A 71,525-nucleotide genomic window follows, 5' to 3' on the forward strand; every position below is an offset into this window, starting at 1 on the left:
GAGCTGGACAAGAGACCGAACTGCCTGGGCGAGTTCGTCTAGTAATTGAGTGCCAGTCATAGAAACCTAACTTGTCGAGAATAAAGCCTAAAGTTCCTAAGTGCAGAGAATTCTGAATCTAAAAAGCTCTCCTTCATGCTTCTCGACTAGGACTCCTTATATACTAGCTCCAAGGTTGGTTTACGCTTTTACTCTTCTGCCCTTAAGTCGTCATAGCATAAAAATGGAGATATTCCATTTTCCCGATTTTCACAATTATCTTCAAAACTTCCGTATTTATCCGTGGAAACTTGACATTTATCCTTCCTTGTGGACCAAACGTAAACCGTGCTGTGGTTTACGGGCTTTTGGTTAAGAAATCGCAGGATGGGCCTCGAGTCGTGTTTTAGGTCCCTTTGGGCCATCTTCCGACTCGAAGCGTTTACTACGATTTCTTTCGACAAAGAACGAACTTTCCGCGGTTTCTAATCCGCGAAGTTTGATTGATGATTTAGAATAGCGGAAAACATAGACTGAGCTTGCTACGGTCTTCGGGAGATAGCATTTGAAGGTTTGACGAAAATGCATGGACTGGTGTCGTACCGATGCTCGGAAGAGCTCGGTCGCTACGCAGCGACCAAACTTTGGCTCGAACCCGGTCGCTACGTAACGACCGAGCGGAACGAGCGCTCGGTCGCTACGTAGCGACCGATGGAAACGGACGCTCAGTCGCTACGTAGCGACCGAGCGCTTGTTGCGCCCTTCGATGTTCTCCCATTGCCGGCATGTCCATACCAACATCCCATAATATTGGTGGCGCATCCCCTTGACCAACAGGTCCAACGACTTCGGTACCAAGCCCGGTTACACCTTCAACCAAAAAATTATATATTGTCAATTAATTTCAGATAACCTGCTAAACATACAGACTTACATTACACTTAAAGCATTAACGGGCTAACTATGATACATAGATCCTTTTACTCACCAGGGGTCGCATTTCCTTGACCAACAGGTCCAACGCCTTCATTACCAAGCCCGGTTACACCTTCACCATCGGTGGGAGAGTTTCTCTTGCGATTGGCTCGGTCTCCATTGGATTATCCACCGCCACCGCCATTGGATTTCCTACTCCCCCCTTTTTTTACGAAAGAAAACGGTTGAACCGATACTTTGAAGGGTTGTGTACGTTTCTTCTTCTGATGTTTGGAATGATCGATAATTCGGGACGATTTATAGACGATGCTTGGACTGTGATTAGGTTGTTTCCAATTTGACGACTTGGGATATGTCGGTTCTGAGAAAATTGCCAGAAATGAATCGGTTTTAAGATGACGTTCATGTCTCTAACTTTTTCTCTCTTTAGGAAGCGAGCTTGATATGCGTGGCGATCGTTTCTCGACTTTCGGAGAGTTTAGATCGGTTTGCAAGATCTGGATGAACAATTATTAAACGATCTATCGAGACAGGAAAAATCGCTTAAAACTTAGTTCGCTAGACTATCCACCTAGGTTTTACGTTCCCTAAAGTTCTATGGCAGCCTCAAAGTAATTTCCAACGAAAATTCCAAGTCTGATTTCAAAAATTTCAAGTCGGAAATACCTTAGTTCTCTCGAAGATGCAGTTTTGTTTCTCCTCAGTTTTGCTTGCTCATTTCCCTTTCCTCTTCTCGTGTATGTTCGTCATTTCCGATATTGGTGTTTATCCTTTGAAACTTGACATTTATTTTCCGAACTTGACTGTTATCTTCTCCTTAGATACGACGTCAAAAAAGGTTCAACGTAATTGTATAGTTAAGGCGGCTAAGGTGTTAAGTTAACCGTTGCCGTTTTATACGATTAATCTGAATCCATGCGAGAAAACAGGTCTTTGCGGTCTTTTTATTTATATCATAAAGTCTCAATGGTAACTTCAATCGAGGCGAAACAAGAGACCTTTCGATCGAGATTCGAAAGTGAACGCAAAGATGGAGGTAGGGCGAGTAGGAACAAACCAAGGAGTTTAAGATGAGTTTTACTTGTTTTTGTCGTAAAATCTCAACGGAAACTCCGACTGAGACGAAACGAAAAGCGTTTCGATGAGGATTCAAAGGAGAACGCAAAGGAGGACCCCTTTGAGGCCTGACAGGTCGCTATAGCGAGTGAGGATGTCATCTCGGTCGCTATAGCGAGTGGAAGGGAGCCAAGACGAGTCCAACTTGTTTTCGTCGTAAATTCTCGACGGAAACTCCGATTGAGACAAAACGAAAAGCGTTTCGATGAGGATTCAAAGGAGAACGTAAAGGAGGACCCCTTTGAGGCCTGACGGGTCGCTATAGTGAGTGAGGATGTCATCTCGGTCGCTATAGCGAGTGAAAGAGTGCCGAGACGAGTCCAACTTGTTTTCGTCGTAAATTCTCGACGGAAACTCCGATTGAGACGAAACGAAAAGCGTTTCGATGAGGATTCAAAGGAGAACGTAAAGGAGGACCCCTTTGAGGCCTGACGGGTTGCTATAGCGAGTGAGGATGTCATCTCGGTCGCTATAGCGAGTGAAAGGGAGCCGAGATGAGTCCCACTTGTTTTCGTCGTAAAATCTCAACGGAAACTCCGATTGAGACGAAAGGAAAAGCGTTTCGATGAGGATTCAAAGGAGAACGTAAAGAAGGACCCCTTTGAGGCCTGACGGGTGGCTATAGCGTGTGAGGATGTCATCTCGGTCGCTATAGCAAGTGAAAGGGAGCCGAGATGAGTCCAACTTGTTTTCGTCGTAAATTCTCGACGGAAACTCCGATTGAGACGAAACGAAAAGCGTTTCGATGAGGATTCAAAGCAGAACGTAAAGGAGGACCCCTCTGAGGCTTTACAGGTCGCTATAGCGAGTGAGGATGTCATCTCGGTCGCTATAGCGAGTGAAAGGGAGCCGAGACGAGTCCAACTTGTTTTCGTCGTAAATTCTCGACGGAAACTCCGATTGAGACGAAACGAAAAGCGTTTCGATGAGGATTCAAAGGAGAACGCAAAGGAGGACCCCTTTGAGGCCTGACGGGTCGCTATAGCGAGTGAGGATGTCATCTCGGTCGCTATAGCGAGTAAAAGGGAGCCGAGACGAGTCCAACTTGTTTTCGTCTTAAATTTTCGGCGAAAACTTCGATTGAGACGAAACGAAAAGCGTTTCGATGAGGATTCAAGGGAGAACGTAAATGAGGACCCCTCTGAGGCTTTACAGGTCGCTACGTAGCTAGTGGAGAGTTGGCTTGAGCTCGGTCGCTACGTAGCTAGTGGAGAGTTGGCTTGAGCTCGGTCGCTACGTAGCGACCGAGCGGTGTGCGTGTTCGGTCGCTACGTAGCGACCGAGCAGTGTGTGTGCTCGGTCGCTACGTAGCGACCGAGCAGTGTGCGTGCTCGGTCGCTACGTAGCGACCGAGCAGTGTGCGTGCTCGGTCGCTACGTAGCGACCGAGCAGTATGCGTGCTCGGTCGCTACGTAACGACCGAGCCGTGTGCGTGCTCGGTCGCTACGTAGCGACCGAGCAGTGTGTGCATGCTCGGTCGCTACGTAGCGACCGAGCAGTGTGCGTGCTCGGTCGCTACGTAGCGACCGAGCAGCGTGTGCGTGCTCGGTCGCTACGTAGCGACCGAGCAGCGTGTGCGTGCTCGGTCGCTACGTAGCGACCGAGCAGTGTGTGTGCTCGGTCGCTAGCGACCGAGCCGTGTGCGTGCTCGGTCGCTACGTAGCGACCGAGTAGTGTGTATGCTCGGTCGCTACGTAGCGACCGAGTAGTGTGTATGCTCGGTCGCTACGTAGCGACTGAGCCGTGTGCGTGCTCGGTCACTACGTAGCGACCGAGCAGTGTGTGTGCTCGGTCGCTACATAGCGACTGAGCTGTGTAATCGTTTTGTTGTGTTTCCTTATTCCGCGATTAACGTAGGGGTTTTTCAGCTTTTTTTTTGGGAGAACAAGTTTTATCCTTCCGAAAGGTTTTCGGAAAACGTGTTTTGGTAAAACCCTTACGCATCGAGATTTCTTTTGTTCGGTAATGAGCCAAACTTACGGAGTTTTGATAAGATTTATCGTTTCCCTTCGTGTTTACAGGGAGAAATCGCGAGCTTGTTTTAGTGCTCTTCCTGTGGCGGAAGGTAGCGACTAAGTTTTCGATTTTGTTGAAAACTACGTCGTTTGCGTAAGCGTTGGCCATAGGAGCAGTCAGTGCTGCGAGTTTGTCTTTCATATATCCAGACATCGTTTCGATCAAGCGTTTTGTGGCCATGAGTAAGAGTAATCTGTTACCCCCCCCTCCTTCTAGCGCCAAACTGTGGGAATCGAAATTCGCACTGTCGATTTCCGTTTAAATAAGGAAACTAGGAAAACCCTAATTTCCCAGAGGTCCCGGATCTCTGCGAGAGCCAACGACAAGTGACCGAATATATGCGGAAGTCATGAAAAGTTAACAAACGAGTTTAGAGAAAACAGTAGATCTTATTTCGAGTCCGCGTAAGAGCGTTGCGATCATTACAAGAGATCATAAAAGCTTTGGCCGCAAAGGCTGTCAGCGAGTTACTTAGTTCTAGCGGCCTAAAAGCTCAAACCTAGTTGAGTCGCAGCTCGATAACAAAAGACGAAAAAGTTACATAAAAGGTTTTTGATTGATTTCGGACTGAACCTTGTTAAAGGCTGCCTACGTACCCCTTTCGAGGATCAAGCCGAACGCAGTTCAATTGATAGAGCTGGACAAGAGACCGAACTGCCTGGGCGAGTTCGTCTAGTAATTGAGTGCCAGTCATAGAAACCTAACTTGTCGAGAATAAAGCCTAAAGTTCCTAAGTGCAGAGAATTCTGAATCTAAAAAGCTCTCCTTCATGCTTCTCGACTAGGACTCCTTATATACTAGCTCCAAGGTTGGTTTACGCTTTTACTCTTCTGCCCTTAAGTCGTCATAGCATAAAAATGGAGATATTCCATTTTCCCGATTTTCACAATTATCTTCAAAACTTCCGTATTTATCCGTGGAAACTTGACATTTATCCTTCCTTGTGGACCAAACGTAAACCGTGCTGTGGTTTACGGGCTTTTGGTTAAGAAATCGCAGGATGGGCCTCGAGTCGTGTTTTAGGTCCCTTTGGGCCATCTTCCGACTCGAAGCGTTTACTACGATTTCTTTCGACAAAGAACGAACTTTCCGCGGTTTCTAATCCGCAAAGTTTGATCGATGATTTAGAATAGCGGAAAACATAGACTGAGCTTGCTACGGTCTTCGGGAGATAGCATTTGAAGGTTTGACGAGAATGCATGGACTGGTGTCGTACCGATGCTCGGAAGAGCTCGGTCGCTATGCAGCGACCAAACTTTGGCTCGAACCCGGTCGCTACATAACGACCGAGCGGAACTAGTGCTCGGTCTCTACGTAGCGACCGAGCGAAACAGACGCTCAGTCGCTACGTAGCGACCGAGCGCTCGTTGCGCCCTTCGATGTTCTCCCATTGCCGGCTTGTCCATACCAACATCCCATAATATTGGTGGCGCATCCCCTTGACCAACAGGTCCAACGACTTCGGTACCAAGCCCGGTTACACCTTCAACCAAAAAATTATATATTGTCAATTAATTTCAGATAACCTGCTAAACATACAGACTTACATTACACTTAAAGCATTAACGGGCTAACTATGATACATAGATCCTTTTACTCACCAGGGGTCGCATTTCCTTGACCAACAGGTCCAACGCCTTCATTACCAAGCCCGGTTACACCTTCAACTAAAAAATTAGAAATTGTCAATGAAGATCAGATAACCGGCTAATCTTAAAGCCTTACATTACAATAAAAATTATTAACGTGCTAACTAATATACATAGATCCACCACTCACCAGGTGTCGCATTTCCTTGAGCTCCTTCATCCATTTCAGTATCATCGTCGTCAAGTTTGATGATCTCTCTAACTGGTTGTGTGCCTCCGTGTTGGTTAGCCAGAAAATTGTCTGCGAAAGCCATCTCCAACGAAACTCGGTGGAAGAGCCGCAAGCTGTCTTGTGGAAATAAAGCATCCATGACCCGCTCGGTCTGTGCTGCACGATTTCCAAAGACTAAACCTGTTGCATTGTAAAACAAATATTATACATTCATCAAAATTTATTAGCAAGTCACTTGATATTATTCTCTCTAGGCTTTAGAAATTTACTTTCGTAAACGGCTCTCGAGTTCTCGTTTGCGGTGTGATCAAGGACATACGTTGTATTGCCTAAAAATTAGTACGGTAGTGAAACTCGTATTCAGCAATGTCTTTTGGACCCATCGTTATGAGCATAGGAAGCTCACTTATCCAGGTTCTCCCATGGAGAAGCCAAGACAACACAGCTGTGCTCGAGATCGTCATCGGCGGTGCCCGGTTACCTTGGGGGCCGAGCATCCAATTAGGAAGTCGGTGAGAAATGACAAGAGGTGTATACTGGCTGAGACCGTAGCGCTGTCTTATTATCTGGTCAATCGTATCGTAGCTCACAGTTTCGTAGACGACCACCCTATAGCCTATGTCTTCTGGATGGGTTATGAACTCCCACTCTTCTTCCATTGTCCTCGCCAAAATCGTACAGAGCGAACCATCTGAGATTGAAACACACAATCTACTTACAAACAAGAAATTGCATGCATCTATATTTTAACACAAGATATGTTATCAATCTACAAAGAATAAATTGCATGCATCGACATATCTACAAAGAATTAATTGCATGCATCGATATATCTACAAAGAATAAATGCATGCATAACTTTTTTATACAGAAGATATGTTATCAATTGCAAACAATTAGCGGGTTTTTTTTATGAATGATCAATGATGTCTGTAAAAGTTAATTTTAGCATGTACGGATGAAACTAGAGCAAGAAAAGAATGAAAACAAATTAATGCTGACAGAAGAACATGGTGATGATTAGATAGTAAATGCAGGACTAACGGCTTAAACATGAACGAAACAAAATAAATGCAGATATAATGGACTTCTTTTATATATACGATGACAACAAATTAAATACCGACATCAACGACAATCCAAAACAAAAGGAAACAAATTTATTGCAGGTGAGAAGGTGATTCTACAGTAATTGCATCACACACACCGAAGAAAACAAATTTAGTGCAGGTGAGAAGAACATTCTAACAACAGAGAGAAGAACATTTCTTTTGTGTCAGGAATAATCACCTTGATTTATTTCCTCAAGTGTGAGGAGAAGCTCATCGTTGAGCTCCCTTTTATACACAAACCTCGAGTACATGTTTTAGAAACCCTCCCCCAGAAAAACTTTTCGCATGCAACCCAATATCTTTTCTTCTGATCTTCCTGGCCATGCAGCCGCTGTGTCAGGTTTTCCTATGTTTCTACTGGTTCGTGATGCTCAAACAAACACACGTAAAAGAGGTAGGAAAAAAGGCAATCATTACTAACCCCCAATTAAAAGTTTAACCATTTTAGCTTGCTACCTAAATACAGCCTACCCTAAATCGCGAACACAAAACGTCATGAGGTTAGTTTGGTAATTGCTACATCACCCGGATTGAATCTGATCCCCACACATAATTATTTTGTGTAGTTACCTAATTATGTACTTCTTATCAGATATTGAACCATTCATGATTTAAAGCGTTCAACATACTTTCAATGTTCTGTTTTTTAATTATGTAAAAACTAGTTTATACTCATTGACAAAGAATCGGCCTGTATTTGTATATATCCTCTAATCGAAATTTAATTTAATACAATCATTTCACCAAGAAAGGATAATGTACCGAGTGATGTAGGAGCAAATCATCCCGACTGATGTAGTCTCGGTGACGAGTGATGGAGGAGCAATGTATGATTTATAAATTAATTGAGAAAACAAAAAATCTGAAAACTTTTTTAAGGATTACGAAAATTAGAAAAGAAAATGAAACAAAAAACACAAAATAGTGACCAATGGATATGAATACCTAAGTCAAGATTAGTAAATCTATACTTAACTTTCCAAGAAAATTCTATTTTAAGTCTCTAAATTTTGGGCAATCTGAAATCTAATATAAAACCTGAGGTAGAAGAAGCATAAAAATAAATAAATAAAGAAACAAAACAAGAAAAAACGGAAAGTCTGCAATTTCTTTTCGTTTTTTTGTTGTTGTTAAAAATAAATTTATAAAAAAGGGAAAATATTCTTTTTTTTTCTGTGATCACTTCTTATATAAAGAGTTTCTATTTTTATTACAAAAAGAAGCTTTTGAAAATATGGGTAGTCCTGGGGATAAAGCAAGAAGAAATGTTGTGATTAGGGCTATATTGTTGGGTCTCATAAGCATTGTATGTGTGAATGGTACTATCATTAATTACAAGGAAGCCTTAACCAAATCCCTAATCTTCTTGGAGGCTCAAAGATCAGGCAAACTTCCTCCTAACAATAGGGTTCCGTGGAGAGGTGATTCTGCTCTTGATGATGGCAAACTCGCAAATGTAAGTTTTTGTGCTATATTTATTAGATTCACTACCAACATAATCTAATAATATGAGTGTATCTGTATAGGTAGATTTGGCGGGAGGGTACTATGACGCAGGAGACAATGTGAAATATGGTCTTCCAATGGCGTTCACGATAACAACGCTGGCTTGGTCCACCATTAACTATGAAAAAGAACTCCATGCCGCTGGAGAGCTCGAAAACACTCGTGCAGCAATCCGTTGGGGAACGGATTATTTACTCAAATGTGCTTCTCGCGAGAACCGCCTCTATGTTCAGGTCCGAACCAAATATGTTTTTAAGAAACATGTAGACATTTTAAACCTATTTTTCTAAATATGATTCTAAGATATACCAAATTTTACGTCTGGAATGGAAAGACTCCATTGTTTCATCAATTTGCATCATGCAAGAAAGATGAAAGTGGAAGTTTTTCAAAAAAAAAAAACAAAGATGAAAGTGCTCATTTCCTAGTTATAATATGGCTATGCGCCTATGAATATATGATCATATAGGTTGGTGATCCAAACGCGGATCACAAGTGTTGGGCGAGGCCTGAGAACATGCAAACGCCAAGGACGGTGTTGGAGATAAGTGATAAAGATCCTGGCACAGAAATCGCGGCCGAAACTGCCGCTGCACTGGCTGCTTCCTCCATCGTTTTCCGCCACATAGACCACATGTACTCCCGCCAGCTCCTCAACAAAGCCAAATTGGTATGCTTATCAATATATACATATTTTCACACATACACATTAATAAATAAACTAAAGATAGATAAATATTTCAATATGTAGCTCTTCAAGCTAGCCAAGAGCCACAAGGGTACATACGATGGAGCATGCCCTTTCTACTGTTCTAACTCTGGTTACAACGTAAATCTCAAAACAATAACTTCCAAAGCATTTTCTCTTCCAAATATCAATTTTCTCCCTGTTTTTAATATGTTTTTGTTCACACTGTAACTGATATCAATTTTGACACAAATCTGAAGGACGAGTTACTATGGGCGGCAACATGGTTATACAAAGCAACAAGGATTGAGGTGTACCTTAGCTATCTCAAATTTGAAGCCATAAGTGCTTACGTCGCTGAGTTTAGCTGGGATCTAAAATACGCCGGTGCGCAGATCCTGATTCTTGAGGTAATACATGGCTACAATTAAAGTTTGTTTTGGTGAAACAAGTTCATGCATAAATATGGGTATTTATGTATATATATGCAGATGATATTCGAAGGCGCAAAAGGACTTGATCTATACAAACAACAAGCTGATAGTTTCATCTGCTCAAATATCCCGGAGAGTCAGTACCACCAAGTGTTCACTACCCCAGGTACTGCCTACATATATTAACATACATTATAAACATATTTATGTTTTGATTCACAGCGTGATCTTATTGATTAATAATAGGTGGTCTGATTCACTTAAGGGATGGAGCGAACACTCAATATGTCACGGCGACAGCCTTCTTGTTCTCGGCCTACGCCGATATTCTCCAGAAACACAACCAAAAGATCACTTGCGGAAGCAAACAATTTGATTCAACAAATCTCATGGCCTTCGCGAAAAAACAAGTAATATTTTTTTCTTTTAAATATGCTTTACTCTTTCGTTTGTTTTTTTATTTCCTTACAAGTAAACAATAATACTTTGTACAAAGATTTATACGTTTGACCACTATACGGGCACACCTATTTGGGAACTGGAAGTTTCAAATGTTTTTTTCACTTATGAAGTGATTCGTAATATATATATATATATATATACTACAACGTAGCTGCAAGGAAATGCTTGTAGTTCGCACGAAACAATAGAAAATGGCCTGAATTTCTTTATGCCTTTGCACGTTTCAGATTGACTACATATTAGGGCATAACCCAAAAGGAAGATCGTACATGGTTGGATTCGGACCAAACCCGCCAATGCAAGCCCACCACAGAGGAGCCTCGGTTCCAGTGGCTGAAGGCAACGAGCCATTAAGCTGCCCAATGAGCTTTGTGAAATGGTTCAACAAGAACCAGCCTAATGCTAACGAGTTGACAGGAGCCATCGTGGGAGGACCCGACCGTCAAGATAATTTCCAAGATTTCCGGTGGACCTCTGCTTACACGGAGCCTTGCACTTACATCAACTCTATCGCCGTGGGTGTTCTCGCTAAGCTTGCCGCCACGGCTTAGAATCATATATACCACATTTCATAACAAGTATTATTCTAGGGTTTCCTTTGACTAATATATTTGCATACGCGTGTGGCTATTTATTGTGAATCTATTTTCATTCTTTTTACCTTTGTAGGTAGATTTCTGGAAATATGGTTTCCCGAAAATATAAAATTGTCATGGGTATAATAATAAGCCCTAATGTTAAAACAATAATTAAGTGAAATTAATGAATAGCCGGAATGGTAAATTCCTACCATTTCATGAATATTTTTTTGAACTTTATTTTGTTTTGTATGAAACAACGTTCTACTGTTAATTTCAATGTAATTTCTATGGAAATTTCAATTTAAGTAAACAGATGATCGTTGCCAGGTGTGTGGTGGAGGTGAATCTGTCGACCAAGTATTATTTGTTGGTTATATAATTTAGTAATTTGGAAGATAAGAACTACAAATTCCATCGTCGTTGTGCTCTTGATCTACAAATTCCATCATAGGTATTGAATCTATTCATCTGTGTCTCGTGCTCTTAATCTGTCACAAGCCACCATGCAACTAGCAAGTCACGGTTCACAATTCACAATGGGAAGCGAGTATATATAGAAAAATACTTCACATGATCATTAATTTATCTTTTAACCTTATAAATATTCTATCACTCAGTGGTTGGTAATGAAGATCACCAAATTCGGCACAAACCTCAATGAATATATGTTTCATAATATTCAGTGTGTTCAAGCAAGTTAAACACATCATAATTCATTGGATACGCGTGAGTCTTTACATAAACACTCAAATGAATATTCACAACAATTTAATGATGCAATCGCAAACAACCATAAATCATCAATCTGAACACTAGACTCATCTTAGACTCTTAGGAGATTGGCTAAGGAAGACTAGACCGAGTTTAAGCTTACATAACTTGCTGGAAACTCAAGATTTAGAACGGCCACTGAACGGCCACTGAGATGGTTACAAGGCATGGAACCTATAACCAAGCTCACCAAGGAGTCTAGCGTCCAAAGAGGTCAAATAGGCTTACCCCCCTCCCCTCCCCCCCCCCCCCCCCCCCCCCCCCCCCCCCCCCCCCCCCCCCGATTTCTCTCAACCAACTGAACCAAGACAAAATAGATGGAACATAAGAGTCAATAAATCAGTTCGCCCCCACGGAAAAATAATCCATCATAACGGTATAGAGAAAAATAGAAATAACCAAATAGCATAATTTTTTTCCAGGACAACAATCAGCAAAGAGAGGGTAACCAGATTGATCCCACAATTCTCCTTGACCAACTAAACTAAGCAAACCCGATTGGAAAAATTAAATCAATCAGTCAAGAAAAATGCATATGTAAAGTAGTTTTAACAATTTAGTTCACTTAAAAAATATTAATAATTCTCTTTTTTTTTAAAGAAAATTTTAGCCACAAGAATAATACAAGTAGACATGATCATACATATGAACAAAATAATGTATTGAAAACTATATAAATTAGGGAAAATTTCCATAATAGAATGAAAAAACCATATTATTTATCCTCTTAGTATAAAACCAACATTAGTTCGTCCCTATAGTATAATAATTGTGTTAAATCAAAAACTACCCATTGATTAATCAAACAAAATTAAATTTAAACTAGTTTTATATATTAAAAACTTAATTAGAAAAAAAAGAAAAAAAAAACAAAAACCCAAATTTTGACCAAAAATAAGATTATGTTCTCTCCGCCTCTTTCTCTCTCTTTCCAAACGCGACTCCAAAGGTGATTTAGAGATTCTCGGTGAAATCAGCGGAGAGACTAGTGGCCGTGATATCAAGTCTCTCTTCAAGTGGAACACCCTTCATCTTGTTCATTCTGTTTTTTTTTTCATGTCTCTGTATTTGTGTTCTCAGTTGAGTCTGTGTTCTTCAATCGGGTTCTTCTTTACATGTTCCTCAATTGACTGATTGATTACAGTTTCTTATATGTGTTGTCGGCTTGGTTAGTTGATAGCGTGAACTACAAATGAATTAGGTTTGTGTTCTTCAATCGGGTTTCTCTTTACATGTTCCTTTTTTTGAATGAATGTTAAATTTTATTCATAAAAAAACTTTGTACAACAAGCGCAACCTTTATCTTATGAAGTACAACTTTCAAAATCAATTACTACCATAACTACGAAAGCTTTAGAAATATTCACATTCTAGTACATAACCGAAATTGCATAAGCTCATCCATTCCTTTAACTCCCTTTGCTCTCATCAGGCTAATCTTGTTTCGAATCACCTTATCAATCATTCTCTTCAGTGCTGACAACGGCAACATCTTGTCTCCATGTTTAATCTTGTTTCGTTCCATCCAAAACACATACAAAACCGCCTGAAATGCATATCTAACACAGAACATACTCTTCTTTTCCATTGTCTCATCAGTTATAAGAATCATAGTCTCAAACCAGACATTTGTATAGGAGCTTCGCAATATTCCTTTGGTAATATGCTCCCAAACCTGAGAGGAGTAGGAACACTCAAACAAAAAGTGGTCTCTCGATTCTGGAGCATTCTTGCAGAGGACACACGTTGTGTCAATACGATGGTTCCACCTAGCAACTCTATCCAAAGTGGACATTCTATCCATCGTCGACAGCCAAGCCATGAAACCAAACTTTGGCGTAGCTTGAGAGAACCAAATACCAAGAACCCAAGAACAATGCGTCTTAGTCTCCCTCAGCAACATCCAAGTCTCATGAGGCGAGAATTTCTGCTTAAATCCCGACTTACTTCTCAATAAACTGACATCATCCTTAACAGAGATTAGCTTCCTTTCAATTATGTTCAGATCTGATTCAATGTCATTAGTAACCCTGTTTGATTTCTTCTTCTTCTCCGAGTGTTTGAGACTGCTTCCTCAATCGTAGCTCCCCTTTTAACACATATATCAATAATCTCTCTCTCTCCCAACAAATCAGAGAGCACACCTTTGTCTGACCATCTATCATACCAGAAGGAGGTATGCCTACCATTTCCCAATTCTTTCCTATAAAAAGACTTATTCACATCTTTCAATTTCAACATCTTTCTCCACTTTCAAGAACCAACTTGCATTTTTGAGCTCACTTCCCAGAAACTTTTGCCCTTAAGCAGGTTGAATCTAATCCATTTACCCCACAACGACTCACCTGATAACATTCTCCAAATAAGCTTAAGCCTATACACCTTATTAACTTCTTTTGATATCTTAGCCCCAGCCCACCTTCATTTTTGATCATACATACATCTTTCCACGCTACTTTAGCACATGTGATTTTGAGCTCGGGCCCTGTCCATAGAAATGCAGAGCAAATTTGTTCCACCTCCTTTATGCATTTGCTTGGGATACGAAAAACAGCTGACCAGAAGTTGACAATTCTCATAAAAACTACTTTGATCAATTGAAGGCGTCCTGCATAGGACAAAAATCTGCACGTCCAAGAACTTATCATGTATCTGATTTTTTACAAAAGAGGAAAATAATCTTGCTTTCTCATCGCCTGAGTCATGAGAGCGAGACCCAGATAACGAAAGGTAGTTCACCCTCAGCAAACGAGAAGTTTGTCAATATACTCCTCTTCTCTGCCTCTGGAACACCAGCCATATAAATCATAGATTTCTCTAGGCTTAATTGTAGTCCCGACCACACCTCAAACTCATCAAACATAGTTAGAGCTCCTTCTATAGACTCCTTCAACCCTTCCAAAAGGACCATTAGATCATCCGCAAAAGAAAGATGCGTGAGAGAGAGTGATTGACATCTTGGGTGGAACTTGAACTTCCTCTCTTCCACAGCTCTATCAATTTTGTGGGACAGAACATTCATACACATCACGAACAAATACGAAGAAAGTGAGCACCCCTGTCAAAGACCTTCTGAGCTTTGAAAATAACCCACAAGGTCTCCATTCACTTGCACCGAGAAAGAGGGACTGGTGTTACACAATTTGATCCAGTGGATAAACTTCTCATGAATACCTAAAGCTCTCAAACTCTTCAACACAAACATCCATTGAACATAGTCAAAGGCCTTGGAGATATCAATTTTCATCACGCATCTAGGAGTAACCGAGTCTCCGTGATAGTCCTTGACTAGTTCCGAAACTAAGAGCACATTCTCCAGGAGTAACCATCCTTTCAAAAATGCAAAATGATTTTCTGAAATGATTCTTGGAAGTAACTCCTTCAACCGATTAGCATTGATTTTTGATACTACCTTGTATAGGATGTTGCAGCATACTATCAGACGATAATCTCTCATCTCTAGGGAATCCAGTTTTTTTTGGAATTAGTACTACAATTGTGGAATTGACTTCTTTAGGTAGAAACCCAAATATGAATACTGACTGAACAACAACAGTGAAATCTTGAGCAAGCACAGACCAGGTAGTTTTGAAAAACTCACAAGGGAAAACCGTTTGGTCCCATTGATTTATTATTTGGCATAGCAAAGAGCACCTTGCGTATCTCCTCATCGGTGACTTCTACTTCCAACATTCGGAAATCTTCTGAAGAGCATCTGAACTTAAGCAAATCTTGTAACTCTTCTTCTGAGGTACCCTGATAATTCTTCTGATTAAGAAATTATGAAAAGAACCTTTCTGCCTCATGTTTTATATCCGAGTGAGTAGTTACTAAGATTCCCTTCGAGCATCTGATTTCTCGAATCAGATTCTGATCTTGCCTTGTATTGATAGCTCTGTGGAACGTCTTGTTATTCTGATTACCAACATCTAACCAATGAAGTTTACCTCTCTTCTTCAAAAAATCCTCTTCAAGACTCGGAACATGCACACTTACCATAAGCTTCAGCTTCCTCTTGAATGGCAACTTCACTTGGCTGAGATAGAGTTACTTTATGCTTTTCACAGAGATAGCCAAACACCTCCTTTTCTCTTTTTGTTAAGTTACCTAACTTGTCTCTTCCCCACTCTCTTATTAACAGCTTCAAATTCTTGAGATTTTTTGAGAATCTGAACATAGCTGAGGTGGAATGAAACAGCCTTTCTGTTGACTCCCAATACTCCTTAACCATAGGTAGAAAGCTTTGTATACTTCCTATAGCATTAACGTACTTAAAAGGCTTCTTATTTTCTCACTAGGAGGAAACAGTTGAACCTTGCACCTCATGTAATCAGAGCATTCCCCTGGTTTAAATACTGAGTAAGCATTGTTGAACCGATGCAGAGTATCTTCATTCAGTAATACTCTATCTAGCTTCTTGCATATAACACCTTCTTCCTTTTTATTGCACCATGTGTACAGCAGTCCTTGATAAGCCATGTCAGTGAGATGGCAGTGAAGAACCAGTCTCTGAAAATCCCTCATTCCAATCGGAAGCCTTCCCAAATTCGCAAAAATCGAGTTCTCCTCACCCTCTAGAATCTCATTAAAGTCCCCATGATTCTCATCAGGCTAATCTTTACATGTTCCTCAGTTGACTGCTTATTTGATTATAGTTTTTTTATGACATGTCACCATCTTGTTTATTTTCTCTTCCGGCAGGTTAGAATTTGCTGTTGGAACATCTATTGTTTTTAGTAAGTACTCTCCATGAGGTACTTTTACATTGGTGAGTGTCTGGAGAAGACGAACCAAAGATTTTTTCGAAGGAGAATAACTTTTTTGAAATCTTGGAAGAAGGTCAGAAAGTCGATATAGTTAAGTACATTGATTACATGAGTGCCTTTCAAGCCGGTGGAAACTTTCTCATGCTCTACAAAAGACACGTTCGATGGCAAAACAGTCTCAGAGCTAAGGTATGAAGCATATGTGCCAATGGTCTTACGATACCTCATCTTAATTTGTACATCGGCTAGATCAAACTGGAACACCCATAAGATTTTTGTTGCGCACCATCTGTACATTTCTTCACCTTGGAGATGGTTTTGATGCTTGCAAGTTCTTGATCAACGAACTGAAGGCGTCCGTTCCAATACAAAAGAAAGAGGTGTACGCTAATGTAGAGATTTGGAAGAGAATTCTGAGGTTTTGGAAATCAGGTTTTTCTTATCTGTAGAATGTATTTTCTACATTGCGTAAAACCCATATAAGCAGATTATACCATATGTATCCTTTTGAGTAATCTCTAGATTTCATATTCTTAGAATTTTAGAATTGCTCATAAAATATAAGCTGCATTCAGAAAAAATGTAGCTATCTTTATAATGTGTAGACTTCGCATTCCTCATATTTAGATTTTTTTAAGTAGATTATTCGTTCTAGAGAAAGTAGATTAACTTCTTTAATCTGAAATTCAATTTCTACCCACCTATTTTACGTAGAAGATGAAATCTGCTTTCCATATAACATCATTTAAAATTTTAATTTAACAAGTTTTCAACCCAAAAAAAATATCAGTTTGTATATATGAGTATTTCATCAATTGTTTATATTTTTATAATTTTTGATTCATAAAACTATTTATTTCATTAAGTTTGAAAAATGGAAAGGATAATAAAGAAAAATGAACAAAAAAGTTTAATACTAAAGGGACAAAGATAGTAAATTTTCATTATATTTTGGCAAATTTCCCTATAAATTAAATTATATATATTATACAACAATATTACTGAACTAATATGTGCTATGTTTCTAACATCATAGAAAATTTTGATAACCGAAAAGTATGTTGGATCTGGAATTTGACATTAGCCGATGAAATGTACTTTGAAAACGAAACATAAAACATATTCAGATGATAAAATAAATTAACACATAGATCAAACATTCATAATGTAATGTTATATATACATAAAGAACATGTGATAATAACATGTTATAATATGTTATAATATCATTGCTGGTTACAAGTTTGATATACTTTTATAGCTATCAGAATTATGTTGATGGTGTTATCAATATAGCACATATTCATGAATATTTGTCATCTGATTCATATAATTCATGTAGTTTTTAATTTAATGTTCTGTATAAGTGTCTGGTCATATAATAGTATAAATATTTGTATGGACCGTTTCAGTTGTAAATGGAGCCCTGTGCTGAAAAAAATAGAGCTTTTTAAAGAAAAGAAATAAAATTTGGATTTAAAAAAAAAATAATAATTTTAAAACATTTCGGACCCTAATGTAGATTAAAAGTTTTATAAACGGTTATGGATCATGTGCAAATGTGCTGGGAGCACATGCACAGGACCGGGACTTACGCTTAGTTGTTGTGGCTTATCAGTTTCGTCTGTTTGGTTTATCCGAATCAGTTTTCTCTTCTTTTTAGTTAGTATCATGTTGACAGAAAAAGAAAAAAAAACATAGCCGAATTTGACCAGGACGGAAGTAAACCCTGAGTTCTTTCCCTAACCAAATTGTACGACCACCACACTCTCAGACGCGTATTCACCAAGTACGAGCCAGTCAGACTTCAAGTACGAATTGTGGCTTTTTGTGTTGACTAATATTTATTATTCCTTAATTTAGTTTGTTGACTAACTAATTAATTAATTAATTAACTAGGTTTTGACCCGTGCGCCCGCATGGGTGTATATTTTGCATAATTATATATTTTTGTTAGTTGTAGACTTGTAAGTTAATGTTTCATAGGTTATTGAGTTCTGATATATAGTGTATCTTGTTCATTTTGCTTGGTATTGAATTTTAAACTATTAGTTGTTATTTATTTTCAATCGTACTTTTTTTTATTTTTACTTGGTAAATTAAACAATTAAGTGTAAAATATTGGAGTATTTTGTTTAGATTGGGTGTGTTTTATTAAACTATACTATAAAATTTGTGTGATCTTTAGAGATAAGCATTACTTGGTTGGCAAGTTTTTTTGGAAGATAATTACGTGATTGCGTTAATTCTTTGATCCCTTTTTTAAATGCTGACTGCGTACAATTAGGAAACAATATTCTTTGTTGATTTGTTTTTTAATAATCGTAAATTTATGAGTCGTTTTTGGAATATTTTCTCATATGGAAGGAAATAAGTTTGAGGGCAATTGTCAATAATAGCACCTTTGAAGTTTATGTCTCAAAAATAGCAGTAGAAGGAGAAAGTCACAAAAATGACATTCATTAAAGGGTAAAATATCCCTAATACCCTTGGTTTAAAATTAAATAAACAAACAAAAATAAATAAAAATAAATAAAATAAAAATAAAAAAATGAAAAAACGAATTTTTTTTTTATAGTTTCAGATTATATGTTTTCAGATTCGAAATTTTTATAATTTTTTTTTTCGAATTTTTTTTTTAAAATTTTTTTTTCAAATTTTCTTTTTATAATTTAAAAATACTTTTTGAAACTGTTTTTAAAATTTTTATTTTTTATTTTAGTATTTTTTTTTATAAAATTTTAAACCCTAATTCCAAAACCCCCACCCCTTAACTCTAAACCCTAAGGTTTGGATTAATTAACCCAAGGGGTATAAGTGTATATTTACCTCTTTAATGAAACCTATTTTTGTGACTTTGAGCCTTGAGTGCTACTTTGGGAACATAAACTTGGTTTAGTGCTATTCTAGTCTTTTTCTCTAAGTTTAATTAGGTACGCTTTTATATGCAAAATCTTAACTAATATGATATTTAAGGAGCATATTATATGCATATACAAAAAATACCAAATTGATAAACAATAAAAAATATTTGACTTTGGGAACCAAAATCTAAACCATAAAACAACCAGACCGTACCTTTATTATAAAATTAATATACTAAATGTTGGTAAGCATAGTCATAAAAAATATTATTCACTGTTTATATCATGCATATGTAATAGAAAACGTGAATATAATGGTGTAGATACGTTTTGATATGAAAGATATTTTGTAAATATATGTTCAATCGATTGGTTTGCAACGGGTTAACAGATTTTAAAACATTTGGTTATTGATTTTTTGTGTTCGGCTGATAAAATTCTAAATTTAGCATTGATTTGGGTAATTAACAATTTGTAAGCCCAAAACAATATTGTGGGTGAGTAAGAAAGATGAAAAGGCAAAAATGTTTCAGAAAAAAAGAAGTAAAATGACAGAATTTGATGGCAGTGGCATAAAGATGTAATTTTTGTGCAACTCTAAGGAGTAATTACTGTTTGTACTTCTGCCTTAATAGTTTAGATAATCAAAACCATCATGTAAAAAGGAAGAAGAGAGAGAGAAATAAAACCCTCATTCACAACTCTAACCCCCCTTGGATCAAACATAGTACACTTGCTAGTGGCAGGACGAAAGAAAGAGAATCGCCTTTTTATTGGTCTCTTCGAAGAAGAATCTCTCTACCCTTCTCTTTCTCCGTTTTCCATGGAAGGAGACGAACCTCGTGGAGGAGGAAGCGATTCTCTTTCTGTCAAGAGGAAATTCTATGAAATCGATGAAGATTCTTCTCCTATGAACGGGTATCTTCTCTCTTCCTAGTTGCTTTTGGGTCTTGTTCACTAAAGCCTTTTCCTTTGCAGCAGTTCCGAGTTGTACGAGGTTGCACAGACCAGGAACACTATTGCTCTTCTGGAAACAGGAGTTGATAAGTTTGGGGTAATCAACTTGCTTATAAAACCCATTCCTTCTTCTGATTCCCCCAAAAGATTCATCATTTGCTTGGCCCCTACTGTCAATCTCGTCAAACAGGCAACTCCCTTTCTCTACTCTTTATTTGATTGATTTCTTCTCTGTAACAAGATTGTTTGTTTTCTTTTTTCCCTATGGATTTAGCATTGCTGTGAGATTAGAGCACATTTAAATCTGAAGGTTGAAGACTACTATGGAGCTAAAGGAGTTGATAAGTGGACATCACACCGCTGGGAAGAGGAACTTTTTAAGAACGAGGCAAGTTATATGCTAACAACTGATCTCACTAACAGCTATCACATACACTTTGTCTGTTGCCTAACCCAGTTGATCTGTCTATTACCTTTTTTGTCTGGTTCAGGTTCTAGTTATGACTCCTCAAATATTTCTAGATGCCCTTAGAGGTGGATTCCTGAAAGTAGAGATGGTACGCCTTCTTGTAATAGATGAATGCCACCGCACCACTGGCAATCATCCTTATGCAATGATTATGAAGGTAGTGCTTTCTCATTTGTATTTTCGGTAACCAGAGTCAGTCAATAAACTATTATCTTCCTGCTTTGCGTGAAGGAGTTCTATCACAAAGCTACAGACAAACCGAGGATGTTTGGATTGACTACGACAGCCGCCATTAGAAAAGGCATGCTATTTCGAGTTTCCTCTTTACGTAACTGTTTTGTTAATGTTCCTCATTGAACTGTGCAGATCAAGTATCAGAACTGGAGAACCTCATGGACTCGCAGGTACTTTGTTTATTGTGTAAAAAAAGAAAAGAAATGTGTACTCGTTCACAAAATGCAAGATTTACTTTGGAAATTTCAGATTTTTAATCCTCAAGGGCAGAAAGGGGTGGACAAGTTTGTTACAAAAGTGAAAGAAGGTCCAGTATTTTATGACCCAGCACCTTTATGCCGTCTGGAACTGAAAGATAAGTTGCGAACTTCACACCTCAAGGTAATATTATATGCTCACTGATTATGAGCCAGAGCTTTGCTCTTTCCTATTATCTTTCACAAGGTTTGAAAAGGTTGTATCTTGTTCCACAGTTTGATGCTTCTCTGTTAAGTCTTCTTCAAGAACTGGAAAAAGGCAATTGTCAGGACGTGGAGGAGAATAAGTTTAAGGCATATCAAAAGCGACTGTCCGCTGACTACCACGATATTTTGCATTGCCTTGATAGTCTTGGCCTCATTTGCGCACATTTGGTATTCTTTCTGTCACATACGACCACGCCACATATAATATTCTGTGATGAATTAACATATATATTTTAAAAATCTTGCCTTCATTTAAAGGCGGCTGAAATCTGCTTGGAGAAAATCTCGGAAACCGAAACTTATAACGAATGCTCAATGGTGTGCAAGGAGTTTCTTAGTGATGTTTTATCCACACTTGGGCTGTTTTTGCAGAAAGGTACGGTATTAGAAGCTCTTTTTGCATTGAGGCTTCGAAATCACTAATTTAATCTTTTGTGTGATTTAAAAGAAGAAAAGAATTCGGTAGATTTGCCGCAAGACAATCCGTCAGCAGTGATTTCGGGACTTGTATCTCCCAAGTTACAAGAACTTTTCCATCTATTGGATTCATTGAGGTAACTTATATATTGTATTTTTTTTTCAATTCCCAAAATTGCAACAAAGGCTCATTCTGTTCTGACGATTTTAATTCGCTTACAGAGGTGAAATGCAAAAGCCATGCCTTATTATAGTTGAGAGAATCATAACTGCAGAAGTGATCGAAAGATACGTGAAGAAACAAGCCTCTTTAGGTTACCTTTACGTCTTATCTTTAATCGGAAACAACGCCTCTACCCAAGCATTGGCACAGAAAATGCAAGATTCATTTCATGTTGGCAAGGTTACATGTTCTTTATCACCGTAGACGGTTAACAGATTGAAGTTATATTATGTTTTCTCTGAAAGCTTTTTGTTTTTTTTAAATGGATGCAGGTAAATCTTGTATTTATCACTGACGTGGTCGAAGAAGGGTTTCACATGCCAGATTGCTCATGCATGGTATGTTTTGACCTGCCCAAAACAGTGTGTAGTTACTCGCAGTCTCAAGAACTGGCCAAACAGAGTAACTCTAAGTCTATCATGTTTCTTGAAAGGTAGGAGAGAGTCTTGGTTAACAGAACGTGTTTGCTGAAACCCAATGCCCTCTTTTGCATCTCAGTTTTTCCATACAAAAATTTTGTAGGGGGAACCCCAGCCAAAGAGATCATCTGTATGACCTTATGCGAAGACAAGTACCAAAAGAAACTCCAAACCAAGCGAATTGTCAGGACTTGAAAGAGAACGGAGCCACGGTTCATGATGAACCAGCGCCAAAAGAGCAGTCGGCTAATAAAAGGTTACGTCAACTGCAAGTGTTGGATAAGAATCTGCTACAATGCAGCGCCAAAGAGAAGGCCCCCTCTTCTAAAAGTAAATCATCTGCGTCGGCTGCAGGTATGTGTCACACATCAGCAGATGCACATCATACGAGGTCATGGCGTTTCTCTTGATGTTCTTATATAATTCTATTCTTTGGACAGGTTCCAAAAAGCGGAAGGAGTTGCACGGGACAACCCGTGCAAACGCATTGTCAGGAATCTGGGGAGAAAATCTTGATGGTGCCATCTTTCAGGCTTATAAGTTGGACTTCTGGAGTAATATCTCTGGGGACGCGTACTCTAGTTTCTCTCTTCTGATTGAGTCAACCCTTGCCGATGATGTTGGAAATGTCGAGATGAGCCTTTACTTGGTCAGGAAGTATATAAAGGCTTCTGTTTCACATTGTGGCCAGATACGTTTGAGTCACGAAGAGGTACCTCCCACACTCTGGTCTATGGGATATTTATACAGTTTCTTGTTTATATTCTTCAAATTTTATGTCTTGCGAAAACATGCAGATAGTCAAAGCAAAGTGTTTTCAGCAATTTTTCTTCAATGGCATGTTTGGAAAGTTGTTTGTTGGATCCAAGTCACTGGGAACAAAGAGAGAATTTTTGCTTCAAACTGACACAAGTTCTCTTTGGCATCCTTCCTTCATGTTTTTAATGCTACCGGTTGAGACCGGTGATCTAGTTTCGAGTGCGACGGTTGATTGGTCAGCGATCAACTCCTGTGCCTGTGTAGTTGATTTCTTGAAGAAAAATCCCCTTCTAGAACTTCAGGTTGGTGAAGAAAATCATTGCAACACCTCATCCGGTCAGGAAGGGACACAAAAGAAAGAAACGGAAACGAATCTGATTCATTTTGCCAACGCTTTGTCTGATAAAAATAGCATCGAAGAAATTGTGGTCATTGCGATTCACACCGGAAGGATATACTCTATAGTTGAAGCCGTCAAAGATTCTTCTGCTATGAGCCCGTTTGAGGACGAGGCCTCATTAGAATATGCTACTTATGCAGAATATTTTAATAAAAAGTAAGTCATATTCTTATCTATGGATCTTCTCTCAGTAAATCTTCCGTAACTTATAGCGTCATTTCTCTTCAATCAGGTATGGGATTGTATTGGCGCACCCGAACCAGCCATTGTTGAAGTTGAAGCAGAGTCACCATGCGCACAACCTCTTAGTCAACTTCAGTGACGAAGGTAAGTTGAGTCTTCCTCTAGATATTGTAATGTACAAGCTCTTAAAGATGTTGTTTCCTAAATGTAAATGGACAGTGATTGAGAAGAAAGAACCAAACGTTAGTAATGTTAGAAAAACAAAACCCAACATCCACGCTCATTTGCCTCCGGAGCTTTTGGTTAGAATTGACGTGCCACGTTCTGTGACAAAATCAATCTACTTACTACCATCAGTGATGCACCGCCTAGAGTCTCTAATGTTGGCCAGCCAACTTAGAGAAGAGATTGATTGTAGCATCGATAACTTCAGTATATCTAGTACATCGGTATGGTTTTCCACACTATTTATAATTTAGAGTGGAAACTAACTGTCAAACGAAATATTGTATTTGATTCAATGAATCAGGTTCTTGAAGCACTTACAACACTTACATCCGCTGAAGCGTTTTCCATGGAACGTTTGGAACTGCTTGGGGATTCAGTCTTGAAGTATGTTGTGAGTTGTTCTCTATACCTTAAGTATCCTAACAAAGACGAGGGACAACTTTCGCGTGAGAGGCAATCGATTATATCTAACTCGAATCTTCACCGCTTGGCTACAGATCGCAAACTGCAGGTATCTCTATGTAAGTAATGTAATTTGAATCATTCTGAAAACTAAAGATCTATTGGTTTTTACAGGGATACATAAGAAACGGCGCCTTTGAACCGCGTCGGTGGACCGCACCTGGTCAATGTTCTCTCTTTCCCGTTCCTTGCAAGTGTGGGATTGATAGTAGAGAAGTACCGTTGGAGCCAAGATTCTTTACAGAGAACATGACTATAAAAATTGGCAAGGCCTGTGACATGGGTCATAGATGGACGGTTTCAAAATCTGTATCAGATTGCGCTGAGGCCCTGATTGGTGCCTATTACGTCAGCGGTGGATTGACTGCGGCTCTTCACATGATGAAATGGCTTGGCTTTGACGTTGAATTTGACAGAGAACTAGTGAATGAAGCCATCAATAGAGTTTCTCTACGGTGTTACATCCCTAAAGACGATGAGCTTACGGAGTTGGAGACAAAGATCCGACGTGAATTCTCTTCAAAGTTTCTTTTGAAAGAGGCTATCACACACTCATCTGTTCATGAATCCTACTCCTACGAGGTCTGGCTTCATTCTTTCAATCCTGCATTTTTCTAATCTCATGCTTGCTATCAACTTGTTGTTCCTCAAACAGAGATTGGAGTTTCTTGGCGATTCCGTGCTTGATTTTCTAATCACCCGACATCTCTTTAACACCTACGAAAAGACAGGGCCTGGAGAGATGACTGATCTTCGATCTGCGTGTGTAAACAACGAAAATTTCGCGCAAGTTGCAGTGAAAAATAATCTGCATACCCACCTTCAGCGCTGTGCAACGGTTCTTGAGACTCAGATAAAAGAGTATCTGATGTCCTTTTCAGAGCCAGATGAGACTGGTAGAACAATCCCTTCAATGCAAGGCCCTAAGGTGCATGACCGTTTAAATATCCATGCTTGAGTGATTTCAGATATTAAAATAAAAAGAATAAGGTTGACAAACTTTGTCTGTTTCGGTTTAGGCTCTTGGGGACGTGGTGGAGAGTATCGCTGGAGCATTGCTGATCGATACAAGGTTAGATCTTGAAGAAGTGTGGAGAGTCTTTGAGCCGTTGCTTTCTCCACTTGTGACACCTGATAAACTTCAGCTTCCTCCATACCGAGAGCTCAATGAGCTGTGCGACTCTCTCGGGTATTTCTTCCGTGTGAAATGCGCAAATGATGGTGTGAAGGCACAAGCCACGATCCAGTTACAGCTGGACGATGTTCTTTTGACTGGAGATGGATCTGAACAGACAAATAAACTGGCACTGGGAAAAGCAGCTTCCCATCTGCTTAAGCAACTTGAGGTATATATGTCCTGATGTTTCCACTTGTATGTGTATTCATTTTCTATGCTTCTTTCAGATGAGAAACATTTCACGTAAAACTGGGAACGGGGATGATCAAAGCTCCATGGATATTAAACTTGCTTGCAATCTTAGCGACAGAGAAACTCCGTCTTCAGATTCTGTCGAAATGCAGGGCACAGTGGTTCCAGGTAAGAGTACTTCAAGATTCTTCTTCACTTCTTTATCGTCCAGAGTTGTGCTAATGATTTATTTTTACAGTTATTGGGCCTATAAACATGAAGAAAGGAGGGCCCCGTGGAACACTACATGAGTTCTGCAAGAAGCATCTCTGGCCAATGCCTACTTTCGACACTTTGGAAGACAAGTCTCGGTGAGCTCATCACTTTGATTTGTCCTAGTTTTTATTTGGCTCTCATGGGTCCTGACCAATGTTAAACTGATAACATATTTGTGTGCGGACAGAACTCCCTTTGAATTCACAGATGGCAATGAGAAGCGGACTAGCTTCAGCAGTTTCATATCGACCATAACCCTGAGGATACCTAATCGTGAGGCTGTGATGTATTCTGGAGAAGCCAGGCCTGACAAGAAGAGTTCCTTCGACTCTGCAGTTGTGGAACTGCTCTATGAGCTCGAGCGCCGCATGATCCTGACTATAAAAAAGTAAAATAATTGCGACTCTAAAATAAGTTAATTACTAAATGCTATACATTTGAGGCGATCTTGCAATCACCAAATAATCTAGTATGTTGACTAGGTTTAGATTGATTTGTATCTAAAATGTCTGATCTATCTTATGAATGTTATGCCTTAATGATAAGCTCTCAAACATTACTAGAGCTACAGCTACTAACAGGTTTCAACAGATCAAAGCCTTTGTGGGATCCGAGAATCTGAATCCGTTTTGAGTAGTCTTCCCGCCTATAATCACTGCTCGTAGCTTTTCACTATACCTCTGGGTTGGTGTGGATTGCGGCTTTGATTTCCTCCTCTGTCATGTGTTTCCTACGAGAGTAACGAGAGTATGTACAAAACACAATCTACTCTGAAACTAGTTAAAACAATGAGATCCTGACACTCAGATAACAGATTAGGACACTGCAGCTGCAAGAATACATAGATTTGTTGGAGAATCTGCTGACTTGAATAATCTCATTTAACCATACCATTCGATTGAAACATACAGAAACAATATCTGCTTTATAACCCTAAAATGATAGCTTGGATCCCAAAGATGAAGCAGAAAATGGGGGCATCTTTCTCTCATTGATTATTTTTTGAATAATATGTAAAATTTATTTGGTAAAACACTTTTGTACAGACTTAAGAGCATCGTTAACCCACAAACCCACTTAGGGTTTCTTAATAACTTTTTAAGTATTAAATGTTAGTTAAGTAGGGGTGTTCAATCCGGATGTCGGTTCGGTTTAGGTTCGGTTTTTTTTGGTTTTCGGTATTTCGGTTAGTAAAATATAACTACCATTCTAAATCCATATTTACTTCGGTTCGGTTCGGTTTATATACCGTCGGTTTTCGGTTTATTCGGTTTTATACTAAAACCATAATTATTTAGTTTGAGATCATATTATATGAATTTTAGAGTCATATTGTCAACATAATCGTTTATTAAAAATATATTACATGTTCAAATAAATGAACAAAAAAGTAAAAATACTTATACCATCAAATAAAATAATCAAATCTCTAACTAAAATGAAATCTTGAAATTTTGAAAATAAAAATATGAAACAAAACAGAAACATGAAAGAAAAGTTTTTCCACTCTTCCATATTTAGTGTTCATTAAAGTCATGTTTTTTCAATTGAACACGAAACTCTGTTTATTTACAGATAAAAAAAAAGTTGTAAAAATTTTCCATTAATTATTATCTATCAAAATAATTTTCATATTAATTTAGTGAAGACTAAAATAAAGCAAAAAGATCAAAAGAAGACTTAGAAACTAAAATGCCTAAATTGCGATGTATTGTTATTTAATTATAGTTCAAGTGTTTTACAAATTAAGGTTCTTTATTACTATAAAATTATGGTAGTAGTTGTTAACACAAATTTAACTTATGTAACAAATAGATTTTCATGTATTGTTATAAAATAGACACATTTTACATGTTTCTACTTTTAATCGGTTTTGTTCGGTTTATTTGGTTTAATCGGTTATATACCAAAACATATCCAAATCTTACGGTTTTTATAAAATTATATATATTCGGTTTATATGGTATATACCAAAACCAAACCATATTGTCTATTTCGGTTCGGTTCAGTTCGGTACAGTTCGGTTTTACCATATTGAACAGCCCTAGTTAAGAGACTTAGTTAAGAGACACCAGCTTTTTTATGTTCCAATGCTAATCTCTTAGAGCATGAATATCAGTGTCCTTGGACCGATATCTTAGCCATTTTGGGTTTTAATTTAAATGAAAAAGGCCTAATAATGGCTGGGACGAAAGCTGAAAGTCCCCGGTTAAGATATTTTTTGGTTGCGTCCTTAATTCCACGTGCCTTGTTGCGATTGAACAGGTCGAAACGGGGTAGAGGTTTGTCGTTTGGACTGGTGAAATCCATTTGCGTTTGAAAGCTATTCTCTCTAGGGCGAGGGCGAGAAATCACCACGGCGAACGGCTCCCTCGACTTCCTCGAATCCCACGGCGAACGGCTCCCTCGACTCCGATCGGTTATTCCCACGGCGAACGGCTCCCTCGACTCCCTCGAATCCCTCGACTCCCTCGAATCCGTCGACTCTCTCGGCTCTCTCGACTCCGATCTGCTGTCCGATCTACTGTCTCACGGCGAGTACCTTCAACTCTCTCTCTCGATTTCGGAATTGGCTAGGTTATTCCCATGGCGAACGGCTCCCTCAACTCCCTCGACACCGAAAAGGTATTGATTTGCATGTATTGAATGATATACTAGCGATTGAATGATAGATGTGTTGATAGATTGTATTGAATGATATACTAGCGAAATCTTTTAAAAAAATTTGATTGAGATCCACTTGTGTCCTTTGATAGATTGTATTGATGATAGAATCGTTGATTATAGCTTGAGTTGTTCTTGTTTTAAGTTCAATAATAGGTTAAATGTCCTAATATTTTCATGTTGGTATTGATACATAACATTGATTTGAGCTCGATTAAGAAGTTTTTGCGGTTGTATTGTTTAGAATCCACTAGTTCTTTGTTGTTATTGCTATATTTGGCGTTTGCCGTTGTATTACCACATTCATTAGAGCTCGAGTTGTTGTTATTACCACATTCATTAGAGGTCGTCATTTAGAGTAGTAGTTATTGCTATAGCTCCAGTAGTGGTTTAACTCTGCTAGTCGTAGTGTGAATGACACTGATTTGACTCTACTTGTTAATGCTAAAGTGAGTAGACAGGACAAGTGTGATTGTAACTAAAGTGAGTAGTGGTTTAATGGTACTGAAGTTTGGTTGTGGTAGATAGTTTGTTTAGTTGTGTTGACAAGGAAAGAAGTGTGGTTTGTTTTGTATGAGCGGGAAGTTAGGTTTGCGTATCGAAGTTCCAGTTAATGAAATTGATAAAAGTGTAATAACTTCTGATTAGACATAGGTAGATGGTAGTTAGTTGTTGTTACTTATTGCTTGTTAGCTTTCACATTCTAATAAATCCCTGCCATAGTTCATTCGTTCTGCTCATCCACACTCTTATTTTAAAAAACAACATCATTTGCCATTCCGTTTTTTTTTTTGAAAAATATTTGTGCTATGGATCCAAGGATTCCAACTACCCAGTATTCTAGTTATGTAGAGTTTCTTCAGAGTCGAAGTGAAAATGTCGTAAGTGGAAACTTTCCTTATGAAATTCCCCCTTTTAGTTCCCAACAATCCGAGGCTCCATCTCCAGCTGAAGACACTCCCACGGAGCGTCGGGAGAGAAAGAAGTGGACACCAGCTGATGACGAGGTACTCATCAGCGCCTGGCTTAACACATCTAAGGATGCTGTTGTGGGAATTGATCAGAAGTCAGGGACGTTTTGGAAACGAGTGGGAGAGTACTACGCAGCAAGTCCTCATATTTTAGCAGGAGGTGACAAAACTGAGCATAACCATTGTAAGCAACGGTGGCATAAGATCAATGACTGGACGAACAAGTTTTGTGGAGCATTCGCTGCTGCTGAGAGACAAATGACGAGTGGACAGAATGAGATCGACGTTCTCAAGTTGGCTCATGACATCTACTACGCGAACCACAAGCAGAAGTTTAGTGTTGAGCATGCGTGGTGTGTCCTCAGATATGAACAGAAGTGGATAAGCCTGAACCCAAGTAAAACAGATACCAGTTCGAAGAGAAAAACAACTGAGTCTGGTGACGTTGGTGACGTTGGTGAGCAAGGAGAAGTGGAGATCCGACCCGAAGGTGTGAAGGATGCTAAAGGAAGAAAGAATAATGGTAAAGGGAAGTCTTTTGAGGAGTATAAGAGTATCTGGGATCTGAAGATGGAAGACTTGGCGAGGAAAGAGACGTTATCCAAGCTTGCCATTCTTGACACTCTCCTTGCTAAGAAGGAACCACTTAGTGAGGCTGAAGAAGTTGTCAAGAATAAACTTTTAGCTCTGTATTTCTAACTCTGGTCGCAGTTGAACTTGTTGTTGGTGATGCTTGAAATTGTTGTTTTCTTTTAATTAGATGTAATAACTTTCTTGTGAACTTGCTCGTATACTTCGTTTATGAAATCTAAATGTTTTCTTTTGTGTGAATGCTTGCTTAAATGATTGCTTAACTTTCGTTTGAATGCTTGCTTAACTGATTGTGAACTTGATCGTGTACTGATGTTTCACCTTTCCTCAGGTTACAGCAGCAATGGGACTGGATTACAGCTATACGCAGCCGTCTGCTTCAGAGGACTACGATTTAGGAGACTCAGCAGACAGTGGCTACAGCCAGACCGATGCTGAGTTTGAAGCTGCTATATTGATGGACCAAGCTGAGATTGAAGCCTCGCGGGTTCATTACCCTCCGCAGCCTGAGGTCGAGTTCGACTTCCCGAGGGAATGCTACTGTGGTGGCGAACCGCTTTTAGCCACATCAGTCACAAGGAATGATCCGGGGAGAAGGTACTACACCTGTCGGAACGTCGAGGACGGAGACTGCCACGTTTGGAAGTGGTGGGACGTCGCGGTAATGGAGGAGGTGAGAGCCATGGGTACGCAAGTTTGCCAGCTCTCTGATAAGGTAGACCATCTAGCATCTTTGAGTGACTACGAGTCAGAAGTAAACCAGGTAAGAGATATCAAGTATGAGATGGTGCTGAAGTTGGCTCAGCATGAGAAGATTATAGTAGGTGTGATGTTCTTTGTAGTACTGATAATAGCCATGGTCTAAATGTTTAAGTAGGTAGTTGTATGTCCAATAAACGATTATGTAGTGCTGAAGTTGTATGACCCGTAAACGATTATGTTTAAGTAGCATTGCTTTGGCTATATTTTGAACGATGTTGTAATATCAATATCAAATTCTGAACTCGTACTAGACAATATTTTGAACGATGTTGTAATATATTTTCTATGACTTTGTTGGTTTGTTGGAGACATTTTTGAAATATCACATGTGTGAATTTTATTTCTAGCTTTCACCAACATTGTATCACATGTGTTTTGTTTGGTTCACCAACCACCAAACATTGTAACCAAAATATCAAAATATGACATGTGTTTTGTTTGGTTCACCAACCACCAAACATTGTAACCAAAATTACAACCACAACTTCATTTCTATAAATTATGAGATTGCTCTTGTGAAATCATAACCACTTCTTCCACATAGCAAAATAATCACCACTTCTTCCCCACATCAAAACCTTATTTATAATGGCATCTTCTTCCCATTATCATTACCACAATGATGATGATGAGATCGATCTTGAAACCCCATTTGAAGAATATTTCAACAGCTTTACCCCTTTTCCAGAACCAAAAGAGAGAAAAAAAACGAATTGTTATTGAGAGAAACCGGGAAGAAGGCCACTATCACCTTTGGAATGATTATTTTAGCGAAAATCCAACATACTCTCCCGCTCTTTTCTGACGACGGTTTCGAATGAACAAATCTTTGTTCCTGCGTATTGTGGATCGTCTTGCCACAGAGATACCGTATTTTCAACCATCACAAGATGCAACCGGACGGTCAAGTCTATCACCTCTACAAAAATATACTGCAGCAATTCGACAATTGGCATACAGTGGTGCGGCTGATGCAGTAGACGAATATATCCGTCTTGCTGAAACAACAGCTCGAAAATGTCTGCACCATTTTACCGCCAGAATAATCACCTTGTTCGGCGATGAATACCTACGACATCCCACACCGGAGGATCTGGAAAGACTACTACATATCGGAGAGGAACGTGGATTTCCGGGGATGATTGGAAGCATCGACTGTATGCATTGGGAGTGGAAAAATTGTCCCACCGCTTGGAAAGGAATGTATTCACAAGGAACCGGAAAACCCACAATTGTGTTGGAAGCGGTAGCTTCACAGGACCTCTGGATATGGCACGCGTTTTTTGGAGCTCCAGGTACTATGAACGATCTTAATATACTTGATCGATCTCCTGTTTTTGATGAAATAATTAACGGAAACGCTCCGGAAGTCAATTTCCATGTCAACGGAAGGGAGTACCATTTGGCTTACTATCTCGCCGATGGTATTTATCCGAAATGGGCTACTTTTATTCAATCTATCTGACTCCCACAAGGTCCAAAACATAGTTTATTTGCTAAAAACCAAGAATCCGTGCGAAAAGATGTTGAGCGTGCCTTCGGAGTCCTCCAAGCTAGATTTGCGGTTGTTAGAAATCCATCTAAATTATGGGATAAAAACAAAATAGGAAATATTATGAGAGCATGTCTCCATAATATGATTGTCGAAAATGAACGAGATTCCTACATTCACGCATCAAAATTTCAAAAAGAAGAAGATGAGGATCCCACTTTTGTAGTCAGACGGACTAAAAATCTCGGTACTACAATGGGACGTCGAGCAAAAGTTCGGGATACACAAAGCCATCTACAATTAAAAGAGGATTTGGTCGAAAATATATGGGCTAAATTTGGACATCTCCCAAATAATATGTAATTTTTAAGTTTCTATAAAATTAATAATATGTGTGTTTGCTTTTGTTTTTAAATAAAATGTAATAAAATGTTTGTAATTTTCTATTTTCTATTAAATTAATAAATTTGGGTTTTCTTAGGTGTTATTACTTTAAAAATGGAAATATGTTTTATCTTATATATCTTATTAGTTATTTCAAAAAAATAATGTTTTAACCTAAGGACCAACAAGAAGTCCCACCAATAATCATCAATTTTAACAAAATGTCCTTAACAAAGTCCTAATGTAAAAATAACAATAAAAAACTTAAGGACCTAAAATTAGGGACAATGGATAATCATGGTCTTAATTTAGGGTTCTTAAAAAAAAGTATTAAACATTGTTTTATTAAAAATAAAATTTATTTATTAAATAAAACCTAGTGAAATATAACATTTTAAACATAGATTTTAAAATAAAAATGTAGAAACATAGATTAGTAAAATAAACGAGAATAATTTGAAAGAAGCATCCGAGCTCAGTTGTTGTCTTCACACGTCCAAATTTACGCTATATATGTTCAACCAAATCAGCTTTAAGTTGTTGATGCATTTGTCTATCACGAATTCTAGTTCGAGTACCCATCGTATTGGCGATATTAGTGGGGATATCTGTAGAATACGTGAGATCCACATGTGAACTTCTGTTGTCCTCGGCTTGTTAGAACCCTGAAACATCAAATTGAGTGTATCCATCTCGTTCGTTTTCTACTATAATATTATGGAATATGATACAAGCTCTCATAATCTTTCTAATTTTGACTTTATCCCAAAAAAGTGCAGGATTTTTAACAATGGCAAAGCGAGCTTGCAAGACTCCAAAAGCGTGCTCGACATCTTTTCGGACAGCTTCTTGATGTTGAGCAAATAAAACCGCTTTCAGACCCTGTGGTATTGGAATAGATTGGATAAAAGTAGTCCATTTAGGATAAATACCATCGTTAAGATAGCAAACCAAATGGTACTCTCTTCGATTCACAGAGTACGTGACTTGCGGAGCTTGACCATTTATTATGTCATCAAAAACAAGTGAGCGATCAAAAACATTAGTATCATTTAAGGTACCTGGAGGTCCAAAAAACGCATGCCATATCCATAGATCATACGAAGCAACCGCCTTTAAAACGATTGTGGATTTTCCCGAACCATGTGCATATTGAACTTTCCAAGCGGTGGGACAATTATTCCACTCTCAATGCATACAATCGATGTTTCCTATCATCCCAGAAAATCCACGATGCTCTCCAATATTAAGTAGACGTGGAAATCAGTCGGTGTTGGTTTTCTTAGGTACTCATCGCTGAATAAATATATTATTCCTTCCATAAAATTTTCCAAACATGACCGTGTAGTAGTTTCACCGAGTTGGAGGTATTCGTCGACCGTATCAGCCGTAGTGCCATATGCCAAGACACAAAACTTTTGAAGTGGAGAGAGACTAAGCCTTCCAAGACCATCTTTCTTTTGTCAAAAGAATTGAATTTCATTGGAGAGTTGATCAAAAATATGTATGAACAATGGCTTGTTCATTCTAAATCGTCATCGGAATAGATTGTGAGGGTATGTTGGAGTTTAATTGAAATAATCATTCCATGAATGTACGTCGCTTTCTTCACGATTTCTCTCGATATAAACTCGTTTTTTCCTTCTTTTCCTTTCTTCTTCTTGAACACCATAATCAATGGAAACATTCTTGAACGTTTGATCAAAACGTTGATCAAAATAGTGATCAAAAGTATCATCAATTGATCCATCAAAAGTGTTATAAGAAGATGATGGCATATGTGTGATTCAAACAAGAGAAATTGTATGTGAAAAGAAAAAACAAGAGAAATTGTTATATTTGTTAGATGAGAAGGAGAGAATATGAGTTTGTGAAAAAAAAATGTCTACACAAGATTACTTTATATAGAGAAGACTACTTGGTACTGAATATACAAACTACTCCGTGACTTGGTACTGAATATACATAAGACTATAAGCGTAGAAGACTCGTGACACAAGATTACAACTCTTTCAAGACTCATGACACAAGACTACAAGACTCTGTGAAACAAGACAAAGAGACTCCGTGACACAAGACTACAACTCTTTCATTTTGTTTGCTCCACTCCTTGACTCTGGTTGACCTGAAAGTAGTTTCATAAACAAGTCATGAGAACAAGAATACAATGTGCATATCATCAATAACAAAGACATGAAACACAAATCAAACTTAAACAATAAGCAGATATATCATCATTTCCGAAGCATTTAAAACAAGAAAAAAGAAACAAAGAGTTAACAAGAACAAGCAACAGAGAGTTAACAACAAACAAGCAACAGAGAGTTAAACTGCTACACTTAAGCAGCTACACTTACACTTAAACTAATTAAAAATTAAGTCACTAATGAGCTTCTTCTTTGAGGAATTTTTTCATACTCGGCTAGAGGTTCTTTTTTGGCAATAAGAGAGTCAAGTAGACTCATCTTCCACAACATTTCCTTCATTGCCAAGTCCTGCTGTGTTTAATGGCCCAATTATCTGAAACTCATTCAGCGCATTCTCCTCTGCCATAGTCTTCTTATCACGGGCCTTCGTTGCCTTCACACACGCGGGACGCTTGGTTTCAAATACAACGATCTTATCAACTTATCACATTCCCATGCCAGATTCCTTTCCTGGATCTCCCGATTTCCCCCAAATAACCCGATCTTCAAAAATCCCTCCAAATCCGCCCCCAAATAAAAAATACCATCGAGATCTAATGAGATCCCGCTTTCCAAACGTCTATAAATGATTAAAAATATTGATAAAGTGCTATAAATGATTTATTATCCTTTACAAATGATCTACAATAATGTGTCCGAGCCATACATGTAGAAAATGCACAAACTGTTTGAACGAAGCAGCTATCTTTCTGTGCAAAGTTAACTACCTTTCTGTGCAAAGCTTCACATACAATCAGAGCCGGTCCTGAGTTTTTGGTGGCTAGAAGCGAGTAAAAAAAAAGGCTAGTTCATAAAATAATTTCTACTAATTGTTTTTAAATAACTAAATAAAAAGTCTACTAATCTTATACTCCCTCTGTTCCTAAAAATAGGATGTTTAGGTAGAAACACGCATATTAAGAAAGCTACTTTTTGTCTAAAAAATATCATTAAAACTATAAATTTATAATATCCAACCAATTACAAAATAGACTAATAAAATATGATTGGGTACACAGTTTTTAATAAAGTAAAAGTTACCTAGAAAAATGAAAACATCTTATATATTAGAACATGAAAAATCTGTAAAACATCTTATTTTTAGGAACAGAGGGAGTACTATAAAGAAGAAGGAAACTCTCTTCTCCTCTTGCCAGCACAACAAATAAAGCAAGGAACTCGCGACACCTGTCCCATTATTAGAACGCAGCGCTTCATTTATTCTATTATGGGCCATCTCATTTTAAAGCCCAATTCATTTGTGGCATACGGGAAGCTATTTGTCGTGACCTGAAAAAGTAAAAGGTCGTCTTCCTCAGCATTCATCCGTTACTTCAAGATCTGATTAGGTCAAACTGCAAATCGAGTCAGCCGAAAAGTCCTTGCGAACCTTGGTATCCAAGCAGCCATCGTTTCATATTCGGTCCTTAACCCTTAGACGTTACAGGTTGTCTTAATTCATCGGCTTTAAGAGATGTTAACTCCACCGACACGAATCAAGCACGACATCTCATTCAATGATTCTCATCAAAATCCAAGGCTATTTTCTTTATCTATAAAAGGGTTAAGCCTTCTCTATCCTTGAACATCATCCTCACATTGTGTGGTTCTCCGGAAAACAAAGTAAATCCCCAAGCACAAAGGCTAACTCATTTGTTCTTCTTGGTGATTTGAAGGCTGGTCGGTGCTCTTCAACCGTCCAAGCACAGTTGCTCTGATTATGGGAGGCCAGAAGATGGAAATCTAAAACATCTGCTGGGTTTCAGGTACTTTAACATCATCGCCACAGTCGCTTGGTAGTGTCTTCAGTATTTATGTTTCTGTTTGCGGCTCTTTAGTTTCTGTTTTGGTTGTGCTTATTAGTTCATTTTGTTTTATTTGGGTTCAAAACACTAAGACGAAATATTTTAAATATTCAAAAAAAATTGTGATTAATATGTGTTGTAGTGTCTCAGTTGATCTTCGGAGCATCAGCTGTGTTTTCTGTGAGATTCTAACCAGAAGACCACTTCTTAAAGAAAGAACCTAGGTGAGAAAGAGACCAAAAACGGTATGCCGAATTCACTCATTCTAGATTGAAGTTTTTGATGACTTTTGTGTGTGGGTTTGTTCTCTGTAGATTGAACAACCACCAAATGAAGAATTATGGAAAAGAACCAGCTTCATTTGTCAAACTAAGATGTTTAGACCACACCATCAGTATAAAGGTTGTCTGAGTTAAAGATTTCAGGAGTTTCTGAATAAATAGGTTGATCTTCAGGGGAATTAATCTAATCCAGACAAACGCTGAGCTGCCTCAGTTGCTCTCATGTGAAAGGTATAGAAAGAACCCTAACCTTTAATCAAATACTGAATGATACTACAGTCATGTTTATATATTTTAAACTGACAATGTTTTGCTTTGTGATCACATGTGTTGAGAGATTTAAATATTTGTTTTGCAGGGAAGAGTTGGTATGAAGAAAAGAAATAACCTGGTATCCAAGAATACGTGGAAATCAGAAATCACGTACAACAATCAAAGAGCCTAAACTCCTAAGAAGTCACCAACCCAACATGTATGTATGTCAGCAAGATATCCTTATCTATATTTATTATATCAAAGCTGTAAGTAGTAATAAATTGATGCTTCAAAACCCCGGTTCTTCATTTGTAATTTGGTGCATTACTATCACAGGAAGCATATAAAGGGAAGCTGAGACAGAAATCATTCTTCCAACGCCACCGGAGACATCTCATTGACGACTCGAAGTGAGGAAAGAAAACGATGCAGCTTCAACGCTTACTTATATAATCAGCCTAATGGATCCGCGAGTTATGTTAGACAAACTGAGCTTTCTCTGACCGCAAGTTTATTTAGACTTCTCTGACGTGCCACTGTTCTCTCTCTGGCTTGCATCACAAGAAATCAGAAGAAGCTATGGTGAGTCCATTAGGCTTTAACGAAGCCAAGATTTTTCACACAAATATGATGAATGAGGTATTACAGAGGACTGAGAGTGATACCAGAGTCGGTGTTTGAAGACTATCAAGAATAGAAAGAGTTAAAAATGAGAGAAAAAGAACCACGATTAGTCTTAGCCAATCATACACTTCTCACCGTATGTAAATTACAAATTTGTCCCAGTTGTGTGTTATTTTCTAATATAAAGTTCAATTTGTGATATTATTCTTCCTAGAAAGAAAAGAAATTGAGCACAAGTGAAAGAAGAAAAGCTTTAAAAGGAACAACTACAACTTACAAAGAAACAAACAAAGTCCGAACATTGTTGGAAATTATTGAACCTCCAGGTAGATCAAAAACACAAATTTAAAGCAGAAGAGAATTTTTCTCCATTTTAACCGCAATTTTTTTTTCCAATTTCTTCCTTCACTTTTACATTTTATATATTATTCTTTAGAATTCATAACATAAAGTAACAAAATGTAGTCGGACATAAGGAATGAAAAAAAATTGTAGCTACGATATTAGATGTCTTTGATTAGATTCTTTTCTTAACATTGGTTTTACTAAGGTAGAATAGGACTACAGTATTTATAAAAATTGATACATAAAATCCTGCGTGTCGCATTAAAAATTATAGAATTAACATTGTAGTTAACTTTGCATTTCACCACATGTTGAATTATAGTATTACAGTATTTTAGATTATGACAAAATTAAACTATTCAACCAATTAAATACCATGACTAAAAATTAATTAACTTTTTAAAAGATTTCCAATAACAAGAACAATAGATACTAAATTTTTTGAAATTTGTAAAAGAAAAAAAGGTAAATCATTTAAAATAATTTTATAATTGTTTAGCTACTTATATATTTATAATAGATTGTACTTATATATTTATAATAGATTTAAATATTTTTTATATTAAAATTAACATACTAAATATATAATCAAAATTAAATCTTAAACAAAAACTACGCCCGGACTTACCCTAGTAGATGATATTTCTCATATCTTATTAATGCTTCTTGTCTTTTCTTTATTCTTTCTTTTTCAGCACTTCCCATCTCTTTTCTAATTCTTTTAGGACCTATCTTTCTGCAACGATTAAAAAATCAATGGCTATGCTATAAATAATCATGAGTAGATATATATATGCAGACAGAAAATATGAAACCAAAAAAATTATATTACTATATAATTGACTACTTTTCCACAGAACGTCAACTCTAATTTATGTATTTAACTCTACAATGCCAAAAGAAGTGGACAAGTTAAAGTAACAAACAAAATTCTATTATAAGTATGAAATAATGAATTTACCACGATGGATCAAGAAGAAGAGGATTAGAGGAGATGACAATTCAGTTTACAATTGCAGAAGAAAATAAGCGACGATTCAAGTAATAGGATTATAGGATAGGAATTAGGAAGATGATATCAATTAAGGATATGTTTAGACTTTAGAGCTTTACGACAACAGTAACAAAAAAGTGATTAATTTAGGTTTAACGAGAATTTCCTTTTTGTTTACTTAATTTAACTTTATTGTAAAGTAAAAAAAATTTAGTGTGACTTAAGAGAATCGAACCCGAGACCAGCCACATTTAACTGTCAACACTAAGCCACTATACCACGAAGACACCTAAGAAAATGTGGCGGAAATATTTTGATAAATTTGACGGCCGGAAGCCAGTGCTTGATGGGCTTAGCCCAAGGGCCGGCTCTGCATACAATCCAGGATACAAGACCACATGAGTATTTGAACGAAGCAGCTTGTAGAAATTCATATTGGAGACAGGAACTGCGCCCATTATCCTAACTGTGACGAACATCTGCACATCAAGGAGCTTTGAGCCTATCTTTTTGGCAAACATCACAGGATGTGCCAGCCACCGAAGATAATGTTTCTCTTTTTCAAGAAATGAATTGCTGCCGGACATAGTTCAAGATCAGGAATATGTCCATTATTCACAAACTCACGGACTTTAAATTTTGGCAATGCACAATGGAGTCTTTCAGTGTCTTCTTTGTTAATCAATCAGTTATAAGAATATCTTATAGCTTAAGATTTTATCTATCCACTCATGATTTATAAACAATTATAAATAGTTATATTGTTTCTGCCAATCTCTATCTCTCTCTTTTTTGTTGCATCTGAATTGTGTGTATTAACTGTAAAAGTAGAAATATTTGATTTCATGTAAAAAGTAGTTGGGAACTGCACATATGCAAGGAATTTGGTAAGTTAAAATCAAAAGAAACCATAAAATGATTTATAAAGGCTTATAAATCATTTATTATGATTCATACACCAATTTGTAAGGGTTTATAATTTATTTGATAAATTAGCTACATAACAAGGAAGAACAGCGAATCATTAACAGAGATCACCACAAGGAGGACCCAGGTAGAGGGAACATAACCAAAAGCCACACCAAGGAGAACCTAACTAAAGACCCGTGAAGAGACACCATCCAAACTCCACAACACTTAAGAAACCTGATCTCCTAAAACAAGAGCAGAAACGAAGATAATTTAGAGACTAAATCAGGAGAAACGAAGGAACAAAGCATAACATCAGAAACCTGATCTCCTAAAACAAGAGAAGAAACTAAGACAATTTAGAGACTAGATCAGGAGAAATGAAGGAACAGAGCATAACATCATAACAACATAAGAAACCTGATCTTCTAAAACAAGAGCATAACAACAGAAAACAAGAGCACTCTGATGCAGAAACGAAAGAACAAAGCAGGAAAAACGAGCACTAGTCACCATCATTGACCATCTGAAAAATGATGCACCAGAATCGATGGAAGAATTATCACCCCACATCAGAGCCGGCTTAACCTGCAACCTTGCACCAAAAAACAATTTCGAGACTAGAGAAGTCTTCCAAGCAACCCAATAGAAACCCAACCACACGCTCTCTCCACAAAGCTCTTCCAATGCATCAACAACCTCAATCAAGCTTAACTAAACTAAAAAACTTCACCAGACTTTAAACATCCTAGTTAAGGCTGCAAACAGGGGAAACACGAACCAAACGAGACCCATGACCTACACCGGTGATCTAACTCTACAACAAGCCCACAACCACCGAGTATGAAGCCAACAACACCTCAATTCGCCGGTTCTCCAACCCAATGAGAGCAAACGAGGATTGATCTGAACCTTTAACCACACAAAACTACTCTCTCAAACTAGATCTGCAGCCCAAAACATCGAGAACGCCGCGAAGACAGATTGAAGATCCGCAAGACAGAGTGATTGTCGTAATCTCTTCTCGCCGGCTGTGTGATACAGAATGAAGACGGATTTCGACGGAGATGACGACATATCTCGACGGAGACGATGACAAGATCTCGACGGAGACGACGGTGGATCTCGACGGTGACGATGATGGATCTCGATGAAGACAAGGCTGGATGAAGACGACGACGGCGAACCCCAAACCTTATCTCTTTCCCTTTCTCGATTACATCTGGTGTACTCGGGGGCACCTAGGTCATTTAATCATTAATGAATAAGATATATTTGAAAATGTCATTTAATGGATGGTATAATTGAATAATGGTACTAAGAAAAGTGCATAAGTAAAATTTTCCCAAACATAAGGGCATGTGAATTTCTGAGGACAATAATCGAATTAATACATGTTATACATAAAATCGAATTAATACATATATATATATATATATAAATATATATATAAATATGTTCGCTTCTCTCCTGTGATGCCACGTCATCAAGTCGTGTGTTATGGGAGTGACACGTGTCCCATTTTATATTTGGGACCAAAATAAATGAATGCAGTCAGGGGTAATTGAACTCAGCACCTCTAGCACTGATAATTTCTCTTAGAACCACTAGGCTAAAGTCACTTTTTAAAATATGTGGCCGCGAAAATACTTATTATCGTGTCGGCTGGAAGCCCATGCTTCTGCTGCTTGTGGCCATGGCCGACACTGAACTGACGTCAAGATGAAGGTCGTGAAGTTAAAAACTTTGCTCCAAACAGTTTTGCAATGTTTCCAACCTTTATAACTTGATGCATATGATATATATCAAAATACATTTGTTGTTCACGCTTTTATTAATTTTGATTTTAAAAGAAGGTATTTACAGTTATAAATGTTTTGTGCCAGTGAAGTAATAGTTGAAAAACCTCTATACATATGTCATTTTAAAATAACACCCAACTTCTATATATAGTCAATACATATGTCTATGTTATATTCTAGACTAAATATTTTCTCTTTTAAAAATATAGAAAACAGTTTTTTTTAGTCTACAAACAAATGTTGTAGAACAAGTATGCATTATACAAAATAATATATATTTAAAATTTATACGCAAAAACATAAAAGTTGTTATAAGTCTCTTTCTGACACATGCACACTCCACTATGAATAAAAATTAAAAAAAAAACAGTATTGTCATCAAACTTTATCACAAATCCACATTTGTACATCTGTAATTATGAGTTGGACAATTAGTTAATTTGATACAATACCAAAGTAAGAATAATCGAAAAACAATGATACCACCGCATACTAATAAGTAACACATAACAGAGAACCAAATTCTTGAATCTTAAACCGTCTACGCCTAAAAGATTGTACAAATTTTATGTCAGAGGAATGGTACATATATGGCTGGGTATTCTAATGTATTTTGTTAATCTGTGTGTTGATGACTGTGTTTTGATTATTTTCTCTCAAAAATTGATTCTTATATTTTGGTCAATGATCTCAAATACCTGAAACAAATGACATATATATATATATATATATATATATATATATATATATATGAAAAGTAGTCAATACAAGTTTCGAGAATATTAGAGTGAAACTGAAGCCATGAAAGTTAATTAAGTGTGTTTATTTCTAAATGCAGTCTCATAAGAAACTTATAGCCACTTGAAGAAAACAAATTCATCACGTTTTCGTTCGAACTTTTGTAACCTTTTTTATTATAACTTGAGTGCATAGTTTGAACTTTGAAGTCTATGCTGTGTGCAAGAGACTACAACATTTTTTTGATGAGATCAAGGTTAAGCGTGTCCTTTACAATGAGAAACAAACTTAGAAATATCACAAGAAAGATTCAAAGTGTATGATCCCTTTCTCAACCTTTAATGGTAACTTCCACCCACCTCGAACTGCTTCCTACAAAATCAATCTAATGTTCCACCATCAAAAGTTGGTAATGACAACCGATTAAACGAAAAAGTGATATAAGTTTAATTATTTTTTCGACATTCTCACCCCGCACAAGATGTAAAGTATATAAGGTCAAAATAAAAAATTCAGAAACATAAGGGCATGTGAATTTCTGAGGACAATAATCGAATTAATACATTATGTTATACATAAAATCGAATTAATACATTTATCTATATTCTATTAATTTCCCTTTATTTTATTCATAAAAACGAAAAAAAAAGAGAAGTCAATAGTGTTACTAAAACCCAAAAGATGAAAAGAGATTTGAGTGTGGATCAAATCCGAGATCTCTTCTTCCAGTCAGCAAAAAAACCCTAGATCCAGATGGGGGACGAGAAGAAGTCGAAGCAGAGAGATGGGTCGATGGTCTTCGAGTCCATGTATCCACTCCTTGCCCTCATGCTCATCCTCGTCGCTTGCGTCGACCTGTGCGACGCGGCCACTGTTGTAGACGTTTACCGTCTCGTCCAATATGACATCTCCGGCGTTCCTTTCGGCTCTCGTTTCTCCTCCCTCAACCACCACGCCGCCTCCCTCAGCTTCCACCGCGGCGCCGATCTGTCTCGCTCTGTACTTATCCTCCCACTCCGCGAACTCGATCTCGGATTCCTTCAAGGTAAGAGAGCAGAGAGCAGAGCTGATTCGCACTTTAATTTGGGATTTGTTTTTTCTTACACTGTGAGAAAATGATGGCAGATTACATCTCACAGAAGCAGTCTCTTGGGGGATTGTTGATTTTGCTTCCCCAGACGTTAAGACCTGGCAACAACATTGTTCTCTCTGAAACCCAACGGTTCAGGAAACTATTAGCACAGCTTGAGAACTTACTTGTCCACGCCAACATACCTGTGAGTGTTTTCTTTCTTTTATGTTCAAAATCACATACCCCTAATATAATGGTTTCATTCTTGCAGTTTCCTGTCTACTTTGCTTTTGAGAATGAAGAGACTGATGCTATGTTGGCTGATGTTAAGAAAAATGATGCACTTGGTCAGCAAGCTACTGCCACCACTGGCGGGTTAGTCAAACCATTTTCTCAATGATTTATACTTGACTACTCTCATTCTCTCTAGGTAGAGTTCATCATGTTGGTTTCTTATACATCTTTTTAACTGTCTATCTATGTTTTATTATGTAACTTTTATATTTGAGTATGCTCATTCTATCTACAATAATTTGTTTTCAGATATAAGCTTGTTATCTCTGTATCCGAGCCTAGGAAAATTGCATCTCCCACCATCACTAATATTCAGGTAACTCGTTTAATTTTATTTTGTTTTGATAATGTCATGACCAGCTTTGACGCTTATGATAACTTTCTCTTTCGTTTTTTCAACTATTAGCTTGTTCAGTTTTACAACATCGGCTGGCTTATTTTATGATGACTATAGTTAGCTTGACAGTCTGTACATGCCTCAGTTGTTAAGTTTTGATGGTCTGATTTGTGGTAGGTTGGTAGCTTGAATTTGTGTTTTTTATTATCCAATTTTCCTGGAATAAATTAATTTCTTCAGTATACGATCAGTTAGGGATCTGGTGTACACTCCCTCATTTTTAGGATTATTGAATCCAGGTTGAATAATCTTTATCCTAATTTTGATCTGCCCATTCCTTGTTAGTTACTGATGTGGATATGTGCTCGCGCCCTCTCTAGTGCTGCTTTATTTTCGTTACCTACTTAACATACGGAAAGCCTGACAGGATTTGGTTTGTGTATAGGGATGGCTTCCAGGATCAAGAGCAGAAGGAGATTCCAACCAGCTTCCAACAATTGCTATTGTTGCATCCTATGATACCTTCGGAGCAGCTCCTGTATGTAACATGAGTAGTAGATATCCTTAACATTGTGGTAGTATGTTCTTGAGTAACTTGTATCTGTAGGCACTATCGGTGGGAAGTGATAGCAATGGAAGTGGGGTCGTGGCGCTTCTTGAAGTAGCTAGACTATTTTCCACTCTTTATTCAAATCCCAAGACAAGGGGAAGGTACAATTTACTTTTTGCACTGACATCTGGTGGACCCTACAACTACGAAGGGACTCAAAAGGTACTGACCTTACTCCCTCATTCTACGAAAACCATTTCTTTCGTGCATTATTTGTTTATGCATTTGCTACATTGTTAGTATTCTTCATTAAACATCATATCTCCTGCAGTGGCTGAAGAGCCTTGATCAGAGGATGCGTGAGAGCATTGATTATGCCATTTGCTTGAACAGTGTTGGCTCTTGGGACAATGAATTACTGGTTCACGTGTCAAAGCCTCCAGATAACGCCTATATAAAACAAATATTTGAGGTAAAAACAATTGTATATGCATCGTTGCAGTGACTAGCTATTATGGTTCATTTCGTTAATGCACGCCTCTCTACAGGGCTTCTCTAATGTGGCAGAAGACTTGGGTTTTCAAGTTGCTCTGAAGCACAAGAAGATTAATATCTCTAATTCACGTGTGAGTATTACTTCAGTTACGGAATGATGCAAACAGAGTGCTATGTCATCAGTATTTCTTAGTTTCACATGCCCTTTTTCATATTGGTTTTGGAAATCTTTAAGTGTCTAATCGACTGTTAGAACTGTGCTCAAATTTGGATAGTTGGAAGGTCCTAATTTTCAAATGCTATCTCACGAGTATGCTCCTCCGTCTTTACATTTTCAAATGCTAAATTTTGATGAAAACCTAATTGACAATTTTCAAATGCTAAATTTTTCTTTAGTTAATTGACAATATTCCTCACTTCCTTCATTGATTTTCTCATGTAGGGGTTGTTTGAGATATGTACACTATATTTTCTATCTGACAACAGTTGGATTCGCTGTTCTTTAAAGTGGGTACTTTCTGATTGAATATGTGCTGCTGATTGTTAAGGTTGCTTGGGAGCATGAACAATTTTCAAGACTCAGAGTAACTGCAGCCACTCTATCCGAACTTTCGACGCCACCTGAGTTACTGGAAAGTGCTGGAAGTCTGTCTGACACAAGGTAGTCTTTACAAAAAAACTTATCATCTGTTTTCTGCACTCTGACAAACTATATCAACGTATTCTTTCAATGTTTCATCCATCAAGAATTGACATACCTCAATGTTTTGTTCTGTAGGCAACTTGTGCATGAGGATGCTATCATTAAGGGTGTCAAGTTGGTGGCTGAAAGCCTTGCTGTAAGACAAGCACCAAACTCAAGTACCTCTCAATTATTGCTGTTAACCGACTTAAATGTTTTCTTGTTTACGGCAGAGACATATCTATGGTCACCAAAGAAAAGACATCAAGATTTTTGCAGATGACAGTAGTTTGGCTGTAAATCCCTTTAATGTGAGATCATGGTTGGATCTTTTGTCACAAACTCCTCGGGTGGCACCGTATCTCTCAAAGAGTGAACCACTAATCACGGCTCTGAAGAAGGTATCTGTTTCTCACTCACCACATTGTGTCTTGTTTCTGTTGACCACATTATTATGATATCTAGTGTTAAGTAATATGAGATTACCTCTTGGCAGGAACTAGAGGATTATACTGCTGAAGTGAGTGTTCAACATGAATCTTTAGATGGAATTTTCACCTTTTACGACTCAACAAAGGCTAGCCTTAACATATACCAGGTACGCTCATCATACTCTTTTTAAATATTAATAATTTGTTTTAAAACTAGCTTTTGTTCATGAGATTTAAAGTCCGTCTCACTCCACAAACCAAGTGAGAAACCAAAAAAATAAAACGCATTTTCTCAAGTTAATCTTTGCACCACTCTTGATGGTTGTGTGTATGTAGGTGGCGAGTGTAACATTCGACTTGCTCTTGCTTCTGGTGTTAGGATCATACTTAATAGTGCTTTTCAGCTTCCTCGTCATCACAACTCGGGTAAATATAAATAAACCGAATAATCTACTACAAACATGGAAGCAAGTTTAACTGAGAGGGGTTTAAAAATGATGACAGGGTGTGGATGACTTAATAAGCTTATTCCGCCGGCCTCCTTCCCGGAAAGTGAAAATGGTTTAAGCTTTCCCTGCCGGAATGTTACTTTACATTCTTCTCATCCGCGATTCACTCATCACATTTGTTTGGTGAGTCGTTAGAATCTGAATCATGAAGAGAAGAAGACTACGAAATGAGTTTTGGCTCTGCCTTAACTCTTTCTTCTGTTGTATGCCTCTGTTTATGTGGCTTTATTACTTGCCTTTCCATGAGCTGCAAAGAAAATAAAGATCAAATGTTGTAGTTTTTTATTTTTTTGGTTAAAATGATTTTTTTTTCTCTCCAAGCAAATTTGAATCGAGAAAATTTGACTCGCTTAACCAACCTTATCTTTTTCCCCCTCAACTATTGAACTCTAAACTCACCGAAAGTATTTTGTTCTAAACTACTTTACATGGAAGTGTTTTGAATTGTAGAAGTGATTTTTCTTTTAGATAAGAAGGGATACATGTTGGAAGCTTATATAAATATATACTAGGTGGTTGTCCGGTATTTTGTGGGTATAAATACTTATGAAAATTATATATTATGTTTATAATTTTATAATTTTGAATAATAATCATAACTATTAAGAATAATCTTTTTATTTTAAATAGTTTGAATATCAAAGTCTTGATATTGTATAATCTTAGAAGATTATTGAGATTGTGTTGATTCTATAAATTTTATTATAAGTTTCCAAAAGTTTTTTTATGACATAATTTTTGATTAGTAAAAAAACAAAGATTAATGAATAAGAAGTTATTTTATAGAGAAAAATACTAGGATAGCATCAAACCAAGTTTTTGTTCCTAAACTAGCAATCAAAGCTCAAAGTCACAAAAATATATTTCATTAAAGAGGTAAATAAATATACACTTATACCCTTTGGGTTAATTAATCCAAACCTTAGGGTTTAGAGTTAAGGAGTGGGTTTTGGAATTAGGGTTTAAAATTTTATAAAATAAAAAATAAATACTAAAAAATTAAAAATATAAATTTTAAAAACAGTTTCAAAAATTATTTTTGAATTATAAAAGGAAAATTTGAAACAAATAAAAAAAAGTTTCAAAAAAAAATTATAAAAAAATTCGAATCTGAGAACATATAATCTGAAACTATAAATTTTTTTTTTCATTTTTATTTTATTTGTTTTTATTTATTTTTGTTTGCTTATTTAATTTTAAACCAAGAGTATTAGGATATTTTACCCTTTAATGAATGTCATTTTTGTGACTTTCTCCTTCTAGTGCCATTTTTGAGACAAAAACTCAAAAGGTCCTATTATTGACAATTGCCCTATTTTATAACACATTTTATTTTCACATTATTTTTTACCCCTTTATTTTATTTAGTAGTAAAATAGTAACAAATAATAAATTTACCAGTTACATTACTACGTAAAAACATGTATTTCGGTAAACATATAAAACATTAAGTATGTAAAAGTATAAAATAACAAAAAATACAACCACAAATACAAAAAATAAGTTTTATTATTCTTCATTGATGTTTTATATATGTATCATTTATGTTTTCCTATTACTAAATAAGGATGTCAATTTTATTATAATCAAAAAAATATCAATAGAGCCTTAACTCTAGTCCCGTATTAATAATTTTTTTTTCTGTTTTTCAATTTATATATTATAATAAAAAATTTCATTGTTTAATATTATTTTAAAGAATTTACCATATAATTTTATTATAATCAAAGCTATAAGAATTATATTAATAGAGTATATTAACTTTAGTCTCGTATTAGTATAATGTTCCAATGTTTCAGTTTTATATTATAATAAATATTTTCATTTATTAATATTATTTTAAAATAATTACCATATATTTTTCTGTTTTTAAATATACAAATACTTTAATCATTTCTGAAAATAATAACCCAACTATACAATCAACATTTGTTAGTGAAAACTTACTGAACTTTTTAAAATTGTATATTTGACTGTTCTGCATTTATTGAATACATTTTAGAAAGGGAAATTAGGCTAAGTAGGTAAGAAAAAAAAATTAAAAATCTAACCAAAATCCCCCCCTCTCCTACTTTCTCTTCCTATCTCTCTCTAGTCTCTCTCCCAAAATCTAATTTTTCTTTTTTTGGTTATTTAGCAAAAAAAGCCTTTTAGAAAAAACAAATATAGTGAGTATAAAAAAATATTATTAGGTTTAGGTTAATTTTTTTTTTGTAATCTATAATTTATTATATCCACTATTAATATAAATAAGTTAAAATCATTTATAAAATTATTCCTATAATACCATATATATTTATATGTATATTTTAAATTTCTATACTGTAATCTACGATATTTAATTGTTTCTATAAACGAATTATATTAATTCTTCTAACTTTAAAATGTTTAATTGTTTGTATGGTAATATATATTAGATTAGATAGTTCTAAGATTAGTTTCCTTTTTAAAACTTTAATTAAATAAATGAAAATGAAAATACCAACAGCCAATCAAATTAAGAGAATTAATTCTAACCTTCAGAACATATGGCAGACAACTTCGAACACCTTTCAGATGATGCACCAGAGTCAATGCAAGTTGATCAGACTTCTGAGAGGAGAACCTTGAGAAAAAGAATGGAAAAGGTTCCTAAGCATCTCAAGCAAGGAGTTCATGAAAAGGAGATGGATAGCTTCACCAAAAGAGTTCTCATGATACCCTTGGACGAACCATTCGAGGAGGCTTACTTTACCCACGGGTTAAGAATGTTCTTCAGGGAAACCAAGGATTATGAGCAAGACATACATAGGATCTTCGATCAGATCAGAGAGAAGATGAAGCAGAGGATTCCACTGCAGAAGAAGAGTGATCCTGGGAAATTTGCAATGCTATGTTTGGTCAAGACATTGAGTTTCCATGTGCGATGTGTGATACAAATTCATCAGTCAGTATACTACCCAAGGTAATGGCAGCCCATCTGGGTCTGAAGATAGAGCATTTGTAGGATTCATTCACTTTCGTGGATCATTCTACAAGGGACTCATGAGGAATCATCAGAGATTTGTACTCTCATCGTACTCTTTTTAAATATTAATAATTTGTTTTAAAACTAGCTTTTGTTCATGAGATTTAAAGTCCGTCTCACTCCACAAACCAAGTGAGAAACCAAAAAAATAAAACGCATTTTCTCAAGTTAATCTTTGCACCACTCTTGATGGTTGTGTGTATGTAGGTGGCGAGTGTAACATTCGACTTGCTCTTGCTTCTGGTGTTAGGATCATACTTAATAGTGCTTTTCAGCTTCCTCGTCATCACAACTCGGGTAAATATAAATAAACCGAATAATCTACTACAAACATGGAAGCAAGTTTAACTGAGAGGGGTTTAAAAATGATGACAGGGTGTGGATGACTTAATAAGCTTATTCCGCCGGCCTCCTTCCCGGAAAGTGAAAATGGTTTAAGCTTTCCCTGCCGGAATGTTACTTTACATTCTTCTCATCCGCGATTCACTCATCACATTTGTTTGGTGAGTCGTTAGAATCTGAATCATGAAGAGAAGAAGACTACGAAATGAGTTTTGGCTCTGCCTTAACTCTTTCTTCTGTTGTATGCCTCTGTTTATGTGGCTTTATTACTTGCCTTTCCATGAGCTGCAAAGAAAATAAAGATCAAATGTTGTAGTTTTTTATTTTTTTGGTTAAAATGATTTTTTTTTCTCTCCAAGCAAATTTGAATCGAGAAAATTTGACTCGCTTAACCAACCTTATCTTTTTCCCCCTCAACTATTGAACTCTAAACTCACCGAAAGTATTTTGTTCTAAACTACTTTACATGGAAGTGTTTTGAATTGTAGAAGTGATTTTTCTTTTAGATAAGAAGGGATACATGTTGGAAGCTTATATAAATATATACTAGGTGGTTGTCCGGTATTTTGTGGGTATAAATACTTATGAAAATTATATATTATGTTTATAATTTTATAATTTTGAATAATAATCATAACTATTAAGAATAATCTTTTTATTTTAAATAGTTTGAATATCAAAGTCTTGATATTGTATAATCTTAGAAGATTATTGAGATTGTGTTGATTCTATAAATTTTATTATAAGTTTCCAAAAGTTTTTTTATGACATAATTTTTGATTAGTAAAAAAACAAAGATTAATGAATAAGAAGTTATTTTATAGAGAAAAATACTAGGATAGCATCAAACCAAGTTTTTGTTCCTAAACTAGCAATCAAAGCTCAAAGTCACAAAAATATATTTCATTAAAGAGGTAAATAAATATACACTTATACCCTTTGGGTTAATTAATCCAAACCTTAGGGTTTAGAGTTAAGGAGTGGGTTTTGGAATTAGGGTTTAAAATTTTATAAAATAAAAAATAAATACTAAAAAATTAAAAATATAAATTTTAAAAACAGTTTCAAAAATTATTTTTGAATTATAAAAGGAAAATTTGAAACAAATAAAAAAAAGTTTCAAAAAAAAATTATAAAAAAATTCGAATCTGAGAACATATAATCTGAAACTATAAATTTTTTTTTTCATTTTTATTTTATTTGTTTTTATTTATTTTTGTTTGCTTATTTAATTTTAAACCAAGAGTATTAGGATATTTTACCCTTTAATGAATGTCATTTTTGTGACTTTTTCCTTCTAGTGCCATTTTTGAGACAAAAACTCAAAAGGTCCTATTATTGACAATTGCCCTATTTTATAACACATTTTATTTTCACATTATTTTTTACCCCTTTATTTTATTTAGTAGTAAAATAGTAACAAATAATAAATTTACCAGTTACATTACTACGTAAAAACATGTATTTCGGTAAACATATAAAACATTAAGTATGTAAAAGTATAAAATAACAAAAAATACAACCACAAATACAAAAAATAAGTTTTATTATTCTTCATTGATGTTTTATATATGTATCATTTATGTTTTCCTATTACTAAATAAGGATGTCAATTTTATTATAATCAAAAAAATATCAATAGAGCCTTAACTCTAGTCCCGTATTAATAATTTTTTTTTCTGTTTTTCAATTTATATATTATAATAAAAAATTTCATTGTTTAATATTATTTTAAAGAATTTACCATATAATTTTATTATAATCAAAGCTATAAGAATTATATTAATAGAGTATATTAACTTTAGTCTCGTATTAGTATAATGTTCCAATGTTTCAGTTTTATATTATAATAAATATTTTCATTTATTAATATTATTTTAAAATAATTACCATATATTTTTCTGTTTTTAAATATACAAATACTTTAATCATTTCTGAAAATAATAACCCAACTATACAATCAACATTTGTTAGTGAAAACTTACTGAACTTTTTAAAATTGTAGATTTGACTGTTCTGCATTTATTGAATACATTTTAGAAAGGGAAATTAGGCTAAGTAGGTAAGAAAAAAAAATTAAAAATCTAACCAAAATCCCCCCCTCTCCTACTTTCTCTTCCTATCTCTCTCTACTCTCTCTCCCAAAATCTAATTTTTCTTTTTTTGGTTATTTAGCAAAAAAAGCCTTTTAGAAAAAAACAAATATAGTGAGTATAAAAAAATATTATTAGGTTTAGGTTAATTTTTTTTTGTAATCTATAATTTATTATATCCACTATTAATATAAATAAGTTAAAATCATTTATAAAATTATTCCTATAATACCATATATATTTATATGTATATTTTAAATTTCTATACTGTAATCTACGATATTTAATTGTTTCTATAAACGAATTATATTAATTCTTCTAACTTTAAAATGTTTAATTGTTTGTATGGTAATATATATTAGATTAGATAGTTCTAAGATTAGTTTCCTTTTTAAAACTTTAATTAAATAAATGAAAATGAAAATACCAACAGCCAATCAAATTAAGAGAATTAATTCTAACCTTCAGAACATATGGCAGACAACTTCAAACACCTTTCAGATGATGCACCAGAGTCAATGCAAGTTGATCAGACTTCTGAGAGGAGAACCTTGAGAAAAAGAATGGAAAAGGTTCCTAAGCATCTCAAGCAAGGAGTTCATGAAAAGGAGATGGATAGCTTCACCAAAAGAGTTCTCATGATACCCTTGGACGAGCCATTCGAGGAGGCTTACTTTACCCACGGGTTAAGAATGTTCTTCAGGGAAACCAAGGATTATGAGCAAGACATACATAGGATCTTCGATCAGATCAGAGAGAAGATGAAGCAGAGGATTCCACTGCAGAAGAAGAGTGATCCTGGGAAATTTGCAATGCTATGTTTGGTCAAGACATTGAGTTTCCATGTGCGATGTGTGATACAAGTTCATCAGTCAGTATACTACCCAAGGTAATGGCAGCCCATCTGGGTCTGAAGATAGAGCATTTGTAGGATTCATTCACTTTCGTGGATCATTCTACAAGGGACTCATGAGGAATCATCAGAGATCTTGAGGTGCAGATTGGCAATGCACTAGTTCTAGTTGACTTCCATGTCATGGAATACAAACAGAACAAGAATCATTCTTTACTACTTGGTAGAGATTTCATGGCCACCATAGGAGCAGTTAGCAACATGCAGACTAGACAAGTGTGTCTAACACTGATAAATCCTGATGTCCACTATGATCCAGTCAGAGTTGTGAGGCCACAGATGTCCAACACTGGAGTTAACACATGATTCATTGCAGCATGCCACTGTAACTATGAGGATGAATATGAAACAGAGTATTCAGGATCGATCGACAGCGAGATTCCGCCATCGATCGACATAGCCATTCAGCCGATCGACGACAAGTCCATAGAATCGATCGACAACAGTCATGCGAATGCGACTTTCACTTTACGAGCACATTGCTATTCGCGCTTTGACGTTGCTACACAGCCTTATACAGAGACTGATTACCACTACAATGATGCAGTCAGCAGACAAGGCAATTATTCTATTGGCAGTTGGACAGATGACAGCCTTCATGAGAGCTTTGCAGTAGACACTGAACTACCGGAGACAAGATCTGATGAGTATGACAAGGATTACCACAGAGAGAAGAACATTGAGTATCATGGTCTTGCCATGGATGATAGAGAACTTCTCCATACATGGTCTGCAGATGTGACGTCAACATCGATCGACAACAAAATGGAGCTATCGATCGACGATCATCGAAAAACAAATCTTGATGTACAAGTTAAAGATAATATAGATTATGGTTATCTAACTCCAGATGAATTTGGTATTTTCAAAGAATCATAAGGCCAAGCAAGAGTACTGGATGGACGCATTCTCAACATATCCAAGGAGGACATAGTTGATATCATTCCCATGAATGGGTCCAGAAACTTCTTCCACTCGAAGAAAAGATCAGACGATCCACCATTGATCGACGATACAGCAGCACCATCGATCGACAGTCACTTCGAACCCAACGAAGTCCACTTCATCCAAACATGTAGAGGAAACCTCGTTGGGAGAACACAGAGGTATCCATACCGACCGTGCCAGAGCAGAACCGCTACAACAAAGCAGAATGATGAGTTAGTAGCAGAGATCTACAGAGCAATCAAAACTTCATATGATTATCATTCGAAGAGGCTCGATGACATCTATTACCCGTTCGACAACAAGAGCAATTGGTTGACCACACGCTCAAACGAGATGAAGCAAAACCCAGCTATGCTTCAGGAAAAACATGGAGTCGGCGCAAGAAGATCAACATCGATCGACGCTCACACTCAAACATCGATCAACACTAGCATATTAGTCTTATTAAAAATGTTTATTTCCTTATTAGTCTTATTAAAAATGTTTTCAAATTAAGTTTTTATTGAGTCAAGAAAGGGATTATGAACTTATATATTTTGCTAGATATCTAACCACTCTTTAGCACCATTCTAGACTTACTGATCGCATATAGTACTAAAGATACTAAAGTGGATCAACCTGTCAACTATCCACTCTTGCTAAGATTGTTTTGAAGGAACCAAAGCTGACCTCCAACACTAAACCTGACACAACTGCTTGTCTTTGGGCTTGGTATACATGGGATCGGATTCTTCAAACGAGTCTGAAAGGTAAAGCCTTGTGTATATAGATTTATTACCCTTTCTTCAAACGAGTCCCGCTCGGTCCCTACATAGCGACCGAGCTCTTCCGAAACGTTGATACGACACCAGTCCATGCATTCTCGTCTATCCTTCGATGCTATCTCCCGAAGACCGTAGCGAACTCAGTTCATGTTTTCCACCATTCTAAATCATCGATCAAACTTTGCGGTAAAAACCACGGAAAGTTCGTTCTTTATCGAAAGAAGTCGCAATAAACGTTTCGAGTCGGAAGACGGCCCAAAGGGACCTAAAACACGACTCGAGTCCCATCCTATGATTTCTTAACCAAAAGCCCGTAAACCGTAGGACAGTTTACGCTTGGCGCGCAAAAAAGGATAAATATCAAGTTTCCGCGGATAAATACGAAATTTTGAAGATAATTACGAAGATCGGAAAAAATGGAATATCTCCATTTTATGCTATGACGGCTTAAGGGCAGAAGAGTAAAAGCGTAAACCGGCCTTGGAGCGAGTATATAAGGAGTCCTAGGCGAGAGGTATGGGAGAGAACTTTTCAGAGAAAACTTAGCACTTAGAGCAATTTAGGCATATTTTCGTTTTTGTTATTCGAGCTGCGACTCAATTAGGTTACTGCCGTCTTAGGGTTTTAGAACTAGGAATCTCGCCGACAGCTCTCGTATCCCAGGCTCTTACCTTGTTGTAACGCTCAAACGCGAATTCGGAATAAGATCTACTTTGCTCTCTTTTTTCGATTTCTTATACTTTATCGTTGTTATTCTTGTGTTCTGATTGCTTGGCGTCTGGGAAATTCGGGTTTTTCTAGTTTTCTTATTTAAACGAAAATCGACAGTGCAAATTTCGGTTCCCACACAATTGTCTTTGACTACAAATCCTATAAGTATGTAATTTTCGTCCATGAAGTAAGAATAGATTGTTTTCTCCTTTATTTTGAGTTGAAACTCTTCGTTTTTTGTAGAAATTTTCATTGTTTCTTGGTGTCATATCCAAGTAAATATGCCTCAAAATCGTTGGACTTGTGAGTCATATCAAGCAACGACTAGAGACCCTTCTTTTGGTGGACTTGTGAATCATATCAAGCACCAACTGAAGTCGGGAATATTGGAGGCCTTCTGCAACCTTCATGCAACCCTTCAATCCGCCAGTTCTCCATCGGAGTTCATATCCAAATCGAACCAGTAGAGTGATCCGTTCCTACAGTCTTTCATTAGCTGTAGGTCCAGATACTTGCTTGAGTTGATTCCATGTGTTTAGTGATCGATACTCTCAAGGTAAAGCCTACACCTTTTTATTTACATGCACTAAATGAGGTCAGTAGAAGGGTTAGTCAAACATGATTAGTTAAGTTGCTGGATGAATGGAATTGGTTGCTAAGATAGGATATTGGATAGAAAGTACTTCTAAGTTAAGATTGATTTGATGTGGTTGAAATATTGTTGAGGTGATAATATTAAGTTCTTAAGTTATGTGAGTCCCAGTTGTTTCAAAAACACCTTTAAGAGAGACTCCTCATTGTTTTTGCTTGAGGACAAACAAAATAGTAAGTCTGAGGTGTTGATAAACCATGGATTTAACCCATTTTTAGCCATGGTATATAGGTGTTTTGAAATACATTATAGTTGTTTTGGAGTCTTTTTAGTATGTTTTCAGGTTTTAGAGTGATTTGGAGGAAAGTGGTGGTTTCGGTGCATCTGGACAGAAAATGACAAAGGCCCAAAGTTGACCATCGACCATGACTATCGATCAATGGACGAAGGCAACAATCGATCGACACACACCTTGTGGTGTCGATCGATGGCAAAGCGCAAGGAAGCCAGATTGGGTTCCAGCCGACTTAAATCCCAAGTCCCACAAGTATTACAAGATTACACCTGACGAGTTTTAACCTAATATTTATGTGATATGCCATTATTCTAGGCAACACACGCTTTCATAATTTCTAGTTTTTATACAGCAAAATACTTAGAGTCTTAGGTTTGGAGAGAAGATCCAAAAACTCCTTCGGAGATTTGTGATTGGAACTCCAGTTTTTTTACTCTATTTTATTTTATGCAGTTTTCTTATCTTGTTGTTATGAACTGCTTAGCCATGTTTGAGTAGTTCATCTTGTTAGATTTAGGGTTCATATATTCATGAGGGATTAGCCAAAAATATAGAATTGCTAGGTGTCAGGATATTAATCAACTAAACTGTTCTTAATGTCTATGTTCTAGAGTACCTAACTAGGACTTTGCTTATAGACATTAGGGCGCATTCGGAAGTTTGGTTCTCTGTATGAAATAGTTTAGATTGTGCTAGTATTGCTAGAAACAAGCGGAAGCTGATTTAGTTTAACCTAGTGAACACGTCAAACCTGTGTGTAACGCTCCCTAGAAGGAACGTCAATCGACAACTCATTAGTTGCATCGATAGACAGGCTGAAAGGTGTATCGATCGACACCCCATTGTTGGAATCGATTGAAAATTTTTCAGGACCAACAAGCGACAACTAAGGTCCTAGATCCCGCGCTAGATAGTCTAAATATACGAAAGTTGATCGACTATTCTTATTTGTTTGAGTTCTATAATGACCATATATGCTTAGTAGTCTATATCTCTATAATACTGATTGTCCGAATAGAAAGCCTAAGTCTAACGTCTCCCATATCTGTCTTAAAACCCAATCAATCAATCGAACTATTACTTGTTCAACCCTACTAATTTACATTTAAACCATTCAACCTAGCTTAACTACATAACTATATAGATCTATTGTGTGTTTTAGTGTGTTTTAGTTCCCTATGAATTTGATCTCTAAGTACTACAATTGAACCTCTTATTTGAGAGAGTAAATCACTCGTTAGAGTAATTTGAGTGATATCAGATATATGGTTATTTTGGGGCATTTTGGAGCAAAAGCTAGAAGAAACTCGTAGCTTCCCATCAAACCAGTCCAGAGTCGACATTCAGAGTCAACCGTCAATCGACGGACAGCTCTTGTCGTCGATCGACATTGAAGCGCGCAAGGCCCGACTTGGTTCCCAGCCGACTAATGGCCCAAGTTCCAAACTATTTACAAGATTACCCCTGGCTGATTTGAACCTAATTTTTATATGCTCTGTCATTTTTTTGGGCAAGAGATGCTTTCATACTTTCTACTTTACATAGCAAAACATATCTAGGGTTTTCAGTAGTTTGGAGAGAAATTTCAAGACTCTTTCAGAGATTTGTATTGGAACTCCATTCAATTTATGCAGTTTATTCAGATATTTGCTATGTTCTATTTTGCTATGTATGAGTAGTCATCCTTGTTATATTTAGGGATTAGAAGAAGTAAGGTTATGAGGGATTAGCCCAAAATATAGAAACGTTAAGGTGATAAGATTTTTTTTAATATGAATTGCTATTAATGCTTCTGTTCTAAAGTAGCTAACTAAAATCTTGAACTTAGGTTAATTAAGTGCAAGCGGAAGCATGATATTTTACCTGAATTAATTCTCCTGAGCTAGAAACAAGTAACATCTGATCTAGTCAAACTAGTGAACCAATCGAACAGCTCAGTAACGCTTGACTAGGTAAACATCACGTGATGCTGGTCATGTCGATCGACGTTCGAACTATATCAACAAGCAACGACTGAGATATAGACTTAGATCAATAGTATTTATTTGCACGCAAAAGCTGGAATATATTGTAATTAGAATTCATGTTTTAGGATTAAAACCCTAGGATATATATCACTATAATCCCAATTATCTGAAACCCTAAATCTATCTATTTCTCATAATTGTTTACAACCTCAAATCAATCTATCAACCGAACAATTGTCTTGTTCACTTCTGCTATTTAATGTTTTAATTGTTTGCCTAGCTTAATCATAAATTTGTTAGGATCTATTGTGTGCCTTAGCTCTTTGTGGATTTGATCCCAAAGTACTACGACTGAACCTCTTATTTGAGATAGTAAAATTACTCCTTAGAATAATTTGAGTGATATCACTTTGCTTTATACGGGAGAAGAAGATATTGGGCCGGAGATGAAGAGATTGACGCCGGATTAGAGTTGGAGAAGAAAAGATTCATGTCGGATTAGACTAGATTCCAGTCGCTCTTGTCGTCGTCCCACCGGGAGAGAGGTTCTCGTGTCGCCTTGCGAGAGAGGTTCTCGTGTCGCCTTGCGAGAAAGATTGTCGAAGATGAAGAAATTGACAAATTAGCGGTAGAGTATTTGATTTGGGGATACCTAAATTTTTTAATTAGTTTAATAATTTTATGTATTTTAATATTTCATTATAGTTTTTTAATTTTATTATCGAAAGACATTATTGGGGTTTTGAAAATTATCAACTTAATGGGACAATTATAAGTTGAAATTAGCCTATTGGGACAATATATATATTTTTGATTAAAAACTATTTTCGCAAGAAAAAATACTTTTTGCATTTTGGGTCTCCGGGAATCAGAGCCAAGTCAGTTTCCAAGAAAATTTCTGCACCTGTCTACATTACGTTAAACTTTTAATGATTTTAAATAATGATTTTAAAAGTCTAACCTATACTTTCATGGAAATGCGCTTCAGCGCTTGCTTGACAAAATAATAAAGGAATTTACTGCATACATTAAATCTTAAAATCGATTTAAGTCTTCAACTACGTTGAAAACTAAAGTCTACATATATACCAAACTAGCTTGATACAAATAATCAGCTATTTGACCTCTTCGACCAATTTGTCTAACGTTCATCACCTCGTGCATATGAATGTTTGAACATTTGATCATTTTAGTTATTGGTTTTGTCAACACCCTGAAGTTATTATTTCTTTCTTTTTTGTCCCCACTATTTTTTATATCAAGTACTAGATGATAATCTGCGTGTATGCGCGTGTGAGTTTTTATAATAATGTTTGCTTATTAAATGGTTTTAAAATTTTGCAACACTACAATCTTTATCAATTATAAAATGACGAACAATTGTTGGTTTGTTAAATATATTATAGTTTAATTATTTTAAGACTTATATGAATAAAAAGAAATTAAGTTTTGCGGCTGACACAAATCACCAAAATCAAATAGCCAACATCGATTGTATAATGACGAACGGAAATTAAGTTTTCTGCTCTCGATTTGTTCACTATTGATTCTCCATAAGTGATTTTATTTTCTCCCTCTATAAAATTATATTTTCGTTCTAGTCTTTGTTTCATTGATATGAGTTAAATTTCTTTTTTAACTTTTTCTATGAATTCAGTGAATTACGTAAGTGTCAATTTAAAAAAAATGGACATCTCTAAAAATTAGTTTCATTCCAGATACATATCTAAAAATCAAAATTTTGAAAAAAAAATCACCGCCAAACTATATTAACATGTTAGTGTTCAAATCTAATATATCAAGCTGTTATAAAATATAAGTGCAGACTCGAAATATAAATATGTGTCTAGTATATATTCACCAGCTCGGTCTAAAAATCATATAATTCTAGAACAACAAAACAAATTACTTATTTCACTAGTTCGGATAATATTTAAATCCGAACGGGTAATATCCGAACCCGAATGGATATCCGAAAATAACCATACTTAAGTATACTTAACCCAATATTTCTAGTTTACTTCTCTTATTTTATTCAAAATATTTATATTAATGATGCTTATTGCTCAAAATTAGATATAATAAATATAATTATGAACAAAATGATTTACTACTCACTTAAAATACATATCAAGCTTGTGTTTCTTGCATTAACAAAAATTGCATCAAAAATTTCAAAACAACAACTAAATTAGTGTTTTTCTATTTTTAAAGTTTTATCTCCAAACCTATTAATAGTTTAATCTTTTAAAATTAAGAAAACCAGTTAAGTTAAAATATATTTTAAATACAAAAAAACTTAAACAATGAATAACTTATTTTTTTTTTTTTCAAAATTTAAATATCTAAACCCAACCCAAAATATCTGAACCCGAACATAAATACCTGAACCCAACTTGAACTGTAGATATACTCGAACTGGTTCTATACTTTTATACTGAAATATCCGATACGAATCCAAACGTGTATCAGAACGCCACCCGTATGATATATGTTCATTTGTATCTTGCTTGAACAAAAAAAAGTCAAACCATTGATCACAAAATTTTCAATGTGTGATTTTTACCATTTTTTGTAATTTATAGTCGTTTTTAAAAATTCAAAATATAACATATAAGAATTTTTTTTATTTTATTATTATATGCTTAATGTGATGTTTTTAATTTCTTTTAATAGTATAAAATTAAACAAAAAAGAGAGAGGTTAGAAAAATTGTTATCAAATATGTATTGTCATATATATGTTAACCATATTAGGTAATTTCGTAGATATTATTTAAGGGAAGAAAACATATTCTTTTATATGCTACTAATTAATTTGATAGTTAGTTTAATAAAAAGTATAGTATATATTTATATGGACTAACTTATTTTTCTAACAATTCTAAGAATCATTTTCGTGATGACACGTGGCTACAAAAACATGTTGTAATGCTCCACGATTAATATATAAAGGATTTTATCGGTAGATGAATATCTGAACCTTGTAAAGACATTGAAATCATGATTGTTTTAAATTCATCGAGATTTAAAGGGCTATTTGTAACGTAGCGGAAGCAATGTTTACAAGAGCTCAACAAAGGGATTATATAATCTTCACTAGTGACGTGCAAATTCAACTAATGGATTCTAGGAATCCTCTATTGGGACCTTTTTTATTTGACGAATCCAATCGGATCAATACAAAGGATACAAAAAAAATTTCAAAAGTTTGAGCTATGTATTAATCAAATCAAAACTGAATACAATTTTAGGTTTCAACGCCTATTAATAATAAATCTTGAAATATTGAAAAATCATAATCTTAATTAAAATAGAAAAACCACTAAAATATGAAAAATACAAATTAAAGTTTTTATCTATATAAACTAATAAATAATCAAAATATTTGAAATATTTCAAAATATCTCGCTGCATTAGATCTCGTCGATTAAAAAAATGTATCCTCGATTCTTTAATAGGGTTCTTGCCAACAAATAGATATTTTGGAACCTTTATTCATATTTGTTTTTTTGCACAATATATGCATCCAACTGTTTTCATCCTATTTTGACATGAATCATATTAACAATAGGATTTTGCATAAAATCTTCCAAAATAAAAATTCGCTCTGTTTTTCCGCATTATAAAAATTATATTCTTCATATACATCATAGATTGGATCTCCACAAATATATTTGTAGATTTCATCATCTTCGTAAAAGTTGTAGATTGGATCACCATAAATCTCTTTCTATAGATCTCATGATCTTCTTTTTTGTGGACAAAATGACTTTTTCCACAAAAGAATAAGATTACAACTGCTAATCAACATTGTATCTAGAATTGTTCTTCGTTTGAAAAATCAAAGACAAGCAGCTTCAATAATAACTGGCGTAAAGAAAACAACGATAAACAACTCAACTAAATGAATAGATAATCCTCATTTGGGACCTGCAAGGTCAACCAAACAAATCTATGGAACCTCGCTGAGGACATTTTTCTTAATTGATGAATCTAATCAAATTAATATAAAAGATAGCGAATACTCTTCCCTTAAAAAACCAAAACTCTTTATTAACAAATCAAAACTCAATACAACTTTAGGGTTGAATGCTATTTATAATAAATGTTAAATATTAAAAATTCTTGATCTTAGTTAAAATAAAAAATCACTAAAATTTTAAAAAATCCAAATAAAAATAATTATCTCCATAAACTAATAAATAATCAAGGTAATATCTCGCTGCATCAATTTGGAAATTTATTTTTAAACACCGAACCCATTCTTCCTTAAATCAATAGCATATTAGTGAAACTAATTACAACCCATTTTGATAGTTTATTTGTGTCCAGTCTTGGGTATATGTTTGCAACACCGATCCCACCCTTCTCCTCATTTCAATTTATGCTTATAAAATGTCTTAATTTTTACTCTCTTATGTATATTTTTTGTTGTCGTTTTTTGACATAAAAAGACTTAGACTAATCAGAATATTTATAAAACTTGACATGCAAATAGTTTTATTTCATTCTAATTACCCGAAATTATCTGCCGTAAAATTATAAATCTAAAACTGTAGTTACAATAAACATAAGAAAATACACATATTTCTTAAATTTTTAAAGATTATCATATACTCTTAAAAGATAAGGTATTAAATTTAAAATACTGGTATCAAATTTTTTATTTTAAAAATAAAATTAGTTTTTTTTCCATCAACTGTATTTTTATTAAAGAAAAGTCCAATGAAATATTACAGGATAATGTTAAAAATCAAATTGCACCCATTTACATTTATTATTAAGCCCAAGCCCAAAGTAAAAAAAAAAACTAATCTAATAACCAGCTACCATCAGAACACCCCGCCTTCTGCATCCGCCACGTGTCCCACTACTTGTCTCCTTGATAACACGCATCAACAGTTATAACTTCTAGAGAATAATATATTTGGAGACGACGGAGACAGCTCATCCACGGTGTTCTCATCCACTTTCCTCTTTCACCTCTACGGATGCCTTATTCAAGCCATCCAACATCTTCAGATTATAGACTTAAGATTGCTCCAATTGGTACATACTAGGAAACTTTGTCGGACTGCTCCAATGAATATGCCTACTCCACTGACTCCCTTCTGGACCAATTCAAGATTTACCTTTCATCATTCTCTTCCTTTCCAACAGGAAAACTTTACCCATATGCCAAATACCACCTATAGAAAAGGTAAAAACTAACTTCCAAAGAAAGGCGTCGAAAGCATATCCTCCAATGAAGATAACTTGATTCAATCTAAACAGAATTTAATCAACTCCTACGAAAGAAACTAACGATAGAAGTTTCGTCTATATTAACAAACAAAACTTTATTAAACAATCCCAAGAACAGAGGTAGAATAAGACCATTAAGGAAAACTGTCTTGAGTCACTAACACTTCAAAATCGGCTTAACTGAAAAAATATTCCGTTATCGGAAAAGAATATTCACCGAGCGAAAGTAAAAATTTACAACAAAAGACTAAAGATATTTCTCTTCCTCTCTATTCAAACTCTATATTTTGAAAGATTTGTGTTTGGTAAGAAGTATAGAGTTTTTGAGAGAGAAGCCTCTCTGTAGAGAGGAGAGAGAAGCTAAAAAATAAAATTAGCTTATTGATGACTATCCAATTTAGACATGTTCCTTCCGATAATTTTAATAACATTTCAATCTATTTTTTGTCAGCAATAACATTTCAATATTATTAATATACAAGGATAAGACATGCGTCTTGCGCATGGTGAGTTATTTGTATATATTATCGATAATTTTTTTATATATTTGATCATTTTATTTATACATACACAATGTTTTTTTATTGTTATTATATAATTTCTTTCCGATGGACCGGGTCAATTTTTATTAACAATTGTGGAACTAAACTATAATTAATATATCATTGATTGATCGGATTGGACATTAAGCAAATTATGACACAAAAATCTTATTTTTTTCCATCGAACACATTCTTAAAAAAGTGAAATTTCCATAGTTGAATTATTTGACTTTATATTCCATATGGTTTTGAAAAGTTTCAGATCAACCATCGAATTGATACATATCATTTTAATGCTTTTAGTCGTATGCTTAAGGAAAACTTACATTTTTGTAATTTAAAGTCATTTAAAAAAATAAAAATATAACATATAAGAAAAAATCTAACATATAAAAAAAATAACATATAAGGTTTTTTCATTTTTGTAATTTAAAAATTTTTTATAACATATAAGGTTTACTCATTTTTGTAATTTAAAGTCATTTTAAAAAATTTAAAATATAACATATAAGAAAAAAATCTAATTTTTTTTATTATATGGTTAATGTGATTGTTTAATTTTTCAATAATATAAAATTAAACAAAAATAAAAAAAGATGCAAAGATTGTTATCAAATCTTTACTTTTCATAGTCATTAATTGTCATATATATGATAATCATATTAGGTAATTTTGTAGCTTTTATTTAAGGAAAGAATACACACTTGTTATGTTTGGGGTTAATATAATGTTTCCTATTAATTAAATTTGGACCAATATTTTTTTCAATTGATTCTTAAGCTGTCATGTAATCTAAATTTACATCTTAATTGAATAACACCTAAGCAATGCCTATTTTTAAGGGGTTTTTGCCAAAACTAACCTACAACTTGATTTTAATCCCAAACCTATACCCAAACTTGAATCAAATGCAAAACTAACCTAAAAGCCTAGTGAAATTACAGCTCAGTCCCTTGTGACCAAACAAAAAAAACAGAAGCCATTTTTACGAATATAGCCCCAGTAAATCGCCTGAGTCGTCTGAGATGTTGGAAGTCGTCTGGACGACTGGAGTGTAAGTCGTCTGGTACCAGTTTATTTTAAAAATAATTTATAAATCTTGTAAAAAAATATTTTGATGCGTAAAAAATAAAAATCAAGTAATTATAAACAGTTTTAACTGATATAAATTAAGATATGATAAAATTGATTTGTTTTGAAGATAGATGAGTGGAAGTAGTGAATCATGAAATACTTTGGTTTAGGAGTTTGGCAAACATATGTTGTAGTATTGTATGTATTGTTAGGGTTAGATTTTGGAAAACTAAAATGTTTTTTTCAAAAATTAGTTTTCACCTATATGTGTTTATTTCTGTGTATAGTAAACACTTTTCAAGTTTGATTTGGTTTTATGAAGTGTTTAATTAGATAATTAAGTTTAGGGGTTATGTTTAGGGTGTGGACGACTTATATTTCAGTCGTCTGTTGAATAATTTATCTGGACGACGTATATTTCAGTCATCCACATCGTACCGAACCTTATATTTTACCAATGTACGTTTTAACCTAACCGGATCATTTTACTCGGACGACTTACATTTCAGTCGTCTGGTGAAGAAATTAAAACAGACGACTTACATGTAAGTCGTCCAAATATTCCCGCCTAAAATTTTTTAAAAAAATTATTTTCCCGCTTAAATAATTTAAACCAGACGACTTACTTGTAAGTCGTCTGGAAAGTCTTCAATTTTAGTTTCCCGCTAAAAATATTTAATTTCCCGCTAAAAATATTAAACTCTTCTGGACGACTTACATGTAAGTCGTCTGTTTTAATTTCTTCACCAGACGACTGAAATGTAAGTCGTCCAGGAAGTCGTCTGAGTCAAAAATATTTAACCTAATTGGATTTTTTGTCTCCCTATATAAAGAAAAATTTATACATTCTCTCTCTTCCTCTCAAATGGCTGCAACAAAAATGTAATGTTCATCATTCTAAAACTCTCCAACCTCTCTCTAATCTCTTTGACTTGAAAACACCAAACTTTATATGAATTTTTCAGTTTTGTCTCATGTATTTCTTATTAATCTATCTCTTTTACAGGTTTTTAATCAAATGGTACTCATCTTCCACTAATTTAGAGGTAGATCTATTAATTTTAGATATGTATTTTTGTGTGTTCTATAAATGTAGATTTATCTAATCTTTCACTCATTTTCTCTATTTTTAAGTCATTTGAACGTTTTTGGATATGCAAGTTTTTCAGATCTGGATTTGATGTGCAGGTTTTTCAGATCTGGAAGACTTCTGGGACGACTTACCTCTTAGTCGTCTGGAAGTCGTCTGGAAGTCGTCTGGACTTCTTGGAAGTCTTCTGACAAAGTCGTCTGGACTTCCAGGAAGTCGTCTGGACTTCCAGGAAGTCGTCTGGACTTCTAGGAAGTCGTTTGGACTTCTAGGAAGTCGTCTGGATTTTTCTGAGCGTTTTGGTAAGTTCTTATGTCTGAATTTTCTTCATTTGGTAACTTCTTGTTGTATAAAGTTCTTATTTTTTCCCAAACTAAAACTCTCCAAACCCACTCTAATCTCTTTGACTTGAAAACACCAAACTTTATTTGAATTTTTCAATTTTGTCTCATGTCTTTCTTACTAATCTATTTTTTTTTCAGGTTTTTAATTAGATGGTACTCATCTTCCACTAATTTAAAGGTAGATCTATTATTTTTAGATATGTATTTTTGTGTGTTCTGTAAAGGTAGATTTATCTAATCTTCCACTCATTTTTTTCTGTTTTTAAGCCATTTAAACGTTTTTGAATATGCAGGTTTTTCAGATCTGGATTTAATATGCAGGTTTTTCAGATCTGGAAGACTTCTGGGACGACTTACTTTTTAGTCGTCTGGAAGTCGTCTAGAAGTCGTCTGGACTTCCTAAAAGTCATCTGGACTTCCTGTAAAGTCGTCTGGAAGTCGTCTGAACTTCCTAAAAGTCTTCTGACAAAGTCGTCTGAACTTCCTGGAAGTCGTCTGAACTTCCTGGAAGTCGTCTGGACTTCTTAGAAGTCGTCTGGACTTCTTAAAAGTCGTCTGGTCTTGTCTACTCAAGTGGAATCCAAGCTTATCTTTGTAGATGAATGATCTATAATAGTTTTGTTTGTGGTCTGTTTTGTGAATTGCATGTATACTCTTTTAGTTGTGAATTTTTTGTAAAATCAGTAGTAATGTTTTCCAAGATGTATTAAATGTGCTAACAATGTGTTTACACATTTACATATCAATGAAATAATAGACTTCAGTAGCATTTTTCTTATCTTTGGATCTCTCATATGCAATAATAAACTCCAATGGCCTTTTTCTCATCTTAATAAACAAGAATGTTGGTAGCTTCATATTGATACAACATTTTAAGAAGCATTTTAACCCTTTTTCCAACTCATAACAATAGTCATCATTATTGTCTATAAGTTTATCATATTTTTTATAAGTTTGCATTGAAAAACTTAGTCAAATTTAGTAAAACTAAGGGAGAGAACATATTTTGTAAATATGAGTTTTACATATCTTGAAGTTACTTATCACTCTTAAAAATACAAGTTATTCAAAAACTAACGTAGAAGACTTAAAAACTAGTGGAGAAGACGCGGACGACTTCAATCTAAGTTGTCTAGACGACTAAACTATATGTCGTCTGGTCAACGCAGAGGTTATTTTTGCAATTGACTTTGAAATCTGTTATTTCGGACGACTGAAAGTTAAGTCGTCTACTATTGTTTGGTTAAAAAAAACTCCAAAAAGCTAGACGACTTACATTTCAGTCGTCAGAGGTTAGTTTTGCATTTGACTAGATTATTTCAGAAGTTTTACTTTTTGGACGACTTACATTTCAGTCGTCTAGTGAAAATTAAAATAATAATATCTTTTTAAAAGTAGACGACTTACAGTTAAGTCGTCATAGGTTAGTTTTGCAATTGAAAAAAAAAACTTCAAGATTTAATTATATACAGACGACTTATAATTCAGTCGTCCACGAGACGACTGAAATGTAAGTCGTCCAGGATTTACGAGGTTTGACCAGAATCTCGGAAAAAAATCCTGGACGACTTACAATTAAGTCGTTTGGTGGACGACTGAATTATAAGTCGTCTGTGTATAATTAAATCTTGAAGTTTTTTTTTCAATTGCAAAACTAACCTATGACTACTTAATTGTAAGTCGTTTACTTTAAAAAAAATATTATTATTTTAATTTTCGCCAGACGACTGAAATGTAAGTCGTCTGGGGAAGTCAAACTTCTGAAATTATCCAGTCAAATGCAAAACTAACCTATGACGACTGAAATGTAAGTCGTCTAGGTTCTTTGGAATTTTTTTTGAAACCAAACAATAGTAGACGACTTAACTTTCAGTCGTCTCAGGTTACAGATTTCAAAGTCAATTGCAAAAATAACCTCTGCGTTGACCAGACGACTTCCAGGTAAGTCGTCTACAGCCAGACGACTTCCAGGTAAGTCGTCTACAGCCAGACGACTTCCCAAATAAGTCGTCTGACGAACAGATCTGGAAAAAAACTCGATGTCATACCTTAAATTGGTGAGATAAGTTCCTTATCATACATAAGGCTTCTCCAAGCACACAGAATCACAAACGAAAGTCACCCACCCATAATCGTTAGCTTCTATGACTCTATGAACCATAAAAATTTTAGAATCAAAATCTTGGGTATTTTTAGCTCATTGTGGAGAGAAAGTGAGAGATATGTTGTGTTTAGTTCACAAGAATGGAAAAAGAAGAAGTGTAAATCGATTTTGGGAGCATTAAGAGCTTCAAATTGGTTGTTCATGGTGGTTGTGGTATTGATGACAATGGCAATCTTGTAATTACTTGAAGATGATGAGGGTAAGAGAGTAAAAATGTCATTTTCGAAAAAAAAAAAAAAAAATTGATGGCATTTTCGTAAATTATATGAACTTGTGGGGTGAATAGGGCAAAACCAATTTTCATAAAAAAAAAAGAGGTTAGTTTTGTGTTTGACTTTAAGTTGTAGGTCAATTTTGCAAAAACCCCTATTTTTAATTAGTACAAAATTAAGGTTACAACTTTTTAAATGATCCTCGATTGATATATAGGGAATTAATACATTGTGGATATCATGCATGTTAAACTAACCGAACATGTTCTTAATATGTTGACTTTGTATCTACTAAGTCTACGGAGTCAGAGTCTCAGAAAATGACATTGCAAACCCATCTCTTTCTCTATAGGAAAGAGTTTGTATTTCTCGGGAGTTCTCGGAAAGTCTTGTGTGGAACTATTCTAAATGCAAAAGAAATAGTTTTATTATTTGTATGTTTTGAGATAATCAGAACTCAGCGGATATGGAAATTTTTACCCAACGATGTGGAAATGATTTAGTTTTTTTTTTTTTTTGGCAGCGGAAATAAATTTAGTATATATATTGACATTAGTATATAAATATAAAGGAATATTCTTGTGTGACTTTTTTATCGCTATCGTGTATGCATGAGATGTAGTTCTAGATCCAAAAGTTAATGAAAATATTTCAATAATGCCTCCTCATTCACCAATCCAGAGGTTTTATGAACATAAATCACAAAATATTTTTGGCATGAATAATGAAATGTTACACTCTACAAAAGCAACAAAAGTCATTAGTAATACAGTAATGATTTTAGGCAAAAACAAAAAAAAACACAAATGTGTTACTTTAGTTTTGACAGAGATAGTTTAAAGATGGGAAAATTTTATGTTTACTACTTTCGTGCTATCACTTTTCATCTTTACCACCACTAAAAATATATTTTTCAAAAATATATTTTTCAAATGACAAAAGACTATTATGCTCTTGTTCTTTATATATATAATAAATAAAAATTTAAATAAATAAAAATTTAAATAAATAAAAATAATAAAAATAAATTTTTTTATTTTTTTTTCGAATTATACTATTTCGAAATTCAAATCCTAAAACTCAACTCTAAACCATAAACCATTAATCTTAAACTTTTGTTTTAAATACGAACCCTAAACCTAAACCATCAATCCTAAACCCTATAATTTTTTTTTGAAATATGAACCCTAAACCCTGAAACATCAACTCTAAACCCTAAATCCCGAAACATCAGCTCTAAACTCTAAACCCTAAACCTTCAACTCTAAACACTAAAACATCAACTCTAAACCCTAAACTATCAACACTAAACCCTAAATCCTAAGAAATTAACCCTAAACCCTAAAACATCAACTCTAAACCCTAAACCTTCAACTATAAACCCTAAACTCTAAACCTTAAAACCCTAGAGTTGATGTTTTAGGGTTTAGATTTGAAGGTTTAGGGTTTTAGGGTTTACATTTATGGTTTAGAGTTGATGTTTTAGGGTTTAGATTTGAAGGTTTAGGGTTTTAGGGTTTAGAGTTTGAATTTCAGAAAAATATAGGGTTTAGGGTTTAAGTTTAGGTTTTAGAGTTGATGTTTTAGGGTTTAGATTTGAAGGTTTAGGATTTAGGGTTTAGTGTTGATGTTTCGGGGTTTAGGGTTTAGAGTTGATGTTTTATGGTTAAGGGTTTAGAGTTGATGATTTAGGGTTTAGAGTTGATGTTTTAAGTTTAGATTTAGGGTTTGGGGTTTAGAGTTGATGTTTTAGGGTTTAGATTTGAATGTTTAGGGTTTAGAGTTGATGTTTTGGATTTAGGGTTTAGAGTTGATGTTTCATGGTTTAGGGTTTTGAGTTGATGATTTAGGGTTTAAAGTTGATGTTTTGAATTTAAATTAATTAACCATATGTTTTTTTTTGTCAAAGTTAATCAAAAATTTATAAATATATTTTACACTTCATTAAATATAATGGTAAAATTGGTTAATGAAAAAATGAAAAGTGGTACTTTAAAAATGATATATTTTACAAATTCCCTTTTTTTAGGGTATATTAACCATGATACAATCTGACAAAATTACGGTCTCTCTTTCTCGTTTTCAATTTTTTTTTGTTGTTAAATTATGCAGATATTGTTAGCAAACTCATCATTAAATAATTTTCAGACAATAGTT

The 71,525-nt window shown here is 35.5% G+C and overlaps 4 protein-coding genes and 3 long non-coding RNA genes across 10 annotated transcripts; 5 read left to right on the forward strand and 2 right to left on the reverse strand.

Annotated features, from left to right (window-relative positions):
- Window positions 1-5,308: 5,308 nt before the first annotated feature.
- On the reverse strand, window positions 5,309-7,798 carry LOC111198903. The gene is made up of 3 exons (XR_002653021.2): window positions 7,159-7,798; window positions 6,138-6,559; window positions 5,309-6,048 (listed from the first exon to the last, which is right to left on the reverse strand). It is a non-coding gene; the product is annotated as an uncharacterized LOC111198903 (long non-coding RNA).
- Window positions 7,799-8,052: 254 nt separating this feature from the next.
- LOC106359979 (endoglucanase 16-like) lies at window positions 8,053-10,873 on the forward strand. The gene is made up of 8 exons (XM_048734849.1): window positions 8,053-8,436; window positions 8,507-8,719; window positions 8,956-9,156; window positions 9,238-9,315; window positions 9,435-9,584; window positions 9,666-9,774; window positions 9,855-10,018; window positions 10,298-10,873. The coding sequence occupies exons 1-8, from the start codon at window positions 8,215-8,217 to the stop codon at window positions 10,619-10,621; spliced, it is 1,461 nt and encodes a 486-aa protein (XP_048590806.1). The 5' UTR covers window positions 8,053-8,214; the 3' UTR covers window positions 10,622-10,873.
- Window positions 10,874-12,785: 1,912 nt separating this feature from the next.
- On the reverse strand, window positions 12,786-14,450 carry LOC106359109. The gene is made up of 5 exons (XM_013798862.1): window positions 14,162-14,450; window positions 13,864-14,030; window positions 13,706-13,767; window positions 13,452-13,625; window positions 12,786-13,410 (listed from the first exon to the last, which is right to left on the reverse strand). The coding sequence occupies exons 1-5, from the start codon at window positions 14,448-14,450 to the stop codon at window positions 12,786-12,788; spliced, it is 1,317 nt and encodes a 438-aa protein (XP_013654316.1).
- A 5,279-nt stretch (window positions 14,451-19,729) lies between these two features.
- LOC106361511 (endoribonuclease Dicer homolog 3) lies at window positions 19,730-26,455 on the forward strand. Of its 3 annotated transcripts, none has more exons than XM_013801262.3 (24): window positions 19,730-19,970; window positions 20,031-20,199; window positions 20,284-20,397; window positions 20,501-20,635; window positions 20,710-20,779; window positions 20,845-20,882; window positions 20,962-21,093; window positions 21,186-21,344; window positions 21,435-21,552; window positions 21,625-21,730; window positions 21,816-21,996; window positions 22,089-22,249; window positions 22,339-22,589; window positions 22,676-22,947; window positions 23,033-23,550; window positions 23,627-23,721; window positions 23,797-24,026; window positions 24,107-24,316; window positions 24,382-24,849; window positions 24,923-25,195; window positions 25,287-25,613; window positions 25,672-25,804; window positions 25,875-25,986; window positions 26,079-26,455. In XM_013801262.3, the coding sequence occupies exons 1-24, from the start codon at window positions 19,876-19,878 to the stop codon at window positions 26,281-26,283; spliced, it is 4,572 nt and encodes a 1,523-aa protein (XP_013656716.2). In that variant the 5' UTR covers window positions 19,730-19,875; the 3' UTR covers window positions 26,284-26,455. The 3 variants fall into 3 exon arrangements, with proteins under 3 accessions (XP_013656716.2, XP_013656718.2, XP_013656717.2); XM_013801264.3 differs by having other exon boundaries at window positions 21,628-21,730; XM_013801263.3 differs by having other exon boundaries at window positions 19,734-19,970; window positions 20,034-20,199.
- Window positions 26,456-36,123: 9,668 nt separating this feature from the next.
- Window positions 36,124-37,870, forward strand: LOC106454640. Of its 2 annotated transcripts, none has more exons than XR_007314363.1 (5): window positions 36,124-36,707; window positions 36,889-36,970; window positions 37,061-37,258; window positions 37,404-37,499; window positions 37,619-37,870. It is a non-coding gene; the product is annotated as an uncharacterized LOC106454640 (long non-coding RNA). The 2 variants fall into 2 exon arrangements; XR_007314362.1 differs by having other exon boundaries at window positions 36,126-36,707; window positions 36,897-36,970.
- A 5,446-nt stretch (window positions 37,871-43,316) lies between these two features.
- On the forward strand, window positions 43,317-47,418 carry LOC106361513 (nicalin-1). Its single transcript, XM_013801265.3, has 14 exons — window positions 43,317-43,739; window positions 43,820-43,971; window positions 44,038-44,141; window positions 44,310-44,376; window positions 44,843-44,935; window positions 45,005-45,169; window positions 45,279-45,419; window positions 45,496-45,573; window positions 45,991-46,103; window positions 46,221-46,281; window positions 46,358-46,525; window positions 46,621-46,722; window positions 46,892-46,981; window positions 47,060-47,418. Exons 1-14 carry the CDS (start codon window positions 43,448-43,450, stop codon window positions 47,120-47,122), a joined length of 1,689 nt encoding a protein of 562 aa, XP_013656719.2. The 5' UTR covers window positions 43,317-43,447; the 3' UTR covers window positions 47,123-47,418.
- A 2,712-nt stretch (window positions 47,419-50,130) lies between these two features.
- Window positions 50,131-50,805, forward strand: LOC125575774. The gene is made up of 2 exons (XR_007314364.1): window positions 50,131-50,368; window positions 50,447-50,805. It is a non-coding gene; the product is annotated as an uncharacterized LOC125575774 (long non-coding RNA).
- The last annotated feature ends 20,720 nt before the right edge of the window (window positions 50,806-71,525 follow it).

The sequence above is a fragment of the Brassica napus genome, chromosome A6 (assembly GCF_020379485.1).
Source record: "Brassica napus cultivar Da-Ae chromosome A6, Da-Ae, whole genome shotgun sequence".
Lineage (NCBI taxonomy): Eukaryota > Viridiplantae > Streptophyta > Magnoliopsida > Brassicales > Brassicaceae > Brassica > Brassica napus.

What these genes read in the sequence shown, in the direction of transcription:
- LOC106359109 (XM_013798862.1), bottom strand. Translation starts at nt 14,450, where the DNA reads ATGTGTATGAATGTTCTGTCCCACAAAATTGATAGAGCTGTGGAAGAG. An exon ending in CTAAAGTAGCGTGGAAAGAT is followed by an intron (nt 13,768 to 13,863) that starts GTATGTATGATC and finishes GAATGTTATCAG; the next exon opens with GTGAGTCGTTGTGGGGTAAA. An exon ending in AGAAGAAGAAATCAAACAGG is followed by an intron (nt 13,411 to 13,451) that starts GTTACTAATGAC and finishes CATAATTGAAAG; the next exon opens with GAAGCTAATCTCTGTTAAGG.
- LOC106361511 (XM_013801262.3), top strand. Translation starts at nt 19,876, where the DNA reads ATGGAAGGAGACGAACCTCGTGGAGGAGGAAGCGATTCTCTTTCTGTC. An exon ending in TGCGAACTTCACACCTCAAG is followed by an intron (nt 21,094 to 21,185) that starts GTAATATTATAT and finishes CTTGTTCCACAG; the next exon opens with TTTGATGCTTCTCTGTTAAG. An exon ending in CATCTATTGGATTCATTGAG is followed by an intron (nt 21,731 to 21,815) that starts GTAACTTATATA and finishes ATTCGCTTACAG; the next exon opens with AGGTGAAATGCAAAAGCCAT.
- LOC106361513 (XM_013801265.3), top strand. Translation starts at nt 43,448, where the DNA reads ATGGGGGACGAGAAGAAGTCGAAGCAGAGAGATGGGTCGATGGTCTTC. An exon ending in TTGTCCACGCCAACATACCT is followed by an intron (nt 43,972 to 44,037) that starts GTGAGTGTTTTC and finishes TCATTCTTGCAG; the next exon opens with TTTCCTGTCTACTTTGCTTT. An exon ending in TTAATATCTCTAATTCACGT is followed by an intron (nt 45,574 to 45,990) that starts GTGAGTATTACT and finishes CTGATTGTTAAG; the next exon opens with GTTGCTTGGGAGCATGAACA.
- LOC106359979 (XM_048734849.1), top strand. Translation starts at nt 8,215, where the DNA reads ATGGGTAGTCCTGGGGATAAAGCAAGAAGAAATGTTGTGATTAGGGCT. An exon ending in ATGATGGCAAACTCGCAAAT is followed by an intron (nt 8,437 to 8,506) that starts GTAAGTTTTTGT and finishes GTATCTGTATAG; the next exon opens with GTAGATTTGGCGGGAGGGTA. An exon ending in TGGCCTTCGCGAAAAAACAA is followed by an intron (nt 10,019 to 10,297) that starts GTAATATTTTTT and finishes TGCACGTTTCAG; the next exon opens with ATTGACTACATATTAGGGCA.